Below are 72089 nucleotides of genomic sequence, written 5' to 3'. Positions count from 1 at the left end.
CCTGACAGCAGAGAGTCACGCTGTTACAATACAGCGGGGAAGATCATGGCCTGATTTACATCTCAGGAGCCTATAGGCAGAGAAATCTGAAGTGCCCCAATGCCCCCCACCTCTCAAAAAGAAAAAGACAGTAAGACCGACTTTTTTTTTCTTATTACCGCAAAGGACTAGATTAGAAAATGCAACATTTCTGTAAAAAACACACTAAAGTGAATTTCAGGGCAAACAAACGCAGTGAACTACTCACATTTTTGGTAAAATACAAAAGATGAGGCTGCACGAGTAAATTGATACTCAAAATGTAAAATCTTAAATTTGTGTGCGCCTGTGAAATGGCGACATGCTTTAGTACCCTATGTTTTCTATAGGTTATCAGTTTAGTGTTACGGAGGAGGTCTTGTGCTAGAATTCTGGCGTGCGTGGCGATATCTAACATGTGTATCGCAATCAACGTTTTCATGTGTAAACGCCCCCGACGTGTGTGTTTATGTTCATACGTGTGTACGTGCGTATATGTTGGGGGCTTTAAAATTTGGAGGGGGGGGGGGGGGAGTTTATGTGCTTGGGTGTAACTTTATTTTTTTGCTTAAATTTTTTTTCATCACACAGGGGACAAAAAGTCCCCTATGTGATAAATTTTAGGTGACAGGTTCTCTTTATTGAGACATGCAGGGTCTAAAAGAACATGCATGCCTCCTCTGGGCTCCATTGAATGTATTGTAATGCAGATCGCATTGCAATACATCCCTTTCCAGCTCTGCTAGCCGGGGAAAGTGATAGGGAGACCCGAAAGTGATGTCATACACCTCGCTTTTTGGGTCACCGAAGAGTGGACGTGTGTCTGTCAAGCCCAAGTACTTAGCAGTGGAAAATCTTCTCTTTGAACTCTCTTTCTTGAAATCTCTGACCTCTTTTTCACAGAGATGTAGAGAAGCTGCACAGAGATAAATGTGTGACACTCTTCTTTCTCTAATCACTGTAAATAATTTTTTAACATTGTGGCCCCCTGGGTGAACTTGTTGTTACATTGTAACCTATATGAATATGGACACTGATAGAACCTGATGTACTAATGCAGGGCTCAACAAATTCCAGGCACCAGCTCTCCATGGCGACAAGAAAATGCATCCTGGTGCATGGACTGCCACCAAAATGTTTCCACACACCCCGCACGCGCCCCCTCGCTATGTTTTCTGGGCTCTGCTTGCCCTGCTGCGGGCCTGGGACCGGCAAATCGGGTGCTGTGTGGAAGAGGGGAGTGGACAAACTGCAAAGTGGGATATAAACTGCTTCATTAATAATAGCTGAAATTTTCACCAGATATAGGGTTGGCATTCACCAGGAATTTTTATACTGTTATTGCCTTGATATTCATATGCAGTTTTTTTTAGCTTTGGGTGTATTTGGATGCCACTCAATTTGAATTTATTTTAGTATATGTTTATATTCCATATTTCATGTTTATTTTTTACTGTATTTTTAAAATCCTAAATTGATGTTTTTATGTACACAGCTGTGAAAAAGTATTTGCCCCCTTTCTGATTTTTTTTTTTTTATTTTTTTTTTGCATATATGTCACACTTAAATGACTCAGATCATCAAACTAATTTTATCAATACACAAAGATAACCCGAGTAAATACAAAATGCAGTTTTTAAATGATGGTTTAATTTATTAAGGCAAAAAAGCTGTCCAAACCTGCCTGGCTTTATGTGAAAAAGTAATTGCCCCCTAAACCTAATAACTGGTTGTGCCACCCTTGGCGGCAACAACTGCAATCAGGCATTTGCGATATAATTTTGGCCCACTCTTCTTTGCAAAATTGTTTTAATTCAGCCACATTGGAGGGTTTACCAGCATGAACAGCCTGTGTAAGGTCATGATACAGGATCTCAGTTGGATGTAAGTCCGGGCTCTGACTAGGCCACTCCAAAACCGAAATTTTGCTTTGTTTGAACCATTTGGAGGTGGACTTACTGTTGTGTTTCAGATCATTGTCCTGCTGCATAACCCAAGTGCGTTTGAGCTTGAGGTCACAAACTGATGGCCCGGACATTCTCCTTTAGGATTTTCTTGTAGAGCTCAGAATTCATGGTTCCATCAATTATGGTAAGTCATCCAGGTCCTGATGGTTCCATCAATTATGGTAAGTCATCCAGGTCCTGAAGCTGCAAAGCAGACCCAGACCATCACGCTACCACCACCATGTCTGACTGTTGGTATGATGTTCTTGTTATGAAATGCTGTATTCGTTTTATGCCAGACGCACACCTTCCAAAAAGTTAAATTTTTGTCTCATCAGTCCACAGAATATTTGCGTAAAAGTCTTGGGGATAATCAAGATGTTTTTTGGTAAATGTGAGAGCCTTTGTGTTCGTTTTGGTCAGCAGTGGATTTGGCCTTGGAACTCTCCCATGGATGTAATTTTTGCCCAGTCTCTTTCTTATTGTTGCATCATGAACATTGATCTTGTCTGAGGCAGGAAAAGCCTGCAGTTCTTTAGATGTTGTTCTGGGTTCCTTTCTGATCTCCTGGATGAGTCGTTGTCATGCTCTTGGAGTAATTTTTGTAGAAAAGGTTCACCACTGTTTCAAGTTATCTAAATTTGTGGATAATGGCTCTCCCTGTGGTTCACTGGTGTTCCAAAGCCTTAGAAATAGCTTTGAAACCCTTCCTAGACCGATACACGTACATTACTTTGTTTCTTAATTGTTCTTGAATTTCTTTAGATTGTGGCATGATGTGTGTCTTTTTGTGATCTGTTAGCGTGCTTCACTTTGTCAGACAGCTTCTATTTATGTGATTTCTTGATTCAACCTGTCTGGCAGTAATCAGACCTGGGTGTGGCATGTGAAATTTAACTTCACTTTCCAAAAAATTGTGGTTAATCACAGTTCAGTCATGATTCAGCATGGGAGGGGGCAATTACTTTTTCACATAGGGCCAGGCAGGTTTGAACAGCTTTTTTCCCTTAATAAATGAAATAATCATTTAAAAACTGCATCTTGGATTTACTCGGGTTATCTTTGTGTAATATTAAAATTTGTTTAATGATCCGAATCATTTAAGTGTGAGAAATATGCAAAAAAACAGGATGGGGCAAATACTTTTTCACATCACTGTATATATTTGTTTGGGAAGATTGCCTTTTATTAAAAGTTTCACTATTAATTGATCCAGTCAGGATGGCAGCCAGCGGCGACCAGTCCATAAGGGGTGTAGGTGCGCCGCCCCCCTAATCTCTATGCGCCGCCACCTAATCTCCATGTGGGGCACCGGACACATTGATTTCTACAGGGGTTTTTTTTGAAGCACGTGATTAGAGCCTGAGGCTCTAATTGGCTTCAAAAGTTTGGGCTCAGGGCGCAGTACCCACCCACTTGTGACATTAGAGAATCAACATTTGCTATGGCTTCTCCCGGCCAATCAGGACAGAAAGTGGGTCTTAAGACCGGATTGCCTAGGAGAAGAAGCGACTGGGGGGGTCAGGAGGAGCAGCTGGGAAGCCTTCCGGGACCTGGATGAGGTAAGTGTGGGTGGGCGAGCTGGCTAACAAGCGAGCGAGCAGGCAGGCGAGGGGGTTTGTTTGCCACCCCCTCCCGCCCAAAAATGAAGCACCAGCTGCCACTGATGGCAGCATCACCGCCATAACTATTCCAGTTTATTTAAAGGATAAGTTAACTTTAAAAAAAAATAAAAAAATAAATGCACATTTTCTTGCAGGTAAAAAAATGGACATTTAATTTTTTTTTGTTACAGGAGCCTGTAATGCATTGCACCAGCGATCATCAGATCGCTGATGACATATAGGTCTCCTGCAGATCTGTCAGTGTATCGGATTGCTCGTACCCCGTACAAGGAAATCGATTCATTCTGACAGGAAGAATCAATGAGCACTGTGGTAGTTCTTTGAAAACTACAAGCCGACAGCCACAAAGGATGTCTGGACTTGTAGTTCATTCATACACAGAGCTCTGTGTATGAATCACGCAACTGTGTGGACGGAGCCCTGCATGGCCACACGGTTTTCATAAATTGACATCTAGTATGGGGAACTGCAGCAGGGAGTGGCTCCAGCAGTGGGAGCATATTACATGTTACACCCTAAAAACAGGTGGAACATGTACCATGTTCCCAAAAGTGAACTTATCCTTTAAAGTTTTAGAGTTTTTTTCTTTTTTTACCACATGATGGCACCATACAAACTCATTTAGTTAATGTTTGGAGTATTTTGAACTTTCTCTTTTTGTATCATATGATGGCATTGTAGCGGTATCCCTGTACGGGATGCTGAAAGTTATGGTCCACCTGTCACCCTGCCCATCCCGGCATTCACTTCCCAGTCATTCTTGAGACAATAAACAGTCCACGTGGTTGTTTTTGTATTTTTATTGAGAGATTTGAACATGTATAGGAATGTATGGGATGCCCAGAAGATTTATATAACAGTCAATTTTGGACAGAACTATGTACACTCCTTGTACATGACACTTCTTCAAACTCGTCCTGCACAACACACGCTTGCAGACTATCACTCTCTCTCCTGCACAACATTTGACTCCAGGCACAGTTAGCACATGGTTAACCCCAACACTGACTCAGTCAGGCCTTAGAGATTGACATTTGCAGGAAAGGACCCTGGGTCTCTTTTTAATGTAGAAAAATAGAATAGGATTTCTTTAGTGCTAGCTGTCCTATGGTGGACTATTGCTCCCAGCAATCCCTCTTCAGGCTCTGCCAGCCCCCCTGGTTGCAGCTGCCCAATTCCACTGCCCATGACATTGCAGTCCTCACTGGCTCCACACCCTGCTCTGACTGTTGCCTCTCAGTCCTCTCTGGCATGCCTCACCAGTACTCCCAATAGCACATGTCACTCACCAGCCCTCTCTGCTGCGCATTCATTGGTGGTTCCCTCCTGAAGACTTGCCCGACAGCACTAGCTCCTGCTGTCCTCTCTGACTCCTCTCTGTGCCTCCTATCCAGATCCTTCATGCGGTCTTGAAGGGATCCTTCCTGCACCCGAGTCCCCAGGACCAAGGCCCCCCCCAGAATGGGGAGCGGCCGCAAAGGCCCCGACAGCCTAGCACCCCATCCTCGGTTCTTCCACCCAACAACTCATCCTCAGCTGGGCTTACACTAGGTATTTCAGGAGGCCTGCCCCCTGCCAATCCAGATTGGGGATTGGTCAGGGCTCCTTAGAACACCCCAGGCAGCTCCACCTCTCTTCCCCTCCTCCCTTCTAGAATCCTCTAGAAGCCCGAGGGAGGTAACCGAGAAGCGATGCTATCCGTTAGTCACCAGCCTACCCTAAGCCACTACCAGCCCACACAGATCAAAACAAAATGGCCTGCTTAAATTTACCTGCTCTCACATAAATCCTAACTCTAGCACCTAACTAAGTAGAGGGTGCTACAGCACCATAAAGGTACATCCCAAAAAATTTGAATATCATCAAAAAGTTCATTTATTTCAGTAATTCAATTCAAAAAGTGAAACTCATATATTATATAGATTCATTACACACAGAGTGATATAGTTCAAGCATTTCTTGCTTTTAATTTTGATAATTATGCTAGTGAAAACCCAACATTCAGTATCTCAGTTCGCCGACGAGCCAAAAAAGAAAAGCTGCAACCGTTCCACCTCCATGGGAGGCTCCCGCTGACTGATGCGTCTTCTCTGTGACAGTTCTTATATAGCTGAGGGCGGGGTGAACCCGCCCCCTCTGACACCACTGGGGCTTCCTGCAGCTCGCCCCGGGAGCCGATGTGAGTGCCCGGCGATCTCAATGACCGCCGGGCTCCCGCGGTCGCTCGTAACACGGCGAGAACCGGGATCTCTGTGTGTAAACACAGAGGTCCCAGTTCTGTGAGGGGAGAAGTGACAGATCGTCTCTTCATACAAAGTATGAAGAGCGATCTGTCATCTCCCCTAATCAGTCCCCTCCCCTCTTCAGTTAGAACACATACTAGGGAACACAATTAACCCCTTGATCGCCCCCTAGTGTTAACCCCTTCACTGCCAGTGACATTTTTACAGTAATTAATGCATTTTTATAACACTGATCGCTGTATTAATGCCAATGGTACCAAAAATGTGTCAGAATTGGCCGATTAGTCCACCATAATGTCGCAGTCACGATAAAAATCGCAGATCGCTGCCATTACTAGCTTCTGAAGCTGTCTCTGGTCCAGGAGCAGCTTAACATAAGGAATGCGACAGTTGTAGCCCATGTCCTGGATACGTCTGTGTGTGGTGGCTCTTGATGCACTGACACCAGCTGTAGTCCACTCCTTGTGAATCTCCCCAAAATTCTTGAATGCCCTTTGCTTCGCAATCCTCTCAAGGCTGTGGTTATCCCTGTTGCTTGTGCACCTTTTTCTACCACACTTTTTCCTTCCACTCAACTTTCCATTTTTATACTTGGATACAGCACTCTGTGAACAGCCAGCTTCTTTAGCAATGACCTTTTTGTGACTTACCGTCCTTGTCGAGGGTGTCAATGACTGTCTTCTGGACAACTGTCAAGTCAGCAGTCTTCCCCATGATTGTGTAACCTACTGAACCAGACTGAGAGACCATTTATAGCAGTGGTCGGCAACCCATAGATCGCGATCTACCTGTCGATTGCGGGAAGCTGACAGGTAGATCATGATGAGGGCTGTGCTGAGCCATAGCCCCAGCCTCCGCCGCTCTACTTTTTCTAGCAGAGCAAAGTGAGAGGAAAAACAGTGCTGGATTGAGGGCAGAAGCATGACAACTGCTTTAGTTAACTTTGCAAGTTAACCAGCAGGTTATTGGTTGTTAGGCGGTCCTAGAAACCAATCACCTGCTTGTTAACATGAAAAGTTAACTCTGGCCCCCCTTAGGGAGCACTATAGTTATTTACAAATCTGACACTTTCTCCAACAATTCATTAAATCTAGGCCAACCCCCTATACATTGACCCCTTTTGAGAGTCTATGCAGATCGCGGCCCCACTTCTTGGGTTTAGTTTCTTTAATTTACGCAGCAATAATAGGCTCAAAAAAGCCACCCTTGAGATCATATCATCTCCAGTGGGAGGCAGAATTGGGGAAGTGACTGGACCCAGACTGGCAGGTCATGACTGCGGCACTGTCTAAGTGCTCCAGAAACGTCTTATTCCTGGAAAATGCTTACAAAGTGTTATATAGATGGTACTACACTCTGGCTAGATTGGCAAGTTTTATTCCATCCTATTCCCCCTTATGTTTCAGTGGGTGTGCTCAAGAAGGCACAATGGCACACATTTGGTGGAAATGCCCCAGGGTAAGCAGCAGATTGTGGATCAGAATCTATGCACTCCTTCGCAACCTTTTTAATACTAATATAAAGAGAGATCCGTTTGAGGCCCTTTTAGGGAAACCGATTACGGAACTACTACAACCAGAACGCCAATTGGCGTCGCATATTTTTACTGCAACTAAATTGACCATAGCAAAAGCTTATAAAACCCCGGCTCTCAGCTTTGAAGCAGTCAAAAATCGGATAAATGATATCATGGTTAACGAAAAGTTAACAGCCGTGCTATCAGATACACACGATAAATTCCTCCGGACATGGCAACCCTGGGTGACCTATGTCCACCCCTCTCGATACGACCCTGCACTACTCTTGCTCTGAGATGCCTCCACTCTCCCCCCACCCCAGGGGCTCCCCCCCCCCCCTTTTTCCTTACTCCTCTTTCTTCTCATGTACCATTCCCTTGGCTCTTCTCTTAGCCTTCCCTTTCTACACATCCCTCTCTTATATTTTCTTATTTTTCGACCCACAGCCCAGTCCCTTTGGGGACTGGACACATGTTGAGCAAATGCTTTTACTACATGAGAGAATATGTTAACTATCTCCATATAGTTTAAGCTGATATGTTGTATTTTATGTTTATTTTCTGGCCAAAACACTGCGATTCTCTCTGTAAGCTTAAGCACACGTAAGTGTACTCAAATGTGATATTATATCATCAAAAACTGTAAACCATATCTGACCGGCCCTGAATCTTCAGGAAGGTGTGTAAATTGTCCTGTCATGTACTATTACATTCTCTGTACCTCGGAATTTTCACAAATACGTCAACGTGGTGTGTTCACCACTATTGTTGTATTTTCTTGTTGATTTTTTATATTCAATAAAAACCATTGTACAAGAAAAGTTAACTCTGGCAACTCCCGTCCTCCATCCAGCACTGTGCTGCCTCTCATTTTACTCTGATGCACATCTGCTGTAAGGTAGGAGAGGGCTACCTACACACAGATGTGTGTTGTGAACACAGAAGAAACAGGACACTACTGTGGGGGGTAGCGGGTTGCATAGGACATTGCTATGAGGGGGGGTCAGAGGACACTACTGTGGGGGTGGGGGGGGGGGGGTTGAAGAGGACACTGCTATGGAAGTCGGAGAAGGCAGAGGACACCATTCTGTGTGTGTTCGGTCCAGAGGACACTGCTATGGGGGGGGGGGTGTAGAGGACACTACTGTGGGGTTGGGGGGGGTTGGAGAGGACACTGCTATGATGGAAGTTGGAGAAGGCAAAGGACACCACTGTGTGTGTGTGTGTGTGTGTGTGTGTGGGGGGGGGGGGGGATAGAGGACACTACTGTGGGGGTAGGGGGTGGTTGGAGAGGACACTGCTATGGAAGTCAGAGAAGGCAGAGGACACCACTCTGTGTGTGTGTGTGTGGAGGGGGGGTGCAGAGGACACTGCAATGGGGGGGGGGGTAGAGGACACTACTGTGGGGAGAGAACAGAGAACACTGCTATGGGGGGACTACTGTGGAGGGGACAGAGGACACTGCTAAGGGGGGCACAGGGCACTACAGAGGGGGGCAAAGGACATTACTATGTGTGGGGGGGCAGCCTATTGTGGGGGGAAGGGACAGAGGACACTGCTATGGGGGGCAGAAGGCACTACAGAGGGGGGAGAACACTACTGTGTGTGGGCGGAGAATGCAGAGAAAAATGCTAAGAAGGGGAGGCAGAGGACACTACTGTCAGGGGGAGGTGCAGAGGACACAGCTATGGGGGGCAGAGGACACTATTGCGGCGAGGGGGATGGCAGAGGACAGTGCTAATAGTGGGGACAGAGGGCACTACAGAGGGAGGCAGAGAACATTACTGTGAGTGTGTGTGTGTGTGTGTGGGGGATGCAGTGGACAATGCTATGCAGGGGACACTTCTGTGGGTGGGGGGGTTGCAGAGGACACAACTATGGGGGTGAAGAGAACACTACTGGGGAGGATGGCAGAGGACCGTGCTATTGGGGGGGGGTTTCATTGTGTGTAGGGGGGATGCAGAGGACAATGCTATGCAGGGGAGGCAGAGGACACTACTGTGGGGTGAGGGGTGCAGGTGACACAGCTATGGGGGGAAGAGGACACTAACGGGGGGGGGGATGGCAGAGGACAGTGCTATGGGAGGGGCAGAGGACACTGCTTTGGTGGAGTACAGGTCACTAGTGGGGTGGGGTGCAGAGGACACTGCTATGGGGGGGTAGAGGACACTACTGTGGTGGGAGTGCAGAGGACACTGCTAAGGTGGGACTACTGTGGGGGGGGGGGACAGAGGACACTACTGTGTGTGTGTGTGTGGGGGGGGGGATGTAGTGGACAATGCTATGCAGGGGACACTTCTGTGGGTGGGGGGGTTGCAGAGGACACAACTATGGGGGTGAATAGAACACTACTGGGGAGGATGGCAGAGGACCGTGCTATTGGGGGGGATATCACTATGTGTGGGGGGGGATGCAGAGGACAATGCTATGCAGAGGAAGCAGGGGACACTACTGTGGGGGGGGGGTGCAGGGGACACAGCTATGGGGGGGAGAGGACACTAACGGGGGGGGGGAGAAATGGCAGAGGACAGTGCTATGGGAGGGGCAGAGGACACTGCTTTGGTGGAGTACAGAACACTAGTGGGGTGGGGTGCAGAGGACACTGCTATGGGGGGTAGAGGACACTACTGTGGGGGGAGTGCAGAGGACACTGCTAAGGGGGGACTACTGTGGGAGGGGGGCAGAGGACACTACTGTGTGGGGGGCTGAGGACCATAGGCGTGCGCACAGGGTGTGCCGGGTGTGCCTGGGCACACCCTAATCACCCTGTGGCTCCTGAAAAATTTGTAAAAAAAATAATAAAAGTAAATGACTTTCTGACAACATCCACTTCCCTACTGACACCGTCAGTATATATAGACATGCACACACAAGCAAATATGTTTGAGCTTTGGGGTGCACACCCTAATGCAATAGGCTGTGAACACCTATGATGAGGACACTGCTATGGGGGGGGGCACAGGGCAATACAGAGGGGGCAAAGGACACTACTGTGTGTGGGGGCAGCCTACTGTGTGGGGGGGGACAGAGGACACTACGGAGGGGGGGACACTACTGGGTGGGGGAGGGATGCAGAGGACACAGCTATGGAGGGCAGAGGACACTACTGGGGGGTGACAGAGGACACTGCTTTGGTGGGGTACAGGACACTAGTAGGGTGGGGGGCAGAGAACACTGCCGTGTGTGTGTGTGGGGGAGGGGGGCAGAGGATGCTACTGTGTGGGGGAGGCAGAGGGGAAGAGAACACTACAGCAGGAAGAGGGGGCATAGTATATTACTGGGGGGGGGGGGGGGGTAATTCCCCCCAGGGATCTTTGATTTCCTCCATATCGTCCAGGTAGATCTCAACCTCTGAAAGGTTGCCTACCCCTGATTTATAGGCAGAGGAAACCTTTACAGGTGTTTTGAGTTAATTAGCTGATTAGAATGTGACACAATGGGGGTTATTTACCAAAGGCTAATCCACTTTGTACTACAAGTGCACTGAAAGTGCACTTGGAATTGCAGTCGCTGTAGATCAGAAGGGAAGATCTGAAATGAGGGGAAGCTCTGCTGATTTTATCATTTAATCATGTGCAAGCTAAAATGCTGTTTTTTATTTTCCTTGCATGTCCCCCTCAGATATACAGCGACTGCACTTCCAAGTGCACTTAAGGAACTCAGTCAAGTAATTTCCAGACTGTTGTTCCTAATTTTTAAAAACAGTCTACTGACTGGTATGGTAGCACCAATCTTTAAAAAAGGACCAAGATATATCCCTGGGAACTACAGACCAGTTAGCCTAACATCAATAGTATGCAAGCTCTTTGAAGGGATGATAAGGGACTATATACAAGATTTTAGTAATGAAAACGGTATCATTAGCAGTAATCAGCATGGATTCATGAAAAACCATTCTTGCCACGCAAATCTACTAACCTTCTATGAGGAGGTGAGCTGCCATCTAGATGAAGGAAGGGCTGTAGACGTAGTGTATTTGGATTTTGCAAAGGCATTTGATACAGTTCCCCACAAACGTTTACTATACAAGCTAAGGTCTGTCAGCATGGACCAAAGGGTGAGTATCTGGCTACAAGGGCGAATTCAGAGAGTAGTGATAAATGGGGAGTACTCGGAATGGTCCAATGTGGCAAGTGGGGTCCCTCAGCGTTCTGTCCTGGGACCAATCCTATTTAATTTATTCCTAAATGACCTGGAGGATGGGATAAACAGCTCAATCTCAGTATTTGCGGATGATACTAAGCTAAGCAGGGCAACAGCTTCTCCACAGGATGTGGAAACCTTGCAAGAAGATCTGAACAAATTAATGGGGTGGGCAACAACATGGAGGTTTAATGTGGAAAAATTTTAAATAATGCATTTAGGTGGCAAAAACATGAATGCAATCTTCTCACCAAGGGGAGAACCTCTGGGGGAATCTAGGATGGAAAAGGACCCGGGGGTCCTAGTAGATGACAGGCTCAGCAACGCCATGCAATGCCAGGCTGCTTCAAGCAAAGCCAATAGAATATTGGCATGCATTAAAAAGGGGATTAAATGCAGAGATAAAACGATAATTCTCCCACTCTACAAGACTCTGGTCCGGCTGCACATGGAGTATGCTGTCCAGTTCTGGACTCCAGTCTTCAGGAAGGATGTGCTGGAAATAGAGAGAGTACAGAGAAGGGCAACAAAGCTAGTAAAGGGACTGGGGGATCTTAGGTATGAGGAAAGATTACAAGCACTGAACTTATTCTCTCTGGAGAAGGGACGCTTGAGAAGGGATATGATTTTAATGTACAAATACCGTACCGGTGACCCCACAATAGGGATAAAACTTTTCGCGAAAGGGCATTTAAAAGGACTTGCGACCATTCACTAAAATTAGAGGAAATGCTATTTAACCGGAAACAGCTTAGAGGGTTCTTTACAGTAAGAGCAGTAAGAATGTGGAATTCTCTTCCACGAGCTATGGTTTCAGCAGGGAGCATAAATAATTTCAAAAAACTATTCGTTGGGCACCTAAACGACCCCAACATACAGGGATATACAATGTAATATTGACATAAAAGCGCACACACACACAGGTTGGACTTGATAGACTTGTGTCTTTTTTCAACCTAACCAACTATGTAACTAAAAATCATATATAGACAACTCTTATTAAGGGTCACATACATTCTGGTAAGCCTAGCATGAGAGTGGTTGGTGTCACCCTGGTTATCTTATCATTTCCAACTTCCTTTACAGCATGTGGGACTGCAAATCTTGACTCACTGTTTAAATTTCCTTTTCTTTTAATTGAATTTCACATCAATAATTTTTATAGAATTTTACATAATTTCTATTGAATTTTACACAAATCTTCCTTTTTTGTGGACTTTTGACCATTTGTTTTTTCCTGTATTTTTACATTCATAGCTGGTATAGGACATTCTGCGCTCCCTAATCTGTTCCTAAAGTTTATACGTGCTAATCAATAGGCTGCAAACCAAAAAAATTGTGTTCCCACAACTGAAAAGTGAATCAAGAGTGCAAATTGGCTACGCCTAACAAATAATTACATCAACTAATAAACTTCAATGATAAACATCCAATTCTGAACATTCGTATGTGCTTATGTGTAAATCCTCTTTCCTTCACCGTTCCTTCCTGAAGAAACTGCTGTTTGTTTCACCATTTCTGACAGACATGGCGAAACATGTCACAATGTGACAGACATGGTGAAACAAACAGCAGTTTCTTCAGAAAGGTAAGGTGGAGGAAAGAGGATTTGCATATAAGCACATACAAGTCCCACCAACACAGCATAGCCCTGTGAGGGGGAAGGAAGGTAGAAGGAGAGGAGCTGAGGAGTCAGGATTTGCACCCCAGCAGGGGAAGGTGATTTTAGACCTGGAAACAGGTCTACATTGAAGGTGAGCACAGTAGTGAATGGTGGTGGGAGTCACTGCACATTTTATTATATAAGACCCACAAGGGTGAAGAACAGTGTAATATAAGGAGCACAGTGTCATAAAAGGAGCACATCTATAAAGAAATACACACGTATAAAAAAATATATATCTCTATATATATAGATATTTATATACAGGGCTTTTTTTCGGCGGGAACGTGGGGGAATGCAGTTCCAGCACCTCCAGCACTGAATGTATGTAATTCAGGGTCTATTGATCTATGTTTGAGGGGCAGGGGGGGTCTATTGTTGCTAAAGAGGTCTATTGTTGCTGGTGGGGGATCTACTGTTGTCGGGAGTGGGTCTTATGTTGCTGGGGGTCAGTTGTTGCTGGGAGGGATCTAGCGATTTAAGCCAGGGAAATCTGTTGTTGCTGCTGCGAGTCTATTGTTGCAGGGGGAGGGGGTATTTTGTTGCAGGTAATCCATTGTTGTTGGCTGCTGGGGAGTCTATTGGTGCTGGCTGCAGAGAGATCTGTTATTGCTGTTGGGGATCTTTTTTGCTGGGGGAGGGGGTATTTTGTTGCAGGTTGTCCATTTTTGCTGGGGGATCTATTGTTGCTGGCTGCATGGGGCCTATTTTACTGCTATTTTACTGCTTTTCTTGTTATCATTAACACATTCCATACAATTGACTACCTCAATTGTTACTTAGTTCTGTATTCTCTAAAAGGGGCAGTACTGGGAGGTGGGTAAGGGGTGGAACCAAGGAATGATGCAGGGGGTGGGTAGGGGGTGGAGACAAGGGACGACTCAGAAAGGGGGAGTTGCTGCACCTATTGTCCAAGAAAAAAAAGGCCTGTATATATATAGATATATATATCTATATATATATAGATCTATACATATATATATATATCTATATATCTATAGATCTATATATATATATATATATATATATATATATATATATATATATATATTATATATAGATAGATATATTTATATCTATCTATATATATATATATATATATATGAGAGAGAGAGATCTATATATATAGATATATAGATATCTATCTATCTATCTATCTATCTATCTATCTATCTATCTATCTATCTATCTATCTATCTATCTATATATGAACTTTATTTTCATAGAAAAATATACATTATAATTTGTTTATTTTAAAGACTATATTTTTTTATTTTGATTATATTATTTTACCTTATTTTATTATGTCGCTTAATGTTCACAATTGGATGTTCATCATTGAAGTTTATGAATTGATGTAATTTATTATTAGGTGCAGCCAATTTGCACTCTAAGATTTATAAAGTCATGTATTCATTTTATTATTCACTAGCGCTGTGATACTGATCACTTTATGTTAATTACTATTTATGTTTAGTAACATTCATTTAAGCGCTGCACTGTTTGGATATGTATTTATGTTAAATGTCGGATGTCAAGACATAGGAGTTGATTTACTAAAACTGGAGAGTGCAAAATCTGGTGCAGCTGTGTCAGGGCCGCCATCAGGGGGGGACAGTCCATACACATGTATGGGGGGGCCCGAGCATCCAGAGGGGCCGTGCTCATTTGGGCACTGCTCGGGGGAGCCCCATGAGGGGCTCCTGTCTATGGACTTCACTGTTTCCTTTTCTGCTGGCTGCCTTGAATGACGGACCATGGTCCATGAATGACAGTCTTCTTTTGACCGCGGCTCCACCACTTAGCAGTCTGGTTTATATTACCTTCCTTTGCCCTCCCCTCGCCGCCACCACCGCTCCGGCATTCAATCTTACACAGCAGGTAAGGTAGCTGGCTCCTAGATTCACAGCAAATTTGTCAAGCCCTGTACTAATGCATAATGTGAGTGTTCAACCGCCTGCCGACCGGCTCAAGCTGATATACGTCGGCAGAAGGGCACGTACAGGCAGATTAACGTACCTGTACGTTGTCCCTTAAGAAGCGGTTTGATGCACTTGATGTCCGCGGGGATACCCGAGATCGTCTCACGGAGAGGAAGAACGAGGAAATGCTGATGTAAACAAGCATTTCCCCATCATGCCTAGTGACAGGACACTGATCACCGCTCCCTGTAATCGGGAGCAGTGATCAGTGTCGTGTCACACATAGCCCATCCCCCCCACAGTTAGAATAACGCCATAGGACACGCTTAACCCCTACAGCGCCACCTAGTGATTAACCCCTTCATTGCCAGTCACATTTACACAGTAATCAATGCATTTTTAATTGCACTGATCGCTGTATAAATGTTAATGGTCCTAAAATCGCACCAAAAGTGTCCGATGTGTCCGCCATAATGTCGCAGTCACAATAAAAATCGCTGATCACCGCCATTACTAGTAAAAAAAAAAAAATTAATAAAAATGCCATAAAACTATCCCCTATTTTGTAGATGCTATAACTTTTGCGCAAACCAATCAATAAACGCTTATTGCAATTTTTTTACCAAAAATATGTAGAAGAATACATATCGGCCTAAACTGAGGAAAAAAAATGTTTTTTTATATATTTTTTTGGGGATATTTATTATAGCAAAATGTAAAAAATAATGTGTTTTTTTTCAAAATTGTCGCTTTTTTTTTGTTTATAGCGCAAAAAATAAAAGAGGTGATCAAATACCAGCAAAAGAAAGCTCTATTTGTGGGGAAAAAAGGACAGCAATTTTGTTTGGGAGCCACGTTGCACGACGACGCAGTGCCGAATTGCAAAAAACGCTCTGGTCTTTGGGCAGCCAAATGGTCCGGGGCTTAAGTGGTTAAAGTTGTTAAAGTACCATTCAGCTTCAGTTTGTAAATGTTGAACACAGTTCTAAATGGGAGTGTTGATTGCCGCTTTAAGCAAGCTGCTAGCAGGCTTTAGCAAGCTTTCAACAAGTTTCAAGAAGTACAAGCTTTGACAAAGCTTGCACTTCTATGGTGCTTTAAATAGGAACTTCATAAAATAATCAGAGACTACTTAGCATTGCAACCAGCAAATGTTGAGCTAACAAATACCTTGGTTAGGAGGTGTAATGAACAATACAACTTATGCGTCAGGAGTATCTAACACACAGATTGCAGGTATCAAAAATATGTAATGCACAATGTGTACAGGTCAGGAATATGTAATGCACAGAATGCAGAGGTCAGTAATAGGTAATGCAAAGGGTGCAGGGGTTAGAAATATCTAACTCAGAGTGTAGAAGTCAGGAATACATTAGCATTGAGTGCAGGGGTTAGGAATATCTAATGCACAGAGCACGGCAGTCAGGAATATGTACAGTGGGGAAAATAATTATTTGATCCCCTGCAGATTTTGTAAATTTGCCCACTTACAAAGAAATGAAGGGTCTATAATTTGTATCATAGGTGTATTTTAAATGATAGAGACAGAATATCAACCCAAAATCCAGAAAAAACACATGATACAAATGTTATAAATTCAGTTGCAGTTCAGTGAGTAATATAAGTATTTGGTCCCCAACCAACCAACAATAATTCTGGCTCCCACAGACTGGCTACAGTGTGTGCTCATGTAGTACACAGATTAGTCCTGTCAGTTTAAGAAGGTGCTCCTAACGACAACTTGTTATGTGTATAAAAGACACCTATCCACAGAATCTCTTTCTTCCATTCAAACCTTACCATCATGGGCAAGACCAAAGAGCTGTCAAAGGATGCCAGGTAAAAAAGATTGTAGACCTGCACAAGGCTGGAATGGGCTACAAGACCATCAGCAAGAAGCTTGGTGAGAAGGAGACAACCGTTGGGGCGATTATTCGCAAATGGAAAAAATACAAAATAACCATCACTCGCCCTCAGTCTGGAGCTCCATGCAAGATTTCACTTCATGGGGTAAGGATAATCATGAGAAAAGTGAGGGATAAGCCCAGAACTACACGTTTGTGAATAATCTCAAGGTAGTTGGGACCACAGTCACCAAACAAACCATTGGTAACATAATACGCTGCCATGGGTTAAAATCCTGCAGTGCCCGCAAGGTCCCCCTCCTCAAGAAGGCACATGTACAGGCCTGTCTGAAGTTTGCCAATGAACATCTAACTGATTCAGGGAAGGATTGGGAGAAAGTGTTGTGGTCAGATTAGACCAAAATTGAACTCTTTGGCAATAACTCGACTCGCCATGTTTGGAAGAAGAAAAATGCTGACTTTGACCCTAAGAACATCATCACTACAGTCAAGCTCGGAGGTGGAAACATTATGCTTTGGGGCTGTTTCTCTGCTACAGGTATAGGCCACCTTTGCCGCATTGAGGGGCCAATGGACGGGGTCATGTTTTCTAAAATCTTAGATGAGAACCTTCTTCCCTCAGCCAGAACACTGAAGATGGGTCATGGATGGGTCTTCCAGCATGACAATGACCAAAAATGTACCACCAAGGCAACAAAGGAGTGGCTCAAGAAGAAGCACATTAAGGTAATGGAGTGACCTAGCCAGTCTCCAGACCTTAATCCCATAGAAAATTTATGGAGGGAGCTGAAACTTCGAGTTGCCAGGTGACAGCCAAGAAACCTCAAAAGAGAAGTATGTTTTTTTTTCCATATTCATGCTTACCTAGGTGGAGGCAGCATCGGTCCAATGCTGCATCTGTCCCCCGGTGCCTCTACACTGAAAACCGAGCGATTGAACACCGCCGATGACTCCGTTTTCAGAGCTCCTTGAGCAGAGAGCTGTAGACTGTCAGTCACAGCACTCTGCCCATCTCCCTCCTCGCTCACTGGAGCGCTAAGCTGTGGAGGGGCGGGGAGCGGCTGGGTCAGGATCTCAACGGCTCGCTGAAAAGGCTGAGCGGCGTGTAAGTCCAGGCACCTGGCGGATCCAGACTTTACTGTTGACGCGGTGCCTGGACTGATATCAGTGACATCAGCAGAGAGCGGACTTCAGTGAAAACGGGTCACAGGAGTGCAAAACGAATTGCACTCCTGTGATCCATAGGAGAAGCCTAGCCAAACAAACTTTGGCTGGACTTCTCCTTTAAGGATTTAGAGAAGATCTGTAAAGAAGAGTGGATCAAAATCCCTCCTGAGATGTGTGCAAACCTGGTCACCAACTACAAGAAACGTCTTACCTCTGTATTTCCCAACAAGGGTTTCTCCAACAAGTACTAAGTCATGTTTTGCTTGGGAATAAAATACTTATTTCACTCACTGAACTGCAACTCAATTTAGAACATTTGTATCATGTGGTTTTTTTCTGGATTTTTGGTTGATATGCTGTCTCTATCATTTAAAATAGACCTATGATTAAAATTATAGACCCTTCATTTCTTTGTAAGTGGGCAAACCTATAAAATCTGCAGGGGATCAAATAATTATTTCCCCTACTGTAAAGCACAGAAATCAGAGTTGTCAACTATCAGTAAATTCATGGACAGTTTGTAAAAATCTATGATTCTTGCATCTATCTGTGAATGTCTGTTATGGACATACAGTGTCCGTAAAAATTCTAAGGCTACAGTTGCTCCCCTTCTCTGCTGCCTCCTCAGCCAATGGGAATGGTACTGTACCCGCCCCCTTCCCTAGGCCGCCTAATTTGACTTTAAAACAGGAGGTGCTGGTAGCTGAAGTGGGAGAAAGAGAGAACTGGACACAGCCTGCAGTGTGGGACTGGCTTCCGCCTATCAGGACAAGAGAAGATACCCAGTGCCCCCCATGCACAAAGAAGGGAGGAGAGGCTGTGCTCCCTCTAGCAGGGCACCTATTTTTTTAGAGGATGTTAGATAGATTTTCTTTGTGTGAAGGCAACTGCCTGCTTCCCCTGGAGGAGGGACACTGAGATCTCCCACAATCTCTGCTGCACCTCCATTAAGGGCATTAACTGCTACTCAATACATAGACACAGCCTCCTCCTCTTCTGCATGACCACCTCCTCTTGTGTCTGCAAGCTACTGGGACACTACAAGTCTCAGCATGCCAGGAGACGGGAAGCAGCAGCAGCAACAGCAGCAATGTGTTAGATCAGGCTGACTTTAAGGCCCCTTGCACATGGGTGTCATAATTTACAGATGTTTACTCAAAACTGTGTGTAAAACCTGAGTAATATTGAGTATAGGCGAGTAAAGGTGTGCAAGCGTATAGACGAGTAAAATTCTTCTTCATTGCCAGTATTGTAATATACACACTTATACACGTGTAAACATTAAACAAGTAAATGACTGCAGTCAAATGTAAAATTTTCTATTTTTGTTTTACTGCTCTGTACTTTACATTGCATTACTGATCTTTACTCAATTTTAGTCAATGATCGACTACTGTTGAACAGACATGTTGGAAAAAAGTCGCCCTGAGTGGCTGTGTTGCCAACCATCCATAAAATTCGTAATCAGTGCATGCGCAGTTACGAGGCAGCCGAAAGGTGAACTGCTGAGCTCTCCCTTGGATCGGGCAGCGGGGCGGTCTGGGTGTGCACCTGTGTGGTGACACCATGGCACACATCGGGTGTGGCCTTTATACCTATGTGCTATCTATTATTGTACTTAGTGCAAGCTGGTTGGCTAGCAGTTTAATTTCACCTTTAGTTATGGTAAATCAATCAATTAGACTCTTCTCTTGGAATGTCAGGGGAATGAATAATGCTTTAAAAAATACAATCTGTCTTTGATTTTATTTCCTCTTTCCGACCTGCTCTCGTCTGTCTGCAGGAGACACATGCCACATGCAATGTGACTAGATTTTTGAAACGCCGTTTTGTTCGAGAAGCATATCATTTGGTTTTTACCTCCCATTTAAGCGGGGTCTCTGTTTTAGTTTACACTGGTAGAGTGTTCTCATGCAGTAGGACTATGGTAGACATAAATGGCAAATACAGTGCCTTGCAAAAGTATTCACCCCCTTGGCATTTTTCATGTTTTGTTGCCTCACAACCTGGAATTAACATGGATTGTTTGAGGATTTGCACCATTTAATTTACATAACATGCCCACAACTTTGAAGATGTTTTTTTTTTATTGTGAAGCAAACAACAAATAGGACAAAATAACAGAAAAAGTCAATGTGCATAACTATTCACACCTCTAAAGTCAATACATTGTAGAGCCACCTTTTGCGGCTATCGCAGCTCCAAGTCACTTTGGATAAGTCTCTATGAGCTCGCCACATCTTACCACTGGGATTTTTGCCCATTCCTCCTTGCAAAACTGCTCCAGCTCCTTCAAGTTGGATGGTTTGCGCTTGTGAACAGCAATCTTTAAGTCTGACCACAGATTTTCTATCGGATTGAGGTTTGGGCTTTGACTAGACCATTCCAACACATTTACATGTTTCCCCTTAAACCACTCAAGTGTTGCTTTAGTAGTGTGTTTGGGATCATTGTCCTGCTGGAAGGTAAACCTCTGTCCTAGCCTCAAATCACACACAGAGTGGTACAGGTTTTGCTCAAGAATATCCCTGTATTTAGCACCATCCATCTTTCCCTAAAATCTGACCAGTTTCCCAGTCTAGACTGCTGAAAAACATCCCCACAGCATGATGCTGCCACCACCATGTTTCACTGTGGGGATGGTGTTCTTTGGGTGATGTGATGTGTTGGGTTTGCGCCAGACATAGCGTTTTCTTTGATGGCCAAAAAGTTCAATTTCAGTCTCATCAGACCAGAGCACCTTCCTCCATACATTTTGGAAGTCACCTACATGCCTTTTCCCAAACTCAAAACGTGCCGTTTTGTTATTTCCTGAAAGTAATGGCTTTCTTCTGGCCACTCTGCCATAAAGCCCAACTCTATGGAGCATACGGCTTTTTATCGTCCTATGTACAGATACTCCAGTCTCTGCTGTGGAACTCTGCAGCTCCTCCAGGGTTACCTTAGGACTCTGTGCTGCCTCTCTGATTAATGCCCTCCTTGCCTGGTCCGTGAGTTTTGGTGTGCGGCCGTCTCTTGGCAGTTGTTCTGTTGTAACCTCCGTTCAATTCTCTTCGTTTTTCAGTTGAGGGGGGCATTTTATTTTGATAAATGTCTTCCAATGGGTTGTTCAGTTTCCTGGCCCATATTTTAAACCATTTGCCACCTTTCTTGAATGGATGAACACCCAGAAGGGGCCATGGTACATTTGGAGATGATTTCCTGTTTATTGGACCTGATAATTCTGCCATTTGTCACAAGCTTTTTTTTCGTACAACACAGCGGTTTGAATGAAAAAAAAACTGTCAGCTCCGGTCGGAGACTCTGTACTAACCATTGGATATTAGTACAGCGATCTCCCCCCATTGAGCTGTCGTGTTCTGACAGGGGGTTGCCCCCGCCAGAACACTCTGATCAGCGCTGATCGGGAGTCAGTTGGCTGCTGGTTTTCCGTTTTTTTCTTTTTTTTTATTCAGTTTTTTTTTCTCGACATTCGCCTTATGTGTACCTGGCTTTAGCTGCAGTGAAAAGGTTCCTGCATGTACAACATAGGATTTTTGTGAATCTCAAGTGATACAGTTTTAATGGAATTTAGGCTACCCCCTAAAGAAAAAAAAATTGTTCGGCTGAGAAGTCTTCTACATCTCATATTTAAGAAAAGAAGCAGTATTACAGTCATTACTAAGGTTACATTTTTTAAACTCAGTTTCTCTAGCCCTTTTGGTGCCTTCCGCATCTTGAAACTAGTTTCTCATTTGTGTAAGTGTGATACAGGTTTGTTGCTGGAGAACGTGATGGTAAAAGATAACACTAATAATATATTTTGTGTAAATCAAGAACAGATCAGTTGGGTAAAGGTAAATGGTCAACCCTCAATATTTGTAAAGCTGGACTGCAGTCAATGCTTAAGTTGGCGATGGCATAACCTGGCTGGTGGGGTAGTGTTACCCTACAGGTGTGGGTGGACAGTGTTTATGGTGGTACCTGCTGGCTGGTACAGTTACTTGGTGCTCAAGTCCCAAAAGACTGAGCAGATGGTTTGGTTAAAGTTTTAATGGTTGTATTGGTTTGTGTGTTTAATATTAAAGGTATGGTACAATAAAGGTTAAAGGTTATGAAATTTGTTTCAAAACCAAATAAAGGGGCCGCAGCCATAATTTTCCATACTTCAGTTTCATGGTTTTCTTTACTATCATGATTGATCAGATGGTTATGGTGGGGTGGAATCTGGGTGGTTGTTTGTACAGTCCCATGCTGGGGACACGGAGCTAATCAAGTGTCCTCATGGGACTTGTCACCCCCTACAACCAACCCCTACTTTCCTTCCTGTATGGTCTTCCATGGTTCACAGCTTTAATTGAGCTAGCACAGTAAAAGGTACAGAATCTGCTGGCTTTCTCTGTTTATCTTTTCCGGTCAGGGACATCTCCCCCCTCCCCACCTTACATCCTGGTCACTGATAAGAAGGCACAGAAGACAGCTATTGTCAAAAGATAATTACTGGGCAGTTTAACAAAAATGCTTAGAAGCAAAATGTGAAAGTAAATCAAGCAACCAATGGGGAAGAAATGTTTTCTCTTATTGGTGCCAATATCTACAGTCTGGTACAACTGTCTGAATCTTCAATCAAGCTGTAATCTCCCCTCCCTCCCTTTGTCACGGCTCTAACTTTATTGGGGTAATGTCGCCCCACAAGTGTGGCAGGACACTGTTTATAGTGGTAACTGCTGGTCAGTGTTGCCAACCCTCCATGACTTTTTACTGACAAAACATAGACCATTTACTGACAAATTACATTTTTTTACTGACAATCTGAAATATGACTGAAACTCCTTTACAGACAAAAATAATTGATATTTAAAGCATATAAACAATATGTAAATATCAACAATGCCTGTAATAAGTCATTTGCTTGGCCTTGTAATGAAAAATCAAAACAACGAGACAAAATGTGTCTAGGATTATGATGGACCTGAGGAACCCTGTGATGGAGCCAAATAACCTGTGGCATGCATAGCAGGCTGTGGCAAATAATGATCATGACAGGGGGAGATTTAAGCACTGCACAAAACCACACAAGGAAAAATACACCAACAAAAGCTACCAATTCAAAGAATACATATACATTTACTGGACATAGTATATCAATATTGTATCAATGTGGCACAAGGAAACCCCCCACCCACCCAGGGTGTGTCCACAACATCACACAGGTCACCCTGACCCCCTCCCTCTTTCTCTCCACATCACAACTAGGAAAACACCCCCCCCCCACTTCAAATGCCCTGGGAGTGGCCCAGAGCATCTGGAGTGGAAGGGGGGCTTCCTGGGTGTGCTTTTGGGTAATTTGCATGGAATTCTTAATGATAACAAGAAAAGCAGTAAAATAGATCCTCTGCAGCCAGCAGCGATGGACCCCTGCAACAAAATACCCCACAGCAGCAACAACAGATCTCCCAGCAGCCTCAATCAAACCCCTCCCTCAACAGTAGATCCCTTTCAGCAACAACAGATATCCCCATCAACAATAGACCAACATGCAAAAATAGACCCCTCCAGCAATAATAGATCTCCTAGCAGCCAGCATCAATAGAGCCTTCAGCACACCTAGCGCCCCTTGCCATTACATAAAGTACATTCAGTGCTGGAGGTGCTGCAACTGTGTTCCCCCACGTTCCTTCTGGAAAAAAAAAGCCCTTGGTAAAACAAAGGTTAAAGGCTATCATATTTGTTTTAAATCCCAATAAATGGGCCACAGCCATAATTTTCTACACTTCAGTTTCATAGTTTTCCTTACTATCATGATTGATCAGACATTTATAGCGGGGTGGAATCAGGGTGGAGTTGTAGAGTCCCATGCACCTGACCTTTTCCCTATGGTTACCACGCTTTGTTCTAAACTGTGCCTATATATGGAGGTTACCATATTGGTGGAGGATCAGGGGTCATGGTGGAACTGATGACTAGTGATCTTATGAGTGGTGGGATAGTGACCAAGAAACAGCAGATAAAAGCTGAGTCACACAAACTTAATGAAGAGGGAAGATCTTTGCACTACAGCTCCACAGGTATAAATTTCCTTTCCAGCAAGTCTTTGAAATTGAATGAGAACTTTAACCACTGGCCGCCCGCATTGTACTGCGGAGGAGCGGTGGTTGAAGGCAAAGCAACATACCCTACTACCGGGTTTAGGGCGCACTCTCGCATGCCCCCCCCCCAGCCCCCGATCTGCTCCTGTGATTGTACACAGCGGAGCCTTCCAGCAAGTCCCAGCCAAGAGATCTGTGTTGGTAAACAATATAGGGCTCTGCACCGAAGTAGCGACCTGTCAGGTTCTCATCCCTGAGAAGCAAAAAATTGGGGCTAAAATCAGGCCTTAAACGGTGAATGGAGATGCACCGGACTCCTGCTGTGAGCCGCTGCGTGTTCAAGTGTGAACCCAGCCTTAAACTGCTTCCTATAGGTCCAGGGGCGTTCAATTCTCCTGTTTTTTCAGTTGAGGGGGGCATTTTATTTTCATAAATGTCTTCCAATAGGTTGTTCAGTTTCTCGCCCATATTTTAAACCATTTGCCACCTTTCTTGAATGGATGAACACCCAGAAAGGGTGGTTCATTTGGAGATGATTTCCTGTTTCTTGGGCCTGATAATTCTGCCATTTGTCACAACAAGCTTTTTTTTCATATAACCCAGCAGTTTGAATAAAAAAAACTGTCTAAATTTTTACATTTTTTTATTGGATATATTTTATAGCAGAAAGTAAAAAATATTGATCTTTTTTCATTTATATTGCAAAAAATGAAAAAAAAAACAGTGGTGATAAAATATCACCAAAACAAAAACTCTGTGTGAAAAAAATTACATAAATTTTGTTTGGGTACAGCGTTGCATGACCACACAATTACCAGTCAAAGTCACAGTACCGAATAGGAAAAAATGGCCTGGTCATGAAGGGGGTAAAATCAAGTAGGTAAATCTTGTAAGACTAGCAGTTTCCAAGAATGACCTTAATCTCACAAGGCGGAAATACCGTTACAAGGTTGTTGGGACAGGAATACCTAGGGATGGAAAGCACACTGCTATTTTTCAGGGTATTGCTTAGGCAAAATTAATATTTCTAGATGTTCCCCATTAGATAGAAAATCTTAACTTTTTTGAGTATACAGTGCATCTGGAAAGTATTCACAGAGCTTCACTTTTTCCACATTTTGTTATAGCCTTATTTCAAAATGGATTACATTATATATTTTCCTCAAACAACTACAAACAATACCCCATATTGACAATGTGAAAGAAGTTTGTTTGAAATCTTTGCAAATTCATTAAAAATAAAAAAACAAAAAAATCCCCTGTACATAAGTATTCACAGCCTTTGCCATGACACACAAAATTTAGCTCAGGTGCATCCTGTTTCCACTGATCATCCTTGAGATGTTTCTACAACTTGACTGGAGTCCACCTGTGATAAATTCAGTTGATTGGACATGATTTGGAAAGGCACACACCTGTCTATATAAGGTCCCACATTTAACAGTGCATGTCAGAGCACACACCAAGCCATGAAGTCCAAGGAATTGTCTGTAGACCTCCGAGACAGGATTGTATTGAGGCACAGATCTGGGGAATGGTACAGAAACATTTCTGCAGCATTGAAGGTCCCAATGAGCACAGTGGCTTCCATCATCTGTAAATGGAAGAAGTTTGGAACCACCAGGACTCTTCCTAGAGGGGGCCGGACAAGCTGAGCGATTGGGGGAGAAAGGCCTTAGTCAGGGAGGTGACCAAGAACCCGACAACTCTGACAAATCTCCAGCATTTCTCTGTGGAGAGAGGAGAACCTTCCAGAAGACCATGAGAAAGAAAATTATCTGGTCTGATGTAACAAAGATTAGACTCTTTGGCCTGAATAGCAAGCGTCATGTCAGGAGGAAACCAGGTACCGCTCATCACCTGGCCAATGCCATTCCTACAGTAAAGCATGGTGGTGGCAGCATCATGCTCTGTGGATGTTTTTCAACGGCAGGAACTGGGAGACTAGTCAAGATCGAGGGAAAAATAAAAGCAGCACTGTACAGAGACATCCTTGATGAAAACCTTCTACAGAGTGCTCTGGACCTCAGACTGGGTAGAAGGTTCATCTTCCAACAGGACAATGACCCTAAGCACACAGCCAAGATAACACAGAAGTGGCTACGGGACAACTCTGTGAACATCTTTGAGTGGCCCAGCCAGAGCCCAGACGTCAACCCGTTGGAACTTCTCTGGAGAGATCTGAAAATGGCTGTGCACTGACGCTCCCCGTCCAACCTGATGGAGATTGAGAGGTCCTGCAAAGAAGAATGGGAGAAACTGCACAAGCATAGGTGTGCCAAGCTTGTAGCATCATACTCAAAAGACTTGAGGCTGTAATTGGTGCCAAAGGTGCTTCAAAAAAGTATTGAGCAAAGGCTGTGAATACTTATGTATATGTGATTTTTTTTTTTGCTTTTTATTTTTAATAACTTTGCTAAGATTTCAAACAAACTTCTTTCACTTTGTGATTATGGGATATTGCTTGTAGAATTTTGAGGAACATAATTAATTTAATCAATTTTGGAATAAGGCTGTAATATAACAAATGTAGAAAAAGTGAAGTGCTGTGAATACTTTCCAGATGCACTGTAGGTCCACTTTAACCAACTCTAAAAAAATAAAAATAACATGCCAATCAAAAGATACAAAACACTACCTCCTCTTATCTTTAATAATGTTACCCTACAGGTGTGGGTGGACAGTGTTTATGGTGGTACCTGCTAGTTGGTACAGTTACTTGGTGCTCAAGTCCCAAAAGACTGAGCAGGTGGTTTGGTTAAAGTTTTAATGGTTGTATTGGTTTGTGTGTTTAATATTAAAGGTATGGTACAACAAAGGTTAAAGGCTATGAAATTTGTTTCAAAACCAAATAAAGCCATAATTTTCCATTCTTCAGTTTCATTGTTTTCTCTACTATCATGATTGAACAGATGGTTATGGTGGGATGGAATCAGGGTGGTTGTTTGTACAGTCCCATGCTGGGGACACAGGGCTAATCAAGTGTCCTCATGGGACTTGTCACCCCCTACAACCAACCCCTACTTTCCTTCCTGTATGGTCTTCCATGGTTCAAAGCTTTAATTGAGCTAGCACAATAAAAGGTACAGAATCTGCTGGCTTTCTCTGTTTATCTTTTCCGGTCAGGGACATCTCCCCCCTCCCCACCTTACATCCTGGTCACTGATAAGAAGGCACAGAAGACAGCTATTGCCAAAAGATAATTACTGGACAGTTTAACAAAAAAAAATGCTTAGAAGCAAAATGTGAAAGTAAAATAAGCAACCAATGAGGATGAAATGTTTTCTCTTATTGGTGCCAATATCTACAGTCTGGTACAACTGTCTGAATCTTCAATCAAGCTGTAATCTCCCCTCCCTTTGTCACGGCTCTAACTTTATTGGGGTAATGTTGCCCCACAGGTGTGGCAGGACACTGTTTATAGTGGTAACTGCTGGTCAGTGTTGCCAACCCTCCATGACTTTTTACTGACAGAACATAGAACATTTACTGACCAATTACATTTTTTACTGACAATCTGAAATATGACTGAAACTCCTTTAGAGACTAAAATAATTGATATTCAAAGCATATAAACAATATGTAAATATCAACAATGCCTGTAATAAGTAATCTGCTTGGCCTTGTAATGAAAAATCAAAATAACGAGACAAAGTGTGAGCATGTCTAGGATTATGATGGACCTGAGGAACCCTGTGATGGAGCCAAATAACCTGTGGCATGCGTAGCAGGCTGTGGCAAATATTCTGGAGTGGAGGGGGGTTTCCTGGATGTGCTTTTGGGTAATTTGCATGGAATTGTTAATGATAACAAGAAAAGCAGTAAAAATAGATCCTCTGCAGCCAGCAGCGATGGACCCCTGCAACAAAATACACCGCAGCAGCAACAACAGATCCTCCAGCAGCCTCAATCAAACCCCTCCCTCAACAGTAGATCCCTTTCAGCGACAACAGATTTCCCCATCATCAATAGACCAACATGCAAAAATAGACCCCCTCCAGCAATAATAGATCTCCCAGCAGCCAGCATCAATAGACCCTGCAGCACACCCAGCACCCCTTGCCATTACATACAGTACATTCAGTGCTGGAGGTGCCGCAACTGTGTTCCCCCACGTTCCTTCTGGAAAAAAAGCCCTGGGTAAAACAAAGGTTAAAGGTTATCATATTTGTTTTAAATCCCAATAAATGGGACACAGCCATAATTTTCTACACTTCAGTTTCATAGTTTTCCTTACTATCATGAATGAGTTAGAGAGTTATGGCGGGGTGGAATCAGGGTGGAGTTGTAGAGTCCCATGCACCTGACCTTTTCCCTATGGTTACCACACTTTGTTCTAAACTGTGCCTATATGTGGAGATTACCATATTAGTGGAGGATCAGGGGTCATGGTGGAACTGATGACTAGTGATCAGCGGTTGAAGGCAAAGCAACATACTTGGCAAAAGCCTCCAGTTCCTGTAAATTCTTGGGCTGTCTTGCATGAACTGCACGTTTGAGATCTCCCCAGAGTGGCTCAATGATATTGAGGTCAGGAGACTGAGATGGCCACTCCAGAACCTTCACTTTATTCTGCTGTAGCCAATGACAGGTCAACTTGGCCTTGTGTTTTTGATCATTGTCATGTTGGACTGTCCAAGTACGTCCCATGCGTAGCTTCCTGGCTGATGAATGCAAATGTTCCTCCAGTATATTTTAATGACATACTGCATTCATCTTGCCATGAATTTTGACCAAATTTCCTGTGCCTTTGTAGCTCACACATCCCCAAAACATCAGCGATCCACCTTCGTGTTTCACAGTAGGAATGGTGTACCTTTCATCATAGGCCTTGTTAACTCCTCTTCAAATGTAGCGTTTATGGTTGTGGCCAAAAAGCTCAATTTTGGTCTCATCACTCCAAATGACTTTGTGCCAAAAGGTTTGAGGCTTGTCTCTGTGCTGTTTGGTGTATTGTAAGCGGGATACTCTGTGGCATTTGCGTAGTAATGGCTCTCTTCTGGCGACTTGACCATGCAGCCCATCTTTTTTCAAGTGCGTCCTTATTGTGCATCCTGAAACAGCCACACCACATGTTTTCAGAGAGTCCTGTATTTCACCTGAAGTTATTTGTGGGTTTTTCTTTGCGTCCCGAACAATTTTTCTGGCAGTTGGGGCTCAAATTTTAGTTGGTTCACCTGACCGTGGTTGGTTTCGACAGAACCCCTCATTTTCTACTTCTTGATTAGAGTTTGAACACTGCTGATTGGCATTCTCAATTCCTTGGATATCTTTTTATATCCCTTCTCTGTTTTATACAGTTCAACTACCTTTTCCTGCAGATCCTGTGACAATTCTTTTGCTTTCCCCATGACTCAGAATCCAGAAAAGTCAGTGCAGCACTGAATGAAAGATACAAGGGTCTGTCGGTTGTTCAGAAACTCATTGACCTTTTATACACACACACTAATTACAAGCAAACAGATCACAGGTGAGGATGGTTACCTTTAATAGCCATTCAAACCCCTTTGTGTCAACTTGTGCGCATGTTATCAGGCCATAATCACCAGGGTATGTAAACTTTTGATCAGGGTCATTTGGGTAGTTTCTGTTGTCATTATAAAGAGATTTAAAAAGAGTAAACACAGTTGATTGATAATAAATGGATTCAGCCAAACACTAACCATGAGTGAAAGAAAAGTTTTTCTGTTATCATTCATATTCTCTGAAAAATGGCCAAGAAATCATAAATTCTGCCAGGGTATGTAAACTTATGAGAACAACTGTATATAGCATAGTTTGTAGGCGCTGTAACTTTCAGGCAAACCAGTCAATAAACACTTATTGGGATTTTTGTTTGTATCAAAGACCTGTAGCAGAATACATTTTCGCCAACATTTATGAAGAAATTATTTTTTTTACATTTTTTTATTGGATATGTTTTACAGCAGAAAGTAAAAAATATTGATCTTTTTTCATTTATATCACAAAAAAATCCCCCAAAAAACGGTGGTGATAAAATATCACCAAAACAAAAACTCTGTTTATATAAATTTTGTTTGGGTACAGCGTTGCATGACCGCGCAATTACCAGTCAAAGTAACACAGTACCGAATAGGAAAAAATGGCCTGGTCGTGAAGGGGTAAAATCTTCCGGAGCTCAAGTAGTTAAATCTTGTAAGACTAGCAGTTTCCAAGAATGACCTTAATCTTACAAGGCGGAAATACAGTTACAAGGTTGTTGGTACAGGAATACCTAGGGATGGAAAGCACACTGCTATTTTTCAGGATATTGCTTAGGCAAAATTAATAATTCTAGATGTTCCCCATAAGATAGAAAATCTTCACTTTTTTGAGTATACAGTGCATCTGGAAAGTATTCACAGCGCTTCACTTTTTCCACATTTTGTTATGTTACAGCCTTATTTCAAAATGGATTACATTATATATTTTCCTCAAACATCTACAAACAATACCCCATAATGACAACGTGAAAGAAGTTTGTTTGAAATCTTTGCAAATTCATTAAAAATAAAAAAACAAAAAAATTGCATGTACATAAGTTATCAAAGGCTTTGCCATTACACTCAAAATTTAGCTCAGGTGCCTCCTGTTTCCACTGATCATCCTTGAGATGTTTCTACAACTTGACTGGAGTCCACCTGTGGTAAATTCAGTTGATTGGACATGATTTTGAAAGGCACACACCTGTCTATATAAGGTCCCACAGTTAGTGCATGTCAGAGCACACACCAAGCCATGAAGTCCAAGGAATTGTCTGTAGACCTCCGAGACAGAATTGTATGGAGGCACAGATCTGGGGAATGGTACAGAAACATTTCTGCAGCATTGAAGGTCCCAATGAGCACAGTGGTTTCCATCATCTGTAAATGGAAGAAGTTTGGAATCACCAGGACTCTTCCTAGAGCGGGCCGGACAAACTGAGAAATTGGGGGAGATTAGTCAGGGAGGTGACCAAGAACCCGATTGTCACTCTGACAGAGCTCCAGCATTTCTCAGTGGAGAGAGGAGAACCTTCCAGAAGAACAATCATCTCTGCAGCACTCCACCAATCAGGCCTTTATGGTATAGTGGCCAGACGGAAGCCACTCCTCAGTAAAAGGTACCTTACAGCACACCTGGAGTTTGCCAAAAGGCACCTGAAGGACTCTTAGACCATGAGAAAGAAAATGCTCTGGTCTGATGTAACAAAGATTGAACTCTTTGGCCTGAATGGCAAGCGTCATGTCTGGAGGAAACCAGGCACTGCTCATCACCTGGCCAATACTATCCCTACAGTGAAGCATGGTGGTGGCAGCATCGTGCTGTGGGGATGTTTTTCAGCAGCAGGAACTGGGAGACTAGTCAAGATCGAGGGAAAAATAAAAGCAGCACCGTACAGAGACATCCTTGATGAAAACCTTCTCCAGAGTGCTCTGGACCTCAGACTGGGGCAATGGTTCATCTTCCAACAGGAAAATGACCCCAAGCACACAGCCAAGATAACACAGGAGTGGCTACGGGACAACTCTGTGAATGTCTTTGAGTGGTCCAGCCAGAGCCCAGACTTGAACCCGTTGGAACATCTCTGGAGAGATCTGAAAATGGCTGTGCACTGATGCTCCGGTCCAACCTGATGGAGCTTTAGAGGTCCTGCGAAGAAGAATGGGAGAAACTGCCCAAAAATAGGTGTGCCAAGCTTGTAGCATCATACTCAAAAAGACTTGAGGCTGTAATTGGTGCCAAAGGTGCTTCAACAAAGTATTGAGCAAAGGCTGTGAATACTTATGTACATGTGATTTTTTTTGCTCTTTATTTTTAATACATTTGCTAAGATTTCAATCAAACTTCTTTCACTTTGTGATTATGGGATATTGCTTGTAGAATTTTGAGGAACATAATGAATTTAATCAATTTTGGAATAAGGCTGTAACATAACAAAATTGTAGAAAAAGTGAAGCGCTGTGAATACTTTCCAGATGCACTGTAGGTCCACTTTAACCAATTCTAAAAAAATAAAAATAACATGCCAATCAAAAGATACAAAACACTACCACCTCTTATCTTTAATAATTTATAGAGGGTGTTCACAGTGGACTAGAATTACATGCTGCAACACACCCTACCTGTGTTTCATCTCCTTCAAATACCAATGTGAAGAAGGTGGAATTCCTTCTATGTAATACTGATTGACATGTTAGGACAGAAAAAGTATAATAAAACTGCAATGGCATCATTGTCATTTTTTTGTGTTTTGTTAACTATAATTATATGATTGTTGGCAATGGCTTGATTACTTTTTCTAATATTTGTACTTTAACGCTAGTGCTGTTGCCCTTTGCACAGTTGATCATTTTCTGTGACGCACCCCCAAAACAATCTACATTTGTCAGCTTTCATCTGAGTTGGCAGACTTTCCCTCTCTTACCATGGGATGTGGTGAATGGTAATTACACTCTCCAGCATTTAAAGGGTAAACAACAGCTACACCAAATATGCAATGCTTCTCATTACACCATTGTAGTGAGGGAGGGTGTCAGCATCGGGTTTCACTGTAAATTGTGCAGATAAATTCCGTGGTAATTCACAAGTAGGACGCCTTCAGCTGAGGAGTGAGCACCATATTGAGGTAAGAAGCCATTCTGGAGCTAACATTGAAGGAAATTGTTTAGAATCCTATTAGCATCTGAAATGCATCAGTCCACCCAGACATTGCACTTATATTGTTTACAGTTTTGCAACATTTAACTTATTATTACTAATCTGTAGTGATGGATTGTGATTTTTTTAATGCAGACTTAACCAATAAATGTATTATTAGAGGCATTTTTGTATACCATTTTATATTGCCCACATTACATTAGACCTAACCAGATGTATGGGGTAGCTTTATATCTATTCACAATCTCATTATTTTTTTTGTGGTGGAACTTTTTCAAAATAACTCTTTTCTCACTTTGTTTGTCTAAATTGCTTCTAGCAATATTTTGCTGTTTTTTTCCCTATAAATGCTCCACTATCCAGAATTAATTGTGACTTCACTTGACTTGATACACTTCACTAGGTTAGCACCAGTTTTTTATTCTATCGTTAGCGATTCAATAAATTAACATTTTAGGAGCAGAAGTTACAATCATCATTACGCATCTGCAAACATTTGCAACCAGACACAGATATTTACAGCCTGATTTTAATCAGCTATGTTTAGACTAGTAACTTTTACCAAGTTATTTAAGTTATTTATTTATTAGTTTTTTAATTTTTTAAAGCTATTTAGTTGTTACTAAACATATCTTTTAATGCATGTTACATTGGGTATGTATACATTATGTGTATGAAATTGTAAGCATTTTTACCCTCCCAAATTAGATTTGAATGTATTTACAGTATATAACAGTGGAAAAATGACAATGATTATTATAATTGCACTTCTACAATTTGTACAACATTCTTTGTTTTCTTTTTACTTCTTTTCAAGATACATTTGGAGGTATTTAACATATCTGTGATAAATTGTAGCAAGGTATAGGAAAGGAAAATGGGACTTTAAATGAGGCATGACATTGTAGTTTGTAAAATGATGTATGGAGATCTGAGAATTGTTTTGGTGTCATAATCCCCTTGGGGTAGTCCAAGATATTTGTAGGCATAACAAATTAGATATATAGATAATAAATCATTTTTAATATAATCATAAGAAGAATATTAACATGATAATTGTAATAGTAGATTTCATGCATTTTTTGCTTCCAATTTATCTGTGTTCAATGTTTTACATTGTGTTACAGGATTGGAAATGTTTGACATTTTTGTTACTTAGTTGTACCTTAAAGGATAAGTTTGCTTTTTAGAAAAAAAATAAAAAATACACATTTTTTTTGCAGGTAACAAAATGTCTATTTATTATTATTATTTTTTATTTTTTGAAGCCTGTAAATCATTGCAACTCGCTGGTGCCATGCAGGCCTCCTCCAGATCTGTCTGTGTCTCTGTGTGCCTGTGCTTCCCATACTGGTAAGCAGATATTATCTGACCAGAGAATCAATGAACTACCACGGTGCTTCACAGCACCGTGGTAGTTCATTGAGAACTACAAGCCAACAAAGGTAAACTTACCCTTTAAAGAAAGTTTATGAACTGATATACGTAGGATTATAACACTTAATAGAATCATGAGATGCAGCAGAAATCACTTTTATTTTATAGACCTAAAGCAAAAGTGTGAGATATATAAAAAAAAAATAAAAATTAGCATACATACTTACCTATGTGGCTGTAGTATGTTTTGGCCATACTTCTCTTTTAGGCTGTAAAAAGATGGATTGAAATGTGTCTGGGCCAGCAGCAGTGTTAATCTTTTCACCCAAATTACGACTAAAACCAAAACAACTGAGATGACTAAAATACGACTAAAACTAAAATGGCATTTTAGTCAAAAGACTAAATTGGGACTAAAACTAAAATGCCATTTTAGACTAAGACTAAAACTAAATTGAAATTTGATGTCAAAATTACCACTGTAGTGCATGTTCATACCTCAATAACATAAATAATAACATATTCAATTTTTCACTCCAGCAGTATATAATGAGTTTGGAAATTGTAGAGAAATGCTTAAATAATGCATTACAATTTAACTACACCCATTACATTTTAGATGACTAAAATGAGTTTAGTCGACTAAAATGTCCTGGAGATTTATTCAACTAAATACGACTAAAACTAAAACAATTGCAAAAGACTAAAATGGGGCTAAAACTAAAACGCCATTTTAGTCCTAAGACTAAAACTAAATCAAGATTTGTTGCCAAAATCAACACTGGCCAGCAGGCAATGCCTGAATTTCAATCTAGTGTAGCTGCTCCCTCTCAACAGAAGTAAATGTAATGATCAACTTCTATCAAATAGATCAAAGTTGAAAATATTTTTTGACCAGTGGCTGTAGCCAATGAGCTGCAGCCTCTGATCAGTATATCCTGACAGCGGAGAGTCACACTTTTACAATACAGCAGGGAAGATCAGGGCCAGATTTACATCTCAGGAGTCTATAGCCAGAGAATTCTGAAGTGCCTCAACCCCCCCCCCCCCCCCCCAAAAAAAAGACAGTAAGACCGACTTTTTTTTATCATTACCAGAAAGGTCTAGGAAACACAAAATTTCAGTACAAAACTCACTAAAGTGAATTTTAGAGCAAACAGCGCAATAACCTACCAATATTTTTAGTAAAGTATAAAGGATGATATAAAGGATGTGCTTGCCGCCTCAGTCTTGGCAACATCTCCAAGATACGCCCCTTCCTAACCAATGACACCACAAAGCTTCTAATCCACTCCCTGGTCATCTCCCGCCTTGACTACTGCAACTCCCTCCTCATTGGTTTACCTCTAAATAGGCTATCCCCACTTCAGTCCATCATGAACGCTGCTGCCAGGCTCATCCACCACACAAACCACTCAGCGTCTGCCACACCCCTCTGCCAATCTCTCCATTGGCTGCCACTCAGTCACCGAATTAAATTCAAGATACTAACTATAACTTACAAAGCCATCCACAACCTGGCCCCCAGCTACATCTCTAACCTAGTCACAAAATACCAACCTAATCGTTCTCTTCGCTCCTCCCAAGACCTCCTGCTCTCAAACTCCCTTGTCACCTCATCCCATGCTCGCCTTCAGGACTTCTCCAGAGCCTCCCCCATCCTCTGGAATGCTCTACCCCAATCCGTCCGATTTTCTCCTACTTTATCCACTTTCAGACGATCCCTGAAAACTCATCTCTTCAGAGAAGCCTATCTGCCCCCCACCTAACAACTGTACATTTATCTTCTCAATCAGCACATCACCCATAGTTATTACCTCTTGTATCTCTTGACCTTCCCTCTTAGATTGTAAGCTCTAAGGAGCAGGGCCCTCTGATTCCTACTGTATCAAATTGTATTGTATTTGTACTGTTTACCCTCAAGTTGTAAAGCGCTACGTAAACTGTTGGCGCTATATAAATACTGTATAATAATAATAATAATAATAAAAGGATGAGACAGCACCAGGTACATAGATACCCAAATTCCAAAATGTCAAATATCAAATTTGTGTGCGCCTGTGAAATGGCGACATACTTCAGTACCTTATATTTTCTATAGGTTATCAGTTTAGTGTTATGCAAGAGGTCTTGTGCTAGAATTATTGCTCTCACTCAGGCGTGCGTTGTGATATCTAACATGTGTATCGCAATCAACTTTTTCATGTGTAAGCGCCCCCGATGCATGTGTTTACATTCGTACGTGCGTATATGTTGGGGGCCTCAAAAAATTTTTTTGGGGGAGAGGGGTTTTATGTGCTTTTTTTTGCTTAACTTTCTTTTTTTTTCATCACATCGACAAAAAGTCCCCTGTGTGATCATTTTTAGGTGACAGGTTCTCTTTAATGAGAAAGAGAAAAAAAAGGGCGCACCAGCCATGTGCTTTTTTTTCTTTTTTCTTTTCTTTTCTTTTCTTTTTTTTTTCTCTTTTTCATTGTTTCATTGTTTCATCCTTGAGGGCTGCAAGGCCTGTGTCTATTTACCACTTGGTGAGCTACCCACTTGTGCGCAGGAGCATTTTTCTTCGTCTCTTTAATGAGACATGCAGGGTCTAAAAGAACATGCATGTCTCCTCTGGGCTCCACTGAATGTATTGTAATGCAGATCACATTGCAATACATCCCTTCCCAGCTCTGCTAGCCGGGGAAAGTGATAGGGCGACCCGAAAGTGACGTCATGCACCTCGCTTTGGGGGTCACCAACAAGAAGGGGAGAAGAGCAGACGTGTGTCTGTCAAGCCCAAGTATTTAGCAGTGGAGAATTATCTCTTGGAACTCTTTCTCTTTAAATCTCTGACCTCTTTATCAGAGAGATGCAAAGAAACTTCTTTTTCTAATCACTGTAAACAATTTTTTAGCATTGTGGCACCCTGGGTGAACGTTTTGTTACATTGAAACCTATATAAATATGGACACTGATAGAACCTGATGTAGTAATGCAGGGCTCAAAAATTCCAGGTGCCAGGTCGCCATGGCAACAAGAAAATGCATCCTGGTGCCTGGGCTAGCACCCGAATGCTTCCACAAACCCCCTCGCTATGTATCCTGGCCTCCACTTACCCATCTGCGGGCCTGGGACCGGCAAAGCGGGTGCTGCCCGGAAGAGAGGAGGGAGGAGAGCAGACACACAGCAGAGTGGGATATAAACTGCTTTATTAATTATTGACATTTTCACCAGATATAGGGTTGGCATTCACAAGGAATTTTTATACTATTATTTTCAGGATATTTACATCCAATTTTTTTTTAGCTCTGGGTGTATTTGGGGTCAATTCAATTAGAATTTATTTTATTATGTTTATATTCCATATGTCACCTTTATTTTTTATGGGTACTATATTTTTCAAATCCTAAAGTGATGTTTTTATGAATATATTTGTTTGGGAGGATTGCCTTTTATTAAGGGTTTTACTATTATTTGATCCAGTCAGGATGGCAGCATTAACTCCATAACTATTCCAGTTTATTTAAAGGATGAATTCTCTTTAAAAAAAAAGACAAAAACAGAAGGCCTTACAGCTTATGCATGTGTTTGCAAATGCGTGCTATCTAAACCTCTGTTTTTAATGCCGACTGTTGGACAGATTGATTTGGTTTGGTCAGCAGACTGGTTGGTGAGTTGAGCTATGGAATGTTCTGTTTTTGTCTTTTATGCGTTTGCCCTTCCACGTGCTCCTTGCTGTGAAGGCCAGTTATAGGTGGGGGCAGGGGCCATTTGTTTGTTACTGGTGTAAATATGGTCCGGGGACACACTTTGCTGCACACACTTTGCTGCCACTGTGCTATTGCTGGGTGTCTGGTGTCTAGTCAGCAGTCCTCCCCATGATTGTGCAACCTACTGAACCAGACTGAGAGGCCATTTATGGCAACCCGTAGATCGCAATCTACCTGACGATTGCGGGAAGCCGACAGGTAGATCACGATCAGGGCTGTGCTGAACCATAGCCCCAGCCTCTGCCACTCTCCTTTTTCTAGCAGAGAAAAGTGAGAGCAACAGTGGAGGTGGAGGACAGAAGCATGGCAGCTGCTTTAGTTAACTTTGCAAGGTAACCAGCAGGTAATTGGTTGCTAGGTGGTCCTAGCAACCAAACACCTGATTGTTAAGATGAAAAGTGGACTCTGGCAACTCCCGTCCTCCATCCAGCACTGTGCTGTGTGCTGCCTCTCATTGCATTCTGATGTACATCTGTTGTAAGGTAGGAGAGGGCTACCTACACACAAATGTGTGTTGTGAACACAGAAGAAACAGAACACTACTATGGGGGATAGAGGGTTGCAAAGGACATTGCTATGAGGGGGGGTCAGAAGACACTACTCTGTGGGTGGGGGGGTGGTTGCAGAGGACTCTGCTATGAAAGTCGGGGAAGGCAGAGGACACCACTGTGAGGGGTGCAAAGAACACTGCTGTGGGGGGACTACTGTGGGGGGGGGGGGTAGAGGACACTACTGTGTGTGTGGGGGAGCCTACTGTGGTGGGGAGGGGGAGAGGACACTGCTATGGGGGGGACGACACATGGCGCTACATAGGGGGGCAAAGGACACTACTGTGTGTAGGGGGAGCCTACTGTGGAGGGGGCAGAGGACACTGCTATGGGGGGCAGAGGGCACTATAGGGGGGACACTACTGTGTGGGTGGGCGTGATGCAGAGAAAAATGCTAAGCAGGGGAGGCAGGGGACACTACTGTGGGGGGGGTGCAGAAGACACAGCTATGGGGGGCAGAGGACACTACTGGGGGTAAGGGGGGTTGCAGAGGACAGTTCTATGGGGGAGCAGAGGGCACTACAGAAGGAGGCAGATAACACTACTCTATGTGTGTGTGTGTGTGTGTGGGGGGGGGGGGAATGCAGAGGACAATGTTATGCAGGGGACACTACTCTGGCTGGGGGGGTTGCAGAGGACACAGCTATGGGGGGAAGAGGACACTGCTGGGGGGGGGGTGGCAGAGGACAGTGCTATTGGGGGGGCAGAGGGCACTACAGAGGGGGAGCAGAGGATATTACTGTGTGTGGGGGGGATTCAGAGGACAATGCTATGCAGGGGAGGCAGGGGACACTACTGTGTGGGGGGATGCAGAGGACACAGCTATGGAGGTGGAGAGAACACTAATGGGGGGTGGATGGCAGAGGACAGTGCTATGGGGGGCAGAGGACACTGCTTTGGTGAGATACAGGACACTAGTGGGGTGGGGGGTAGAGGACACTACCAAGTGTGTGTGGAGGAGGGGGCCAGAGCACACTACCGTGTGTGGGGTGAGCAGAGAATGCTACTGTGTGGGGGAGGCAGATGGGCAGAGAACAGGCATAGTATATTACTGGGGGATGACCCCCCCCCCCCCAAGGATCTTTGATTTCCTCCATGTCGTCCAGGTAGATCTCAACCTCTGAAAGGTTGCCTACCCCGATTTAATTTTTGGAGATACTGAATTTTGGGTTTTTTGGGTTTGGGTTTTCACTAGCTAAGCCATGATCATCAAAATTAAAAGAAAGAATAGCTTGAACTATATCAGTCTGTGTGTAATGAATCTATATAATATATAAGTTTTACTTTTTGAATTAAATTACTGAAAAAAAACTTTGTGATGATATTCACATTTTTAGAGATGCAACTATATAGAGTAAAAGGTCTGTGTGCTGAGTATAACAGGTGTATTGGCTGTTCTCTTTAGGTGGTCTATTAAACAATAACAGTGATCCTCCCGGGTCACTGGTCCTATATACAGTATCTCACAAAAGTAAGTACACCCCTCACATTTTTGTAAATATTTTATTATATCTTTTCAATTGACAACACTGAAGAAATGATACTTTGCTACAATGTAAAGTAGTGAGTGTACAGCTTGTATAACAGTGTAAATGTGCTGTCCCCTCAAAATAACTCAACACACAGCCATTAACCACTTAAGGACTGAGCCGCTTTTTGAGATTTGGTGTATACAAATTAAACAAGTTAAACACTGAGTTCCACATTAAATCAGTGTCCCTAGAGTGCCACCTTACATCAGTGCCCCCCAGAGTTCCACATTACATCAGTGTCCAAGTCAATCATAGCCAGTGATGAGGGAGCCTGGCTGGGGAAGCACGAGTTCCCCCATAGAAAGCAGCTTGCTATGGGGGCACTTCTGGCGGGGGACAGGAGCCAGGTGCGCTGAGGGGAACCTGAGTAGAGGAGGAACTGGGCTGCTCTGTGCAAAAAACAAGACTTTACAATCACTTTAAGCAATGGAGTTTGATCACCTTCCCACTCCACCAAGGATTGGACAATAAAGGAGCAACATCACCCTTATCAGGTCACTGCCTACTTTTCCTATGTCACAATGTTCTTTGTTCATGCACCTGGTCTGATTGGCTTAGAGTACTTTTCCTTTGTGTCCCATTTTGAGTTCTATTGTACATTAAATTACAAGAGACTGATATCAAGATATTGACTGCATTTTAAAGTATATTTTAGAATGTCTAATAAAAACTTTAAGCTACTTTAAATTGTGTTTTTATATCAACCTGGATTTTAACAGGAAAGTTAAGAATCAGGCCTTGCAAGCAAATGTTTGTTTTTGGTGTCACTGATATCCCAAGCTGAATACTATTGGCTACCACTACTCTTGGCTCTGCAAGATATTGGCCCTTCAAAATTCTGACTTACAAACAACAATAGAGTACCATCCATGGTAGAAATTGACCCATTCTCAATTTTGTACACACAGGGTCGTTGACAAACAGCATGGAGATTTCATCTACATCAGAAGATCATGTATATGACAAGGATTTTGATCCAAAAAAATACCTAGAAATGTTCTACACAGTAGACTCTAAAGGCCAGGAAATGGATAAGGAGTCAGTTTTCCTGCTTACATTTATGAAAAATGTATTTTCATCAGGTATGTAAATTGCCAGTATATTCCTCTGAGGTCTTTTCAGGTCTGGATGGAAGTGAAAGCATAATTATAGTTTTTTTTTTTTTTTAACTTTACTTGCTTTTTCTGTTTCAACAAGTTTTTATTGAGCTTTTACATACTAAAAAACAATGATTAATCATAGAGACAGCAAAAGAAATGGCGCTATCCAAGGATACAATCACAAACCAAATATTTCATTTATATTAAGGCCTGACAGGGCCTGACAGGGCCACATCAGTCAGATCGTCAATATAACTGATACATTATTTCATTATTGGGCTGATCATACTGCAAAGTAATTATCACATTGGTTAGTTCTAATGGGTACAAACAGATATAGATCCTAGAACAAGAAAGGAAGAAAGGCAGAGAAAATGTAAAGAAAGATGTACATGACGGGTGGGAAAAGTTTCCAAAATGAAAGGAGAGAGGGACCTCAGGACTGGACGACATTTCCTTAGATCCTTTGGATATCCAGGGATTAATTCAGTTATTGGGTATTAAATAGTAAATAAATCATGCAGAAGATAATAAGTTATATCTGGTTCCCAAAAGTTTTAGAAGATTTTCGCCTTTGTCCTCTTGTATTGCTGCATTTTTTTTTTGTTACTTTTAGAAGATACCAAGTCATTTCTTGACTTATGTCTTGACTTGAGCTATGATAAGTTAAAGTGGTGTGCCGGCCAAAATTATACTTTTTAAATAAAAATACCCCTATAATACACAAGCATAATGTATTCTAGTAAAGTTAGTCTGTAAACTAAGGTCTGTTTTGTTAGTTTATAGCAGTAGTTTGTTATTTTATAAACTTACAGCAGGCCGTGGCCATCTTAAGTGTGGGCATCTGAAGCCAGACTGTATTTCTTCCTGGATCTCGTCCTTGCAGATCTCGCACATGCTCAGTGCAGCAAAAGCAATGTAATAGGTTTCAGGTCACGTTTCCATAGCAACGGCAGTGTCAGAGGAAGTTGCCGCCCCTTCCCAGAAGGCATTGCAAACAGGAAATGATGCGATGGGCCACGGCCAGGGAGGAGGAAGTGAAAAATGAATACAGTAGATATACAGTAGGTGCTGAGAAAAAAAATAAAAAATATATCCAATTCGTTTACAGTGCACAGTTTAGTGAGGAATGCTGAAGAATTGTAAAAGTGGGTGGAACTCCACTTTAAGGAATATTTGCAATATTTGCTCAGATGCAATATTTGCAATATTCCATTGACACCTGCCGACCTGCCGATCCTGTCTGCTAAAAATGGATGGGGATCCGTTCCCTATCCGTCTGGTGGACTGGATGACAGTTGGATGGCAACGGACAGGGAGGCCATTTCCATTTGAGAGCCCATAGAGGACACTGGGCTGTGTCCGTGTCCATTCTGCATTAGCAGAGTGGACACAGGCTTGTCATCCGTCTGCTCAGCAGGGATCAGCGGAGAGATCCCCTGCTGAGCAGGTGGATCTACTGGTGGACTCCACCAGTGTGAAAGGGACCTTATGCATACTGAAAAAAATGGCATATGAGAAAATTTACCATAAACTGCTGAAAAATGTAAGTTAGGAGCATATGTTAAAAATTAGTGATTTCATTTGTGAAAAAGTAAAAAAAAGAGTCAAATGTGGAGTCTTTATCAATTATTGCAAATAGTCAATTTACCGGAATATATTCATGCAGATTTGACCATAGCAAAATTTCACGTTGGTCATAAATGGAAAAAACACTGTGGGGTTGATTTTGTAAAATTGGAGAAATAATAACTCGGTGCAGCCATGCATGGTAGCCAATCAGCTTATAACTCCAGCTTGTTCAATTAAAGTGATTGTAAAGGATTTTTTTTAAAATAACAAACAACTCTATACTTACCTGCCCTGTGCAAAAGAAATTGCGCAGAATTACCCCGAACCTCCTCTTCTTGGATCCCCAGCTGGAGCTCCTGGCTCCTGCTTTCTGTTCAGTCCCTTCACGGGAAGGCGCATCCCATTGGGGCACTCATGCGTGCTTGCTCCCAAACCCTTCTACTGCGTCCATTGACACAAACAAAGGGACTCAGCCCTGCCCCTCCCTCCCTCATCACTGGAGTTGATTGTCAGGAAGCTGGTTTCTATGCAGAGCTGCACCAGATTTTGCACTCTCCAGTTTTAGTAAATCAACCCCGTGTATATTTTTGGGTACACAGAAAGTCAAACAGTCCACACTTTTTAGCAGCGCCTCCATAATATGCCTGCCTACACTGGGTGCACAGGGAGTCAGACAAGGCCATTTTTATAGCATGTTTCTTTGCCCATTCAAGGTAAAGCAACAGGTTTACACTGATGCTGGCTTTACCAGAAATAAAGAAAAATACCATATACTGTACAACCAAATGCAGGGGAGCATGCAACTTAATCATCTTCCTTCTATATGACAGCATTATTACATGATTATTGGACACCAATAGCATCACTAGGGTGGGAGAGAAATCTCTGTGCAGGCTTTTCCAAGAGCTAACACAAGGCTTTTCCTCTTGGCTACTGGTAGCTGTATAAAGCCATGGGAGAACAACAGGGGTAACCAAGTGCCACAATAAAATCTGCCTCTCTTTGTGACGGGAGATTCAGCTCCCAAGGCCTCTCTTTTATGTGTAAGTGACCCTGTGTCTATTAGGAGCACAGGGTGACCGAGAAAATTAAGGGCAACTACTTAATGGACACTGAGAATATGGTTTGGAGTACTTCAAATTCTACAGTAATATTTATGAACAATACCCTGGTTTGTTTGATTCTAAACTATACATGTTCATTGAAAGAGCTGGTCACATTGATCTCTGTTTCAAGTATTCCAATGTAAGAGCCGGACAGTCTGTTGCTGCTGGTCTCCTGCTATTATCTGTTTAATAACGTGTTGTGTTTTCTGCTAAGCTTGTCTGCCCCATGGTTAATTGTTAAGTGGGCCACCTATTGTCTTATTAATCACAACATTTTCTGTGTGAGTCACTTACCCTGTTTCCCCGAAAATAAGGCCTAGCGTGATTGTCAGTGATGGCTGCAATATAAGCCCTACCCCCCAAATAAACCCTAGTTAAAGTCCTTGTAGGTCTTCTTTTCAGGGTAGGGCCTATTTTCGGGGAAACAGGGTAGGCCTTATTTGGGGGGTAGGGCTTATATTGCAGCCATCGCCGACAATCACGCTAGGTCTTATTTTCGGGGAAACAGGGTAGGTGGCTAGTTGTTTAATTAGCTTACTGTATACAGTTTGTGTTGTTATTGTTATATAATCAACCACTGACCTGATTGTATGATATATAAATTCTATGTGAGTTTGTTCAATAAAGTGTTCCAGTTCTCATACAAGCTTTTTGTTGGCTAGTCTTGTATGCTATGCAGCTATATCTGGTATCTATGTTCAGAATGGAGAAAGCAGTATACTGACGGAAGAACTCAAGTGGGGTGCTGGGACGGCACATTGGTGAAAAGCGGTGGGATGCTTCCTGCAGTCTGGGACATCCAAACCTTCACCGGGATCCAAGGTCCAGATAGCAGAAGAGGAAAGGTACAGATACCAGTGGCAATGGAAGAGGAATTTGGAAGGTTGTTGCGAGAGATGCGGATACAGCATAGAGGACCAGTGCCAACACAGGTCCTGCTGGGATGGTATAACTCTGTCCGCTGGGAACTCTGGAAAAAAGCGCTAGCCCGTGAGCAGTGCCACCAGGGAAAAATTCTCCCCTCCATCCAGGAAAGGTACTGGTCGCAGTATGGATTGCAGGTGCTGTTTTTGGGAGAAAAAACACACAAGGAGTGGACAGCTGAGCTAAGCAGGCTGGTCTGGGCAGAGATGTGGTTGGATGAGAGCTACAGAGCCCTCCGGTGGTATGTAGCCCAAGTGTGCCCTTGGATAGCAAATGACAGCCCAATGGAGGGCTTTGGCTACAGCGGCCTGGGACTGTGGTACAGGAAGCTGTCAGGGGGCCCTAACTTTGGGTCTGGAGTGGTGGTTTGAGGAAATCATGAATTACAGAGACGAGATACTGAACATCTCAAAAGTGCGCTGGGCAATGGAGGATATGGAGCTTCTGGCCGTTCAGGAATGGGAGCTGGAGATCACCTACAGGCGGCTGCTAAACTCTGTTCAGCTGCAGGGATGGGCTCCTTTTGCCTGGGGCTATCCAGAAGTACCAGCCGACAGTCCTGAAATCCCAGCTGAAGTGTCGGCAATGGGGCAGAGTAACAATGTGCTTTGCCCATCTCCACCCGCAGCTATGGAAGCGGAGGTCTTATGGTGGATACAGCAAGTGTTGACTCACCTTGGCAATTCTGTTTCTGCACATGGCGAGCTTGGATGGAGAAATGCGTCTGTCCAACTGCCGGATAAGGGTATGGGAGATGGAGCACTCGGCTCATCTCCCCAGCCACAGATCACAGAAAACATGGATTTCATTGATTTCTCATTGGAGGATGTTATAGATTATGAGTGACCTGCCAAAATGCTGGCACTGGGCCTAGGTGCCGCCAGCCCGTGCCCTGGATTTTAAGCAAATCCAGAGATTGGGGATTTAAAAGACTATTCTGCTGAGGAAGAACAACCTGGTGAGCCTCCAGCAGAAGAGCTGGCATCAGGGCAGAAAATCACTGAGCTCTACCCAGCACCAACAGCAACTTCAGCCTTCCTGAGATAAGAGGCAGCCAGTCTTTCTCCCACACCATTGACAGGGACATGGGATTTCCTGCCATCAGCATCTGTGGAGTTACAACAAACTTCTCTAGCTGAAGTACTGGCAACAGGACAGAGGGTCTAGGACCTCTGCCCCACACCTGTGGCAGTTCTGGAAGCCCCAGGGTGAGAAGATGATGGTCACTCCCCAGCAGCAAATCAGGATCAGGGGGGAGAAGGTAGAGGAGGTGTTCATCCTCGCTCCCCACAAGTCCGCCAGGGTGGAGGAAACTGTCTATCCTCCCCAGCCAGGATCCATGCACTTGGAAGACAGTACCAGAGAAATGTTGTTCCAGAAGCCAGATAAGGATAAGGGAGATGGAGCAGCTGGCTTCTCTTCCCAGAAGCAGATGGTGCCCCAGAATGATGACACCAACCCAGCAGAGGAGCTTGCAACAGAGCAGAGTGCTGATGGCCTCTGCCCACAACTAACTAAAGGTGGATTTCCTGTGGTAGTGGATGGGACTGCAGTCTCCATTGACACAACCTTAGAAAAAGGTCTGGCATTGGGACAGGAGGATGTTAGCACTGGGGGATTTTCATCTAGCAAAAGTGGATGGGACTACGGTCTTCACTTGTATACTCTAGGGATGCCTGGCAGTCAACCAAATCCCCAACAGCATGACAGAGTGATCCGAGCCACCCTCTCTTCTTTCCAGTGGCTGAAAGGACTCCAGGAAGAAGGGTCAGTCCGCACATCTCCCCAGCGGTGGGTATGTTATATGAGAGAGGCAGAGGTTGGCTGGGTGAGTAATGCTCTGTTCGGAAAAATTTGTTTGGGGTACTGTGTGGGTACAGGCATTGGGGGACTGGATCTACAGACTAACTTTGAAGTCAACCCATCTGGGGTCACGTCCTGTGTTAGTCTCCTGCTGGAAGGGGAGAGATTTGACGGGAGTCACTTTGGGCGGTGGGCCGTGGAGCCCAGCTTACCTTAGAGAGGTTAGGATACTCCTGGTTCAGCCCCCCAAGCATCTCTTATGTGTAAGTCACCATGTGTCTATTAGGGGTCGAGGGGGAATGAGAAAATGAGGGGCAACTACTTAATGGATACTGAGATAGAGGTTTGGATTACTTCAAATGGGACAGTAATATTTATCAACAATATCTCTCAAGAAATATTTGAAGACTAGTCCTGGTTTGTTTGATTCTGAACTATACATGTTCATTGAAAGAGCTGGTCACATTGATCTCTGTTTCATGTACTCCAATGTAGGAGCTGGGCAGTCTGTTGCTGGTGGTCTCCTGCTATTGTCCATTTATTAAGGTGTTATGTGTTTTCTGCTAAGCATGTCTGTCCCATGTTTAACTGGCTATTTGTTAGCTAGTCTTGTATGCTATGCGGCTATAATATCTGGTATCCATGTTCAGATGGAAGGAAGCGGTATACTGACAGAAGCACTCAAGCGGGGTGCTGGGGCGGTTCTGTCACACTCTTAGGCTCGGTTCACACTTGTGCGATGCGGAAACACTGCAAATCCATTGCGGGTTCCCGCATCGCACTCGACTCGCACTGCAGTTTATACTGCTATATGCGAACTGCCGCGGGTGTCAATACATTGTTAATGACACCCCCATTTCAGCTCACACATCGCACTGCCAACTGACTGTTCAGACATGAATCCATGCGATCCAATTCTGGTGCAGACCAAAAAAAGGGTCCTGTGCGAGTTTGGTCCGAATGCGATGCGATATCAGCCATACAATCTGTATGTCTGAAATTGCATCACACGGACATCAAATGTGATTTGCACTGCAGTGTGGTATGAATCACATGTAATCTCACAGAGCGCGCTGTGTGAACCTGCACTTATTCTCCAAAACATAGAGGGGAGCAGTTCTGTAGTCCTCAGTTAAAAACAATGATAATGCCCTGCACACGGTCGGATTTTCCAACAGAAAAAGTGTGATCGGATTGTGTTGTCGGAAATTCTGATCGTGAGTGTGGGCTCCATCTGACTTTTTCCATCGGAATTTCCGACACAAAGTTTGAGAGCAGGATATAAAATTTTCCCGACAACAAAATCTGATTGTTTAAATACCGATTGTGTGTACACAAATCCGACGCACAAAGTGCCATGTATGCTCTGAATAAATTAAGAGACGAAAGCTATTGGCTACTGCCCCGTTTATAGTCCCGACGTACGTGTTTTACGTCACCGTGTTCAGAACGATCGGATTTTCCGACAATTTTGTGCGACCGTGTGTATGCAAGACAAGTTTGGCACAAAATCTGTTGGAAAAAATCCGACAGATTTTGTGGTCGGAATGTCCGATCAATGTCCGATCGTGTGTACGGGGCATAAGAATGCAGCTAAGGCAGAGAGCACAGGAAGTTATCAGCTGTCAAATTTTCCTAAAAGATCAGCAGGCATTTTTTGCATTTAACAAACAGATATAAAAATATTTAATGGTATAACAGACCATAAGGGACCAAATAGTATAACTTCTTTGTTAGGATTTACATGCCATTTAAAACTGTGAAAATATTTGATTTCTTTTTTAGGTCGCGTGGAAGGCAATAGTCTTATAGAGTTTGGTTCTGGTCCCACTATATATTTTATTTTGTCTGCTTGTGAAAACTTCAAGCAGATATACCTTACAGATTATTTAGAAGGCAACCTGAAGGAAATAGAGAAATGGATAAAAGGTGATAAGGACGCCTACGATTGGTCCAAATACCTAAAATATGTCTGTGACATTGAAAAACACAGGTATGTACTAAACATCTATTAATGTGCACTAGATATCGATGAGTTCACATGAGTCTGACTCTCCAAAAGAGTTGTTTATTTCTGTCAATTCGATAAAAAATCTGTGTGTATTTTATTAAAAGATTTTAAATTATTCCCCCAAATCTGGACCTGCAGCTTCCTCTTTGTCCTGTCTTGTCACATAGACAGTTGATATGATAAGTTATATACAGGAGTAGTTTTAATAAAACTGGTGCACCCAGAATCTGGTGCAGCTGTGCATAGTAACCAATCAGCTTCTAATTTAAAGTGATTGTAAGGCTTTGTTTTTTTTTGTTTTTTAAATAACAAACATGTCATACTTACCTCCACTGTGCAATTCGTTTTGCACAGGGTGGCCCCCATCCTCCTCTTCTGGGGTCCCCCCGGCAGCTCTCGTGGCTTCTCCCCACATCAGATAACCCCCTAGGACGAGCGCTTTCCCGGGAGGGTTACCGTGCAGGCACGCTCCAGAGTCCAGCATTTGCGTCCATAGACACGAATGCCCGACTCGGCCCCGCCCCCCGGTGCCCGCGCCAGCGCATAGGATGCATTAAGGTGAAAAAACACGAGGGTTTACAACCCCTTTAAGCTTGTTCAATTAGACTTTGCCAATAAAACCTGGCGACTGCTTGGTTACTATGCACAGCTGCACCAGATTCTGTGAGCATCAGTTTTAAAAAATCTCCCCCACAATGTAAAAGTATTAATCACTGGTTTAATATCATACATTTTAGAAGTTGGGGCAGCAGTCTTTAGGCATACATGGACAAAGCTGTCATATTTTTAACTTGGCAATTAATTTGCTTTATGTGGTTTTTCATGACAGATTATGTTACAAGTGAAGTTTCCAATAATTCAAATTTTCAGCAAATTGGCAGAAGGGAGGAACTCTTTTGTGGTGCCATTGTTACATATTTTCTTGCTTTTGGCTGTCTACATATGTGTAGTGAGGGCACCTGCCACGGGAGTATGGGTGGGGAAGAATTTGTAGTTGTAAGGCAGAAGGTCTTTTTTATCTTAATGCATTCTATGCATTAAGATAATAAACCTTCTGTGTGTAGCAGCCTCCCCAGCACCCCCCTAATTACTTACCTGAGCCCCTTCTCTCTCCAGCGATGTCTGCAAATGTCTAAGCCATCCGGGACACTCCTCCTGATTGGCTGAGAAACAGCAGCTGCGCTATTGGTTCCCATGGCTGTCAATAAAAGTCAGTCAGCCAATCAGGGGAGAAAGGGGCGGGGGCCAGTTCGGGCTCCATATCTGAATGGACACACAGAGCTCTGACTCAGCTTGGGTTCCCCCATAGAAAGCTGCTGGCTGAGGGGGCACTCGATAGGAGGGAGGGGCCAGGAGTAGCAAAGAGGGACCTGAGAAAAGGAGAACCCAGGCTGCTCTGTGCAAAACTGCACAGAGGAGGTAAGTATAACATGTTTGTTATTTTTATTTTATTTTTTAAATCAAGACTTTACAATCACTTTAAGCTTGGCAAAATAAGCTGATATCTAAATTTTAGACAAGCACTAGCCATAGGTAGACATCAAAATATATTAAAGAAAGGGATTTTTGGTGCTTGAGGAAAAGGAACTCTTGATATATTTTTTTAGTTCTCACAATTTTATTGTATGTACAAAATTGAAGTCCATATCAAAAATATCTTAAAAGCAGCAGCCTTAGATATTTATTACTTAATATACAGCATACAAAAGTTGAGCCATAATTCTGACATTTGTGGACCACAAATTACGTTGTATTTAAAACCCGTATTCTTCAGAACAGCGCGACTATGTAGTACAGAAGTGAATCTATATGTCAGAAGACTAATCTATCTGGAAAATGACATATAGCTTACATTAGTTCTTTTTTGACAAATATTGTGTATACATCACAAGAGTACATACAAATTCACATAACATCAGATGGATATAATGTTTGAGTGCCACCATGTAATTTTCCATAAATACATAAAAATTGCTACAACTCATCATAATAAATTCAATACTGCAACAACTGTGACTTTTGTTACAGCTCCATCATTTTAAATGTAAGATCAGTGAGCTTTAAGATAATAATTACTTACAAAGTGTGCATCCACAGAAGTAAGTTTAAGTATGTCACCATTAATTTGATACAAGGACCACCTAAGGAGATACCATAGATGGGAGAATCGCACATTTCCCCAAAAACAAGGAAGGATTGATAGGAGGATAGGATTATAAGGAAGAAAGTCCTCTCCAAAACAGGAGTGACATGCCTGTGGGGGTTATTTCAAAGAACTCAGGTTGGATATCATAAAACAGAGCAATATAGAGATAGGCAGCCCAGATAATAAACAGGCAAAGACCACCTTACTTGGACCGGATAATGTCCCCTATATCATACCGATAATAGATGGAAATACACAGACTACGTGCCCTTGCCTTCTGTCTCCCTTTAAAATCCCTCATAAATCCTGCCCCACCACCAGGAGAAGTGTTTGGTTCTACCATCTATTTTATATCCTGAGCTGGTCCTTGTGTCAATTTAGGAGGACATACTTAACCTACTTGTATGGATGCATCCTTTGTAAGTAATTGTTACCTTAAACCTTATTGTTTGTGCTGAAATGTCAGAGTTGTTTCATTTTAAATGATGACGTTGTAACAATATAATTTAATTTATGGTAAATGTACATGTTGGCCCTCAAACACTGTATCAGTTATGTATATCTGATATTTGTCATGTATTTTTATAATGTAATGTCAATAAAAGACATACACTTAAGTACTGTAACTTTTATATTGTTTCCAGATTGATTAGACCTCTTACAAATAAATTATTTTCTGTACTACATATTTTCCCTCCCCTGAAGAATCAGATCTGACTACAAAACATAAAAATAAAGAGTTATAAAGAGTTTTAGATAATTTGTGGTACAATCATGAAAAATAGTTTTTAGAACTTAATAAAAAAAAATTCAGGAGTTTCTTTTCCTCAACCCATAATCCCTTTCATTTAATATAGTTTGACACTTTACACTCTGGGGATGGCAACGTCTTGAGACATAGCAGAAGAGGAAAGGTACAGATACCAGCCGCCATGGAAGAGGAATTTGGAAGGTGGTTGTGAGAGATGCGGATACAGCATAGAGAACCATTGCCTCCCGCTGGGATGGTATAACTCTATCCGCTGGGAACTCTGGAAGAAAGCGCTAGCCCATGAGCAGTGCTACCAGGGAAAAATTCTCCCCTCCATCCAGGAAAGGTACTGGTTGCAGTATGAATTGCGGGTGCTGTTTTTGGGAGAAAAAACACACGAGGAGTGGACAGCTGAGCTAAGCAGGCTGGTCTGGGCAAAGATGTGGCTAGTTGAGAGCTACAGAGCCCTCCGGTGGCATGTAGCCCAAGTGTGCCCTTGGATAGCAAAAGGAAGCCTAACGGAAGGCTTTGGCTACAGCGGCCTGAGACTGTTGTAACTTTGGTAACGGTCTGGAGTGGTGGTTGGAGGAAATCATGGATTACAGAGACGAGATACTGAACATCGTGAAAGTGCACTGGGCAATGGAAGATATGGAGCTTCTGGCCATTCAGGAAGGGGAGCTGGAGATCACCTACAGAAGGCTGCTAAATTCTGTTCAGCTGCAGGGCTGGGCTCCTTTTACCTGGGGCTATCCAGAAGTACCAGCCAACAGCCTGAAATCCGGGCTGAAGTGTCAGAAATGGGGCAGAGTAACAATGTGCTTTGTCCATCTCCACCTGTATCTATGGAAGCGGAGGTCTTATGGCGGATGCAGCAAGTGTTGACTCACCTTGACAATTCTGTTTCTGCACAGAACGAGCTTGGATGGGGTTGTGTGTAGATTTTCTGACTAGTTGTAAAATCCCCACGAGTCATAATAAGCACTTCTGATATCAGAAGTCAATGTTATGTTCAATTTTGAGTTGGCCACCCTTTGCTGCTATAACAGCTTCAACTCTTCTGGGAAGGCTGTCCGCAGGGTTTAGGAATGTGTCTATGGGAATGTTTGAATATTCTTCCAGAAGCGCATTTGTGAGGTCAGGCACTGATGTGGACGAGAAAGTCTCACTCGCAGTCTCCGCTCTAATTCAACCAAAAGTGTTCTATCGGGTTGATGTCAGGACTCTGTGCAGGCCAGTCAAGTTCCTCCACCCCAAACTCGCTCATCCATGTCTTTATGGACCTTGCTTTGTGCACTGATACGCAGTCATGTTGGAACAGGAAGGGACCATTCCCAAACTGTTCCCAGAAAGTTGGGAGAATGAAATTGTCCAAAATGTTTTGGTATGCTGACGCTTTCATAGTTTCCCTCCCTGGAACTAAGGGGCTAAGCCCAACCCCTGAAAAACAACCCCACATTATAATCCCCCTCCACCAAATGGTTTGGACCAGTGTGCAAAGCAAGGTATATAAAGACATGGATGAGTGAGTTTGGGGTGGAGGAACTTGACTGCCCTGCACAGAATCCTGACCTCAACCCGACAGAAAACCTTTGGGCTGAGACTGCGAGCCAAGCCTTCTCGTCCATCATCAGTGCCTGACCTCACAAATGCACTTCTGGATAAATGGTCAAACATTCCCATAGATACACTCCTAAACCCTGTGGACAGCCTTCCCAGAAGAGTTGAAGCTGTTATAGCTGCAAAGGGTGGACCAACTCAATACTGAACTCTACGGACTTATGCCCTGTACACACGGTCGGACATTCCGACAACAAAATCCATGGATTTTTTCCAACGGATTTTGGCTCAAACTTGTCTTGCATACACACGGTCACACAAAGTTTTCTGAAAATCCGATCTAAACGCGGTGATGTAAAACACGTACATCGGGACCATAAACGGGGCAGTAGCCAATAGCTTTCATCTCTTTATTTATTCTGTGCATGCGTGGCACTTTGTGCGTCGGATTTGCAATCGGAATTTCCGACAACGGATTTTGTTGTCGGAAAATTTTATGGCAAGCTCTCAAACTTTGTGTGTCGGAAATTCCGACGGAAAATGTGTGATGGAGCCTACACACGGTCGGAATTTTCTGACAACAAGGTCCTATCACACATTTTCCGTTGGAAAATCCGACCGTGTGTACAGGGCATAAGACTGGGATACCATTAAAGTTCATGTGAGTGTAAAGGCAGGCGTCCCAATACGTTTGGTAATATAGTGTATATACTGTATATAGCTGTATGAATGGATTTCAGCTTACTTATAAAGATGCCATAATCAATCATACCCCTAGCTATAACCAAGGTGTATATACAGCACAGAAAATATGATACCTTTGGTGTTACACGCTGCAAATTCACATTGCAAACATATATACAAAACCTATGTGCAGTATTTCACAAAAGTGAGTACACCCCTCACATTTTTATAAATATTTTATTCTATCTTTTCACGTGACAACACTGAAGAAATGACACTTTGCTACAAAATAATGAATGCCGTATCTAAACAAATGGAATGTAATGAATTAATAATAATAAATAAATAATAATAATAATAATAAAAACTTTTTATTATTATTATTTATTATTATGAATTCATTACATTCCATTTGTTTAGATGCGGCATTCATTATTCAGATAAATTCATATTTGTTACGTTCACTAACAGCCAAATTTGAAAGGAAATTCCAATACCTAAAATTTTATAGTTAGTTATTATTAGTTAGTTATTATTTCAGATTATCAAATTTTTAGATTTTCATTCTTATTTTTGGATATGCGGTTCTTTTTTTGGATTTTCAAATTTTCAGATTTCCGAATTTCCAAATTTTCGGATTTCGAATGTCTAAATTTTCGATTTTCTGATTTTTCACTTTGGGGTGTACTCACTTGTGTTGCCAGCAGTTTAGACATTAATGGCTGTGTGTTGAGTTATTTTGAGGGAACAGCAAATTTACACTGTTATACAAGCTGTACACTCACTACTTTACATTGTAGCAAAGTGTCATTTCTTTTGTGTTGTCACATGAAAAGATAGAATAATATATTTCCAAAAATGTGAGGGGTGTACTCACTTTTGTGAGATACTGTACATGGTAATACCTTGCACTTTTAATAAAACATATATGAAACTGATTAACCTCTTACTGTGCTTCCAAAATAACAATATGTGATAACCTGAACTGAAAAAAAATCTTGTGTTTTGGTGACAATAAAGTACCCGTTTCACCTCTAATAAAGAATCATCTCAGAAAACGATTGCATCATCTTTATATCAAAAATCCAACAATGCACAAAGTCTGTGTGTTTTTAATAAATCTTTTTTAAACAAAGACTATTTGTGTGCTCTTATAAACAATAGTACTTCTTTGTTACCATGCGCTCCAATCAATTAGTGCAAATCAAATCAACTTGTGCACACAAAAACTCACTAGAACGAAATGACCTTTTTGTTATAAAAATGTATGACAGCACTTGTTCATAATTCTCCTAGGCTTTGATGGCATGTGCCAACACTTAACAGAATAGAATGACCTTTAATTAACCACCTAAAATGGTAGTAAGCTACTTTTACCTACAGGTAAGCCTATAAAACGGCTTACCTATAGATACTGTGAATATCTCCTAAACCTGCACTGTTTAGGAGATATTCATACTGCATGCAGCCGGTGATGTCACTGGTGCATATACTCTGAAGGTCCGGCAACTGCTCCCACGGGCATGTGTGAGAGTGACGTCATTGCGTCCCTGGCCGCTCATGTAGCTGGAGGCCGTGAACCAGGAAGGAAGACTGAGTAAAGATGGAAACCCTGTCAGTGGTGATAGTGGTTCGTTTTAAGCTCTTTAAGCTCTCATAGTGTGCTAGTATGCAATGCGTACCAGCACATTATGACATTGCCTTACAGGGGAAGGTTTTTTTTTTTTTTTACTGCGGTTTATTACCGCTTTTAATACCAGACTGTATATATTCCTTCATTTCCGGCCTATTTTTTTTGTTTTTAGTCCTGTGATAGTTCAGCTGACAATTGCTCGGTCATGCAACCCTCTACCCAAATAAATTTTATTGGATTTTTTGAGACAGATAGTGGTTTCTTTTAGTGGTACTGTATTTAATAACAACTGTTTTTTTGTGCCTGTTCACACAGGGGCGACCTGACGCGCTCCATGCATTGCAATGGATCCGTTCTAATGGGAGCGATTCAAGTCGCTGCAACTTAGAAAATGGTTCCTGTATTACTTTGGGGCGACTTCGGAGTGGCTTGCATTGACTTCTATACAGAAGTTGTTTTGCAAGCCGCGCTGAAGGCACGCTGTACGGGGCCAAGTCGGACAACTTTAAAGCCACCCCTGTGTGAATCGGCACTTACTATGTACAGGAAAAAGTTTTGAAAAAAAAAAAGCCTATTTCCTTTACTTATTTATCATATAAAATTGCCAGAGCAGTAGGAACATCCCTGACATGACCCTTTTTGTAAAGTAGACATCCCCAGGATAATCTAATTTTTGCCACAATTTTGGGGAATGAATAAACATGCTGGTATTAATATGGATAAACCATGGAGCTTGGTAATGGTGCACTAGATATAAAATAGTCTCAGAGAAAGGGGAAGTTAAAAGGCCCAATGTACAGGTAACGTACAGTGGGAGGATGAAGTAAAGTGATATTAAAGGCAGATATAAAAAAACACAAAAAAACAAAAAACAAACATGTCATACTTACCTGCTCTGTGCTGTGCTTTTGCACAAAGCATCCCGATCCTCATCCTCAACTTGCTATGGGGGCACTCCAGCAGCAGTCTCATTCCGGAGCCACTGCTCTGTGTGTCCATTCACACACAGTGCGCTGCTCGGCCTTGCCCCCTCCCTCTCCTCATTGGCTCACTGGCTGTGATTGACAGTACTAGAAGCCAATGAGGAGGAAGAGACCCTGGAAAGCTGCTGCTCTTCTGCACATTGCTGGATCGAGATGGGGTTCAGGTTAGTATTAGGGGGGCTGGGGGTTTGCTGTATGCAGAAGATGTTTTACCTTCATGCATATAACGCATGAAGGTAAGAAAACGTAGGTCTTTATGACCACTTAAAGAGATTATTGTTCAGATGTACATGATAAGGGAGATGGAGTTGTTACTTCTCTGTTCACAGACACAGTGTACAGTGTTGATTCAAACAGCTCTGTACCGTGTGATCTCTGTAATGATCAATTGCAGTGATCACATTTTACAGAGCTGCTCAGATTGGCTCTGTACACTGTTTCTGTGAACTCAGCGGACCAACAATGGTTCAGTTCACAGTCAACAATGGGTACAATGGCTACCACAGGTTGATTCTGGAGTAACATTAACAAACCTATGATGTTACAATATAAATTCATATTGCTTTCCCATTATCAGTGTTGGATTTAGTGCACAAATCTTTGTTTAAAGAACTGGGTTTTGATTTTCAAGATACTTTGATAAAATACAAATTTCAACATGGTATTTTTTTTTAGAATACCTTTAGAGTATTAAACATATAAATACTGCAAATTATATATTTAAAAATATTTTTCTGTACATTATTCTCAATTCTAGGTCCACAGAGGAGGAGAAGGCAGAGAAGATACGCAGGAAAGTCTCCCTCATGAAGTGTGATGTCACCAAATCCAATCCTCTAGAGCCAAATTCCCTTCCCCCGACTGACTGTGTGATTGTTTCCTCGTGTCTTATATGTGCTTCCAAGAATGCTGAAGAATTTAAAACTGCCCTGAAGAACGTTGTATCTCTGATTAGACCCGGGGGTCATCTAGTTATCACTGATTATTTAGGAGCCTCCTATTACTTGGTCGGCGAGGCAAAGTTTCAAGTTCTGTCACTTGATGAAAACATTGTGCGAGAGGCGGTGGCTGAGAGTGGATGTGAGATTGAGGAGTTTACAACTTTTACTGACTTTGTTATTCCAGATGAGGTGTTTAATTGTAAAAATTCTTTCTGTCTTCTAGCCCGTAAACATTGAAGCCATAGAGAGAAATAATAAAAAATAGGCAAAATTAAATTTAAAGCATTATTAAACCCCAAAATGAACATTTAAAAAAAAATGTATTCACCAACTCTAATGCCGCATACACGTACACGTCCGAAAGTTTCTCCAACGGAACTCTGACGGAATTCCATTCAAGCGGTCTTGCCTACACACGGTCAAACCAAAGTCCGACCGTCAAGAACGCGGTGATGTACAACACTTACGATGGGACTAGAAAAAGAAAGTTCAGTAGCCAGTAGCCAGTAGCCAATAGCTTCCGTCTTGTACTTGCTTTAGAGCATGCGCCGTTTTTTGGTCCATCGGAACAGCATACAGACGATCGGTTTTCCCGATAGGAATTGGTTCCGTCGGAAATATTTAGAACATGTTGCATTTCTAGGTCCGTCAGAATTTTCGTTAAAAAAAAGTCCGATGAGGCATACACAATCGGAATAGATGATGAAAAGCTTCCGTCGTACTTTTTCTGTCGGACACTCCGCTCATGTGTATGCGGCCTTAGATTTGTTGACTGTATTAATTTTCTTTTTTTAGGCTTTTTTCCTAGTAGTCAGCTTTTAATAATTTCTGTAATACCTTTATCCCAAAAGGGAACAAACAGTTTGCTGTAACTGCTTATGAAGTGGTTAGCTGGGAATCAGCTTTAATTTGTTAGTCAAGTCCTTGTAAATCTGCTAGTCTAGCACTACCATCTCCCCCAACTGCTGTCCGAAGGTGTCTGCTTTACTACTTCATTCAGAATGCGGACACATTAAGACAGGAAGTGTGTTACTGGCTGGATGACCAGGTGATATAAAGAGATAAAAAGCCAAAAAAAAGAAACACATCTAAGGATTGGTAAACTGAAATTTTTTACATTTTTGTTTTTGGGTTTAATACCACTTTAATGCCAAATCAATCCATATCTTTCTATAGTGATATTTAATTCTAATTTTCTAAATAATATTCATTAGTAGATGTAGCGATAACCCCTGGAGGGGCCACTGGAAATATGTTGGATCACCCTTACCTGTTCAGAGGCTAGCTGCCCTGTTTCCAGTCCCGGTAGCACACCGACAAACTCAGTCTCCGGCCTAGGTGTCTTTTAAAGTTTATTGCAGGTCTTGAATACAATGCAGGTGGAGGTTTTAGGGTGCAGCATACCCTAGGCACACACATCTTAGAGAACAGTTTCATGAAATGCCTTGTCCCAGCAGTATTAGGCCCTACAGTAGAAGCCTCCAAAATAATGCTGAAGCAAAGGGACAGCCAGTAAATCTTTGACCTTATGAGAGAAGTCACCGATTTTAAGCAGCTTAAACTTCTGGCGTCTCACCCACAAGAAGTATTTCCACACCTGGAGCTACAAGCAAAAGGGCCCCACCTCTCCGGCCAAGCTTCCACAGGCAAGCTTTCTTCAGGCAAGTTTTCTTTAGGACCTCAGCCCATAGCACATGCTGTGGCCTAGTAACAGTAGTTCTTTGGAACACACACATACATGGCCCTTCCCAGGGGGGAAGCCCCAGGGTATCAATCCTCTCAAACATTTATCTTCTCCCCAGCTACACCTCCTGGGCCAGTCTTCCAGAGATTAGCTAAGGTCCAAAAAATATTCATGATTGATCCCCCACTCTATTGTTGGAATATTCTTCCAGCAACAGACGGAAGCAATCAGACACCAGGTTTAGGGATAAACCTGGGCAGACCTAACAAGTAATCTACAGCTCTGCTGTTCACAGCAAAGCCACACTAAATTTAGCCTGCCCAGCAGTGGCGGCCCATTCGTATGGGGTGCAGGGGTGCCTCCCCCCCTAATCCAAGAAGCGTGGATCTCAATGTTTTTTTTTTCTTCTTTAAAGCATGATTAGAGCCCGAGGCTCTAAGTGACTTAAAAAAAGGGTGGGCTTGGGGCACAGAGCACCGCGCCCTGAGCCTCATGCTGGGGTTTTTTTTTCATCATTTTTAATTGACGGCGTTTTTTTTTTTTTTTACATCCAGCTGTCAATGGGAATCACCTGTTGTTAAGGACATGGCACAGCTGGCTTCCCGGCCCGCTCCTTAGCAACCAGGTATTTTTCAAAAAACAGCGTGGCAGTCCCCTGACCCCCCATACTGTATTTTGACAAATACCACGTATTATACCACCAGGAAAACCCTGGTGGTAAATATCGCATGCTTTTTTACTCTCTGGTCCGTTTGTGAATTGAAAGAGCTTTTTAAACAATATTTACTGGCAATTTTTTTTTGTGCAGTAAATATAGCAAAATCATTTTTTTTATTTAATTTTTTTAATTGGACTTAATTTACTGCATGCAATAATTTATGCAAATGAGTCACATGACTGTGTTATCGCATGCGGTAAACGTTAGTGAATTGACCCCTTAGTGGTTCCTCCACACCTGTATAAAAATAGTTCTTGTGACAGCTTTTCACTCAAAACCCTCCGCTGATGCCACAACATAAAGTGTGCAGTGCTCACTCACCAGAAGATTTTGACCCCTGAACCCAGGAAAGCCAATATGCATTTTATATGACATCAATGGAAACTCCACAGCTTTGGATACACACTTTTTCCATTGGATTCACAGCAATGGTTCCCCGGTTAAACTTCCATCACTCCTCTACAGCTCCAAAATGTTTTTAACGTATCCTTTCATTCAATTAATCTGTCTGTTTGTTTCATATAATACCATCTAATTTGTTTAATATAATTTAAAATAAATAACTTTAAAACAATCCTATCCTCTGACCTCCACTCTTCTTGACTGGAAACATCACAGGAAGTACGAAGTAAATGCCTACAGCAACCTCCACAGCCATTAATGATACGCTACTGGATTGGTGTTTTCTTCACATACACACAAATTTTCTGAATTTCCTTTGCCTCAGCAGCCTCCCGAATGGGTCCCCCCTATTCCCCTCAGGCCCATGAGGCTGTTATGACTTTAGCCTATAGATATAACACAGCAAGTACTGTGTGGGACAAAACATTGTACATGAGGTCCCTTGGACAATTGGGCTAGTAGGCTGCCTATTTACAGTACATGAAAGAACAAATCTACTGTGCAAGTGTAACATGAAAATAGCACAAGGGGGGGGGGGGGGGGGGGACCATAGCGTTAAAAAAAAAAAATAGTGATTGAAAGTCTAAGTTGACTTGTGGAGCATGTTACACCTTACACTTGTATTTAGAGTTTAACATGTAGCATGCTCCAGCACCTCCTCCATGACAGCAAGCAGGGGTTTCTCTGCCCCCTTTCCGCTGTCACATTTTAGTATTTACATGGTTGTGCAGGGCTCTGAATGAAGAAACTACAAATCCGATCTTCCGCTACAGCAAATAGCTTGTTATTCTCAACAAACTACCAGGGTGCTGATAAGTGCTCTTGTAGTTCATTGACCTGTAGCGCTACCCCCGTAGGAGCCACTGTTGTTTTGCCCAGGTCTTCCCCACTTTTGCCCTGCAACCAGGCACAAGGTAGATTCACACAGCCAGATGCACACACACATTTCCACTCATTGTCTTTAATGATAAGTCTAGGGGTTGTTGTTTTTGTTGCTTTATTTTTGGAGAACTTGAATAGGAAAGGGGATTTAGTGGGATACTCCAAGAAATAGAACTGTGTACAATGAGGACTCTACCTGGAAGCAGATAACAGACTTCTCCTTTGCAGCAGCAATAACAGTAGCTTCAGGTTAGAGCAAAGTCCCTTGTAGCAAAGAATAAATGAACAAAGCTGTTCGGGACATTAGCCAGTGTTCTCTTGGCTGGACCCTTAACTGACTATATAGAACATCAGAAGGGGTTAACAGCAACAGTCTATACGAGATCCTTAGGATGTTTGTACTCACAAGGCCCAGATGGACAGCTGGTAGCCTCTTCTCCATGATACCAGACCAGATCCTTAGTAGACACCCCCTCAGCCAGCTGTCTAAAGAACCGTGGCCACTCACTCCCCTTCTTAAGACCCCTTCAACATTGGAGTGTTTTGCAGGCGCTATAGTGTTAAAAATAGCACCTGAAAATCGCCCTAAAACAGCTGCTCCATTCACTCCAGTGCACTGGCAGGGCGTCAGAAAAAGTCCTGCCAGCAGCTTCTTTGGAGCGGTGAAGGAGCGGTGAATTCACCGCTCCTCCACCGCTGCTCCCCATTGAAATACCACATTGCGATACCACCGGCAAAACGCTGCTCCGGCGGCATTTTGCAGGCGGATTTAATCCCATTTTGGCCACTGGGGGGTTAAAACCGCCCTGTTAGCGGCTAAAATGATGGCGGCGCTAAAAATAGCACCGCTTTACTGCTGACCCCGGTGGCGGCACAATGTGAAAGGGGTCTTAGTCCCTCAGATCGCCCACCTGAGGGCACATGGCAGCCAGGTGCCTGGGAGAGGCAGCTTGCCCCCTCCCAGACTAGAACTCTCCTCTCCAGGAAAGACCTCATGCTTAGTGTGTCCAAGCAATAAATACCCTCTTCCAGCATCCTTCGGGGTCTCCTTTCCTGGCATTGGCTGGCGTGGCATTAATATTCATGTTGTGTTCTGCATAGCGTCCACCTATTCACCCAGAACCTTCCTAGGTTGGTTGAATAAAGAGGAGGCCAGAGCCAAAACCAAACAGCATCTGAGCAGACTACATTAAACAATTGCAGTGTCTTTGTTAAGCAGGGAGCTTGATACATTTCCCTAGCAGTTCTGTTAACCGCTTCCCGACCGCCTCACACACACATACTGCGGCAGAAGGGTGCATACAGGCAGATTAATGTACCTGTACTTAGCCCTTTAAGAGGTGGCTTGCGGGTGCGCGTGTTCTGGGAGCTCCGTGACCGCGGGTCCCGCGGATTCGATGTCCACGGCGATGCACACGATCGTCTCATGGTGAGGAAGAACGGGGAGATGCTGATGTAAACAAGCATCTCCCCGTTCTGCCTAATGACACTGTCACTGATCACAGCTCCCTGTAATCGGGAGCGGTGATCAGTGTCGTGTCACACATAGCCCATCCCCCCACAGTTAGAATCACTCCCTAGGACACACTTAACCCCTACAGTGCCACATAGTGGTTAACCCCTTCACTGCCAGTCACATTTACACAGTAATCAATGCATTTTTAATTGTACTGATCGCTGTATAAACGTGAATGGTCCCAAAATCACGCCAAAAGTGTCCACCATAATGTCGCAGTCACAATAAAAATCGCTGATCACCGCCATTACTAGTAAAAAAAAATTATCAATAAAAATGCCATAAAACTATCCCCCATTTTGTAGACACTATAACTTTTGCGCAAACCAATCAATAAACGCTTATTGCAATTTTTTTTACCAAAAATATGTAGAAGAATACATATCGGCCTAAACTGAGGGAAAAAAATGTTTTTTTATATAATTTTTGGGGATATTTATTATAGCAAAAAGTAAAAAATAATGCGTTTTTTTCAAAATCGCTCCTATTTTTTTGTTTATAGCGCAAAAAATAAAAAACGCAGAGATGATCAAATACCACCAAAAGAAAGCTCTATTTGTAGGAAAAAAAAGGATGTCAATTTTGTTTGGGAGCCACGTCGCACGACTGCGCAATTTTTAATTAAAGCGACACAGTGCCGAATCGCAAAAAGTTCTCTGGTCTTTGGCCAGCCAAATGGTTTGGGGCTTAAGTGGTTAAACAGGGGAACACAACTAAAGTGCCTTGAAAAAATACTTATATCCCTTGAAATTTTCCACATTTTGTCATGTTACAACCAAAAACGTAAATATATTTTATTGGGATTTTATGTGATAGACCGACACAAAGTGGCACATAATTGTGAAGTATAAGGAAAATGATAAATGGTTTTTACATTTTTTTACAAATAAATATGTGAAAAGTGTGGCGTGCATTTGTATTCAGCCCCCCTGAGTCAATACTTTGTAGAACCCCCTTTCATTGCAATTACAGCTGCAAGTCTTTTTGGGGATGTCTCTACCAGCTTTGTACCTCTAAAGAGAGACATTTTTGCCCATTCTTCTTTGCAAAATAAGCTCAAGCTTTGTCAGATTGGATGGAAAGTGTCTGTAAACAGAATTTTTCAAGTCTTGCCACAGATTCTCAATTGGATTTATGTCTGGACTTTGACTGGGCCATTCTAACACATGAATATTCTTTAATCTAAACCATTCCATTGTAGCTCTGGCTGTATGTTTAGGGTTGTTGTCCTGCTGGAAAGTGAACCTTTGCCCCAGTCTCAAGTCTTTTGCAGACTCTAACAGGTTTTCTTCTAAGATTGCCCTGTATTTGGCTCCATCCATCTTCCCATCAACTCTGACCAGCTTCCCTGTCTCTGCTGAAGTAAAGCATCCCCAAAACATGATGCTGCCACCACCATGTTTCACGGTGGAGATGGTGTGTTCAGGGTAATGTGAAGTGTTACTTTTCCACCACACACACATATCATTTTTCATCCACTTCACAATTTTGTGCCACTTTGTGTTGGTCTATCACATAAAATCCCAATAAAAGAGATTTGCGTTTTTGGCTGTAACATGCCGAAATGTGGAAAATTTCAAGGGGCATGAATACTTTTTCAAGGCACTGTATATTACACTAATTTTACCAATCCTAGCACCTACCTAGGAAGCTGCTACAGACCCTACCTCCAGCATTCTAACAGAAAGCCTGTATGGAGGTAGGGAAAAGAAAGCTGGAGTAAGTGTCTGCAGGAGGCAGACATTGCACACACGATGCAGAGCTTCACAGGCACCTGGGGGAAAAAAAAACACTTTTACTGCCAAAATATGTGCATTTATTATTTTTTTTTTTTCCGTAAAGGTGAACTTAGCCTGTAAAGTTCAGAATTATTTATGCTGTTTGATCATCTTTATACTTGTATCTGTTTGTTCATCATGTTGAAAAAGTGCTGTGCTAACAAATACTCAATATTCTGAAGAATTTTTGTTGAAAACTTGCCTCAGGTTTGCATATCTTTGAATTATTTTTAGCTTATGGTTTATCTCTCCAACAGAACACAGGCAGAGAAATACACAGACATATTTTTAGTAGTGTGGAAACAGATTCAAACATCTTCAAATGTTTTTATTGCTGTTATCGCTTTTCTATCCCAGTGACAACTGATCGTCCTATTTTTGTATAAGTGTCACAGGGACAGGAATTGAGGGGAAAATCTCCCCAGTAGGGTCAAGGATAAAGTATGAATATTTTTATCATTTTGTTCACAAAACAGAGCTTTATTTTAGTGGTATTTAATCACCACTGTTTTTTTTTTTTTTGCTTTAAAATAAAATGAAAATTTTGAAAAAACACATTTTTATTTGTTTCTGTTATAAAATATTGCTAATAAATGATCTTTCTTCATAAATTTAGACCAAGTGTATTCTGCTACATTTATTTGGTAAATATAACCCAAATAAGTTTATATTCTTTAGTCTGTATGAAAGTTATAGAGTCCACAACCTATGGTATATACAGTATATTTAAAAATTGGTCAACCCTAATGTACTGACGGCCTATCTCATTTCTTGAGGCCTAAAAAATACCAGAACAGTTCAAATACCCCCTACGTGACCCCTTTTCGGAAAGTAAAAAAATTTTTTTAACAATTTTTTTTTTACATACTGTCACCAGTGCAGTATAGTGTCATCACATAACTGGTGTGGTGGTGATCAGGCACACTGGCTGGTGACAGTATGTAAAAATGTAAAAAAAAAACAAAAAAAAAGTATAATTTTGTTTATATTTTTTAAACATTTTTTTTTTTCATTTTTTTCTTTTACATACCATGAGCAGAACAGTATAGTGTTACCATAGTGAAACTGTACAACTCTGGTGAGGGGGATCATGATTTTTTTTTTTTTACACACTGTTCTAAGTAACCATTATTTATGAATGGGATTCATTCATCCAGTGTGTACTATTGTGAAGCTGTGATTGGGCACAGCTATCACATGGTAAAGATGCACTGTGATTGGACCTGTCTGTACCATATGATCACTTTAACCAATCACGGAGATCAGCACATTAGTACACAATGAATGGCTATAAATGTAAATCATTCATAGTGTACAATTGGCATGTTTTCTGCTGTGATTGGTCACAACGAAACCATGGTACCGGCAGTGGCCGTTACGCTGATCGTTCATCCACTGTGGATGGTGGACACAGGGAGTGACAGATCATGCTGGAGCGAGATCCTGAGGGGACATCATAGGACGTCCACCCAGGATACCAGCGCTCCAGCTTGGGTGTCATTCGCCTATAGGCCGAGTAATCAATACAGGCAGTCCCCGAGTTACGAACATCCGAGTTGCGAGCGACTCCTACTTATGAACAGAAGCGGCGTGACGTCACTGCCAGCAGCTTGCGCTCCATGCTGGTCCGGGAAATCGCAGAGTAGCCATCTTGCAGAACAGGACACATCCCACACTGCAGTACTACATATACTGCACGCCCCACATACAGGAATGCATACCCAGAAGCGCCCTGAACAACCCACATTGCACAGCCAGAAGCGCCTGGCTGGAGTTACACTTAAAAAAGATACTGTTCTGACTTACGAACAAATTCGACTTAAAGAGGAGTTCCCATTTAAAAAAAAAAAAATAAAAGTCAGCAGCTACAAATACTGCAGCTGCTGACTTTTAATTGGACACTTACCTGTCCCAGGGTCCAGCGATGCGGGGGTTCGAAGCCCCGCTCGTCTCCCCCTCCGTTCAGCGGCGCCAGCATTGCAACTGTGGGCGTCGGGCTGTGGCTTCCCAGCTGGGCACCCACTGCGCATGCGCGAGCGGCGCCGCACGCTGTGATTGGCCGCTCAGTCATCTGGGACCTGTAATGGGTCCCAGATGATTGACAGGAGGGAGGGAGCAGAGCTGAGCCCTTCTTGTGCCGAGGGGAAGTGATGTCACCAGCCCAGGCACTGAAAGAGGCAGACTACGAGGGACCCCCTAGCAACAGGCATTTAGAGGTAAGCTAAAAAAAAAAAAAAATTCAAAATGTTTTTTTTTATTTTTTTTTAGGCACATTCATGCATTTTTTTTTTTTTTTAGAGTGGATCACCACTTTAAGAACAGACCTACAGTCCCTAGCTTGTTCGTAACTTGGGGACTGCCTGTATACCTTTTAACCACTTGCCGACCAATTTACTGCCACAGGGTGGCCAAGCTGTGCAGGATCAAGTATATATACGCGATCCTGCATTTCCGGGTATCAGGCCAGAATCTGCACCACCAGAGGATCGCTCCACGATCAGTGGGTCCGGCAGACTTCATGTCTGCTGGCTCCCGGCGATCATTCGTTGCACAGGCAGAGTGGCAGTCTGCCTATGTAAAGAAGGCAGATTGCCGTTCTGTCAGTATGGAAGGTATTGATGGTGTGTTCCTGCAAAGCAGGAACATGGATCAATGCCTTCCATTAGTAAAAGCACCTCCCCCACAGTAATAAAACACTGGTCAGGCACACAGTTAACCCTTCGATTGCCCCTGATGTTAACCTCTTCCCAGCCAGTGTCATTAGTACAGTGACAGTGCATATTTTTAGCACTGATCACTGTATTAATGTCACTGGTCCCCAAAAAAGTGTCAAAAGTGTCACTTAGTGTCCAATTTGTCCACTGCAATATCGTAATCCAGCTATAAGTCGCTGATCACTGCCATTACTAGTAAATAAAAATTCCAAAAATATATCCCATAGTTTGTAGATGCTATAACTTTTGCACAAACCAATCAATATACACTTATTGGGATTTTTTATTTATTTTTTTCTACCAAAAATATGTATCAGAAAACACATTGGCCTAAATTGATGAAGAAATTTGATTTTTTTACATTTTTTATTGGCTGTTTTATAACATAAAGTAAAAAATGTTTTTGTTTTTTGTTTTTTTAAACTGTCTGTCTTTTTTTTGTTTATAGCGCAAAAAATAAAAGAAGTGATCAAATACCACCAAAAAAGCTCTATTTGTGGGAAAAAAAAGGAAATACATTTTATTTGGGTAACCAATAACCTTGGTGAAAAGTTGGGCACCATGTACTATAATACTCTCAACTCGTCCTATTGTTTCCGTTCTTGTCTAATTATCCCACAATATACCTTCTCGGAAACATGATTTCGACTTCACTGTTTTGTTATTACCTGAATACCAGTTTATCCTACCAATGTTATTAATGGTCATTTAGCTTCCCTTGGAGCAGACCTTGACTTCTCTACTGAATAGCAACAAGGTTTCATTGAACAATTGCAACCTTCCTGATTTGCCATGATAATGCTTTCCTTGTTTAGTAACCTATAGGAAGCCAAAATCTCCTCTCGCTCGTTGATCTGTTAGCACCGTCATGGTTCCCCACTGTTCTCTCTCACATGTGAAAACGTAACAATACTTGAGAGATATAGTTGATCTATCCCCCACCCGGACACAGTTTGCTCTCAATAGGGTCGGGAACTTGGTGGCAGGAATTGCCACCAAAAATTGTAACCAAAAAAGAGTCAAAAAATAATAAAAACACAGAGAAAGTTTTTGACAATTCCCTTATTAAAAACTAAAAAATAAAAAACAATGTCCCTGATGTAAATCCATGGTCCACCATGCCGCCTGCGGCACCCGAAAAAGAAATTTTAAAAAATGCTCCTGCCGACATCAAAGCCATCTGCCTACTGCAGGTTCCTCCTGTTTGACAGTTTTTTTTAGGGAAGGGCAGGGCCACCTGGCGATGTCACTGGTGGCACCGCCCCCATGTGATGTTGCCGACCCAGCTTGCAGGTGGCCCCACCCTTCCCTATAAAAGAACTGTGAAATGACTGCAGTAGGTGACCTTCATGTTGGCGGGAGCATTTTTTTTCTTTTTCAGCTGCTGCGGGCAGAGCAATGGATGATGGCTTTACATTGGGGGACATTTTTATTTTTCAGTAAAGGAATTGCCAAAAACTGTCTTTGTGTTTTGACACTTTTTTGTGAATAGGTAGGGGTACTATGTACCACATACTCATTCCCATGGGGGGGCAGGATGTGGGGGGCCCCTTGTTAAAGGAGGCTTCCAGATTTCGATAAGCCCCCTGCCTGCAGACCCCCACAACCACCGGCCACAGTTGTGGGGTTGAGGCCTACACACCCCCCATGTTGAGGGCATATGGCCTGGTATGGTTCGGGAGGGGGTGGGGGCACTCCCTTTCCTTACACATCGGCTGCATCGGATAAGGGTCTGTAATGGATTTGGGGGGGGGCCCCTCACCATTTTTTTTAACATTTTTCTATTGCTGGCACTATTTTCTTTACATTCATCTGTCAGTGGGGAAGCCTGCTGGCAGATGATGAGTCATGGTTGTAAAGGACGCGGGCTGCCGGCTTTCCAGCCAGCTGCTTAACAAGCAGCTATTCTTCTCACAAAATTTGAATCGGTCAATCATTTTTCGACCAATCCCAATTTCCAATCAATCTGAAAATTTGGAATTCATTAGAAAACGAATAAACTAAACAAATTTTAACAGATTTCAACTAAATTTATTACCATTCTTTACTATTACATTCGGATACATCCGAATCTTCGAATAACCAAAAATTTGGCCGAATTTGTATGCGGACCGAAACTAATTGCACATGTCTAATATCAAGACATAAACAACATACAGTCAGGTCCATAAATATTGGGACATCGACACAATTCTAATCTTTTTGGCTCTATACACTACCACAATGGATTTGAAATGAAACAAACAAGATGTGCTTTAACTGCAGACTTTCAGCTTTAATTTGAGAGTATTTACATCCAAATCAGGTGAATGGTGTAGGAATTACAACAGTTTGTATATGTGCCTGCCACTTTTTAAGGGACCAAAAGTAATGGGACAGATTAACAATCATCCATCAAACTTTCACTTTTTAATACTTGGTTGCAAATCCTTTGCAGCCAATTACAGCCTGAAGTCTGGAATGCATGGACATCACCAGACACTGGGTTTCATCCCTGGTGATGCTCTGCCAGGCCTCTACTGCAACTGTCAGTTCCTGCTTGTTCTTGGGGCATTTTGCCTTCAGTTTTGTCTTCAGCAAGTGAAATGCATGCTCAATCGGATTCAGGTCTGGTGATTGACTTGGGCATTGCATAACATTCCACTTCTTTCCCTTAAAAAACTCTTTGGTTGCTTTCGCAGTATGCTTCGGGTCATTGTCCAATGAGTTCTGAAGCATTTTGCTGAATATGAGCAGATAATATTGCCTGAAACACTTCAGAATTCATCCTGCTGCTTTTATCAGCAGTCACATCATCAATAAATACAAGAGAACCAGTTCCATTGGCAGCCATACATGCCCACGCCATGATACTACCACCACCATGCTTCACGGATGAGGTGGTATGCTTTAGATCATGAGCAGTTCCTTTCCTTCGCCATACTCTTCTCTTCCCATCACTCTGGTACAAGTTGATCTTGGTCTCATCTGTCCATAGGATGTTGTTCCAGAACTGTGAAAGCTTTTTTAGATGTTGTTTGGCAAACTCTAATCTGGCCTTCCTGTTTTTGAGGCTCACCAATGGTTTACATCTTGTGGTGAACCCTCTGTATTCACTCTGGTGAAGTCTTCTCTTGATTGTTGACTTTGACACACATACACCTACCTCCTGGAGAGTGTTCTTGATCTGGCCAACTGTTGTGAAGGGTGTTTTCTTTACCAGGGAAAGAATTCTTTGGTCATCCACCACAGTTGTTTTCCGTGGTCTTCCGGGTCTTTTGGTGTTTCTGAGCTCACCGGTGCGTTCTTTCTTTTTAAGGATGTTCCAAACAGTCGATTTGGCCACACCTAATGTTTTTGCTATCTCTCTGATGGGTTTGTTTTGTTTTTTCATCCTAATGATGGCTTGCTTCACTGATAGTGACAGCTCTTTGGATCTCATATTGAGAGTTGACAGCAACAGATTCCAAATTCAAATAGCACACTTTAAATGAACTCTGGACCATTTATCTGCTTCTTGTAAATGGGATAAAGAGGGAATAACACACACCTGGCCATGGAACAGATGAGCAGCCAATTGTCCCATTACTTTTGGTCCCTTAAAAAGTGGGAGGAACATATACAAACTGTTGTAATTCCTACACCATTCACCTGGATGTAAATACCCTCAAATTAAAGCTGAAAGTCTGCAGTTAAAGCACATCTTGTTTGTTTCATTTAAAATCCATTGTGGTTGTATAGAGCCAAAAAGATTAGAATTGCGTTGATGTTCCAATATTTATGGACCTGACTGTATGCAGTACATCTCTGCAATACATGCACATTTCCCTGTGCCTTGTCTCTTTAAAGCCACTGCAAGTACAGAGGAATATCTGCTGGTCTTCTAGAAATGCACTCAGGTCTTTTTGTCAGCCCTGCCCTGGGCCTTTTGCTAAACATTACTTTATTGAGGTCTTCTAAAGTTTCTATATCCTGCTGTGAGGTTATTAACCTGCATAGTTTCATATCCTCAGCAAACACTGAGATTGAACTATTTATACCAACCTCTATATCATTTATGAACAAATTAAACAGAATTGGTCTCAGGACAGAGCCTAGGGGTAGCTGCTTGCAACTCCAGACTATTCAAAAGAAACAGTATTAATCGCCATCCTATGGACACTCTCCTGTAACCACTACTGTCAATATCATAGGACCATGATTTGTAAATTAAGCATTTATGGGGAACTGTGTTGGATGCTTTGGCAAAATTCAGATAAACCACTCAGCAGACATTCCTCTGTTCAGATTACAGCTTACTTCCTCATAGCATGTTAAGAATGATCCTTCATGAAGCCATGCTGATTACTACTAATAATATCCTTTTTATCAGCAAATTCTTGGATATGGTCCCTTATCATCTCCCCCGATAGTTTACATACTATAGATGTTAGGCCGACTGGTCTGTAGTTTCTAGGTATGTATGTCGGCCCTTTTTTGAATATTAGTACCACGTTAGCTTTGGTACCATTTAGGTTTCTAAGCTGTTCTTAAAGTGGTAGTAAACTCTGCTACAATACTTGTACCTACAAGTAAGCCTAAAATAGGGCTTACCTGTAGGTAGTGTGAATATCTCCTAAACTTGCACAGTTTAGAATATTCAGTGTGCATGCAGCCAATGACATCACTGGCGCATGTGCTCTGAAGGTCCAATGAGATAAGGCTTTGTTCTAAGGTAAATCTATCAAAAAGAGGGTGAGGGGGAATCTGCGCTAACTAAAGATAATAAAATATAATATAAAAAAGCAGTCAACACAGTTTGTTGATCATCAAACAATAAAAATAAAAGTCCAAAATGCAGTGCTTGAATTCACATAAAAGTTATTTTTAAAAAACGAATAGAAGATACAAGGGACCCTTCACCAGCTTCTGTGTGTATGGAAAGGCACACCACACCCAAGTGAATCACAAGAAATTGTGGCGTCACTCTCCAAATGATACAGATGAAACAAAACAGGAGGTCCAACCTTCCAATAGTATATGGCCACCGATATATCGAGCTCCAAAACCAGAGTAGATATGATAGCTGCTCACCAATTGAGCATTACCCAAATAGAAAAAAGGCAGAAATAGTAAAGCCCGTAAGGTAAAAAAACACAGTAATTTATTGTAGTTCACTTACAAGTAGTAGTAGAATA

At 42.5% G+C, this 72089-nt stretch overlaps 1 protein-coding gene across 1 annotated transcript; it reads left to right on the top strand.

Annotated features, from left to right (window-relative positions):
* Positions 1–13108: 13108 nt before the first annotated feature.
* LOC141111099 (nicotinamide N-methyltransferase-like) lies at positions 13109–60220 on the top strand. Its single transcript, XM_073603114.1, has 4 exons — positions 13109–13245; positions 40934–41107; positions 48316–48523; positions 57056–60220. The coding sequence occupies exons 2-4, from the start codon at positions 40951–40953 to the stop codon at positions 57474–57476; spliced, it is 786 nt and encodes a 261-aa protein (XP_073459215.1). The 5' UTR covers positions 13109–13245; positions 40934–40950; the 3' UTR covers positions 57477–60220.
* The last annotated feature ends 11869 nt before the right edge of the window (positions 60221–72089 follow it).

The sequence above is a fragment of the Aquarana catesbeiana genome, linkage group LG10, assembly GCF_042186555.1.
Source record: "Aquarana catesbeiana isolate 2022-GZ linkage group LG10, ASM4218655v1, whole genome shotgun sequence".
NCBI classification, from domain to species: Eukaryota; Metazoa; Chordata; class Amphibia; order Anura; family Ranidae; genus Aquarana; species Aquarana catesbeiana.
This window is presented reverse-complemented; position numbering and strand designations above follow the sequence as displayed.

Coding starts and splice junctions, on each gene's coding strand:
- LOC141111099 (XM_073603114.1), top strand. CDS start 40,951: ATGGAGATTTCATCTACATCAGAAGATCATGTATATGACAAGGATTTT. Junction 41,108..48,315: donor GAAAAATGTATTTTCATCAG/GTATGTAAATTG, acceptor TTTCTTTTTTAG/GTCGCGTGGAAGGCAATAGT. Junction 48,524..57,055: donor TGTGACATTGAAAAACACAG/GTATGTACTAAA, acceptor TCTCAATTCTAG/GTCCACAGAGGAGGAGAAGG.